The sequence below is a fragment of the Furipterus horrens genome, unplaced genomic scaffold (genome assembly GCF_987537825.1).
Source record: "Furipterus horrens unplaced genomic scaffold, mFurHor1.1.pri manual_scaffold_17, whole genome shotgun sequence".
In the NCBI taxonomy this organism is placed as follows: Eukaryota; Metazoa; Chordata; class Mammalia; order Chiroptera; family Furipteridae; genus Furipterus; species Furipterus horrens.
In genome coordinates this window covers 28134323-28205401 of record NW_028327187.1, presented here as the reverse complement: position 1 = coordinate 28205401, position 71079 = coordinate 28134323, and the positions used below count along the sequence as shown (strand labels likewise).

Sequence of the window (71079 nt, the reverse complement as noted above, 5' to 3'; positions counted from 1 at the left end):
TAATGACAAAAGCCCTGACATGGGAGTCTAGAGACCTAACCCTTGGTGTAGGTGAGTAGCAGAAAGTGGTGGTTAATAGAACAGGCACTGGAGTCAGGCTGCCTGGATTTACATCCTGGCTGCAGCCTCGGCAAATGGTTTAGCTTTTCTGAGCTGCAACTTTCTCACCTGTAAAATGTGATCATAAAACACCTGAGTCTGTCTGATACAGTATTGTGAGGGTTAAGTGAGGTTGTGTATGTAATGTGTTTAGCAGTGCCTATAGGGTCTCAGTTAAGTTTTGACTTTCACTTTAAATCTTAACTATATGACCTTAGGCAAGTCATTTCCCTTTTCTGGGCCTTCGGTTCCTCATGAACCTGAGGCTTCTTCCATCCATACCTTTGGCATGTGATCCTTACCTATACTACAAATTCATCATTGAACATGCATCTCTACACTCTAGAGACCCTAGCTGATAACTCTTCCCTCATGAGGACCATTGGGACTTCAAGAAAAATGAGAAAGCCCAAATACAACACTAGGATAAATGCATTTTACTTAATATACTTGTTAATATCCCAACTCACTCACACAACTCCCACCCTAAATTCTAACCCCTTAGGCCCCTCACAAGCTGTCCTACTTCCTTAACCACGTTCATCCCAGATCCTAAGAGGCAGTGATCCCAAGAGTGCTTCTCTCCTTTCAACAGTGTTCCCAGCCCACCCCACATTTGGAATTAGAACCCCAAATTCTTTAGGTTTCTCTTCCTCACCCCACTCCAACCCAGGGAACTGCAATGCATCAACCTCTGCTGCCCTCTGCTGTCTGGCTCCAGATATGCTGGCCCTAGTTGGGCAGATTAAGTCGGCTTCTAAACACCTTTCAGTTTTTCCAGGCCCCAGGTGCCAGACTGACCTCAAGAACACAATGTGTATGTCTTCTGCAACGTCCACGTTCAACCGTAATCAATACAAATGCACACATAGTCTTTCCTACTTAGACCCAACATACGTGAGCCATAACTGGTGTGGTCCATGAGTTTGGAGCTATTGTTTTCAACAAAGAAGGTGAACCGCTAGTCAGCCATGTTCTCATCTAAGGCTTCTTCTCAAAAATTCAATAATCTTTATTGAGCACTTCCTCTGTGCAGGACACTATGCTAAATATTGCACGTGCATTATCTTATTGAATCCTGGAAACAATCTTGGAAGTAGATAAGATTATTATTATCCCCATTTTACAGATGACGGAACTGAGATTCAGAGAAGTAAATGTCTCGCCTATGGTCACAGAGCTAGTGAATGGCAGCTATGTGACAATTGCCATAGACCCTCACTGGTTTTTTTGCCTCTACCCTATTTCCTCCAAACTAGTCTTCACACCATGGTCAGTGTTTGAGAACATAAACTTTGGAGTTAGAGCTGGATGGCTCTAGCAGCTCACATTCTTTACTGAAGAAAACAGCTTCAAATTCATAGTGTGCGGATTCATGTTGATTAAGGGAGAGCACAGTTGTTGCTGAAGACAATCACAATGATCTTTAGACGTATTTAAGAAGTGAATTTGGCAAAATATGGTTACTTAATGTGAAAGCAGTAGAGAAGAAAGGGTCTGAAATGATTCTTAGCATTTTGGATTGGGCAACTGAGTATAAAGTGATGCTAATCATTAAAATAAGAACATGGAGCATAATTGTATGAGGAACATGTTGGGATGTGGAGTAAATGAAGAAATTCATTTTGGACATAGTGTGATGTAGGCAGGTAGAGATGATCAGTGATCAATTGGTTTTATGAATCTAGAGCTCAGGAAACAGGTCTGGACAGGCATCAACTTATAGCTGGGTGAGATTTTCCCAGGGACAGTGAGATATAAGAGAAAAAACAAGGGCTGACACAGAATCATCAATACTTAAGGGAAAGGTAGAATCAAGGGAGTGTAGGTAGATGACTAAGATGGAGCAGACATGGATAGAGGAGGAAAAAAGAATTGTCAAGAAAGTCAAATAAAGGGAATAGTTCTACCAGATCAACTTCCACAGAAAGTTTAGTGCTCTTTAAAATGATCCTTTGGATTTTTGTCATTAGAAGTCTGTTCTGGTTATCTACTTCTATGTTTTTAATTAAAAAGTCACCCTAAAGCTAGTGGCTTAAAACAATAAAAATCATTGTATTGACTTTTGGCCAAGATGGAGGCGTAGACACACATGCTGCATCTCCCTCCACAACTAAGAAGGAATACAACTACCTCAAAACCAGAAACAGCCAGAAGTTCCAGAAAATCAAACTGCATGGAAGTCCAGCAAACAAAGATATAAAGAAGAAATACTCATCCAGACAGGTAGGAGGGGCGAAACCCAGGCAGAGAGGACATGGTGTGGTGGTGGCAACAGCAGTAGGCCAGCGGAAAGTGCATTCACATGTTTTAAAAAGTCAGGAGGGACACCTGGGGAGCGTTTTCACCTTCTCACCAGAGCAGCTCACTGTCCCAGCTCTGGGGAAAACCAAGCCTCATTGCTTTTGACTGTGAAAACCAGTGGGGGTTGAGACAGAGGCAGAAACTGCCGGTCTCTCAGCACAGTCCATTATTTAAAGGGCCCCCACAGACCTAGAACATCTTCACACCCACCTACTCTGGGAACGACGGCCAGGGCAGCACCTAGAGGGGCACCAGTCTGGTGCGGAAGTGGGAAAAGTGCCTGGAAAAGGGGCCAGTGCTGGGCAAGCGGCATTGTTCCTTCTCAAGCCCCTCCCCCACATACAGCGCCACAACATGGCTAAACAGGTCGCCTGTTACTGACAAATCCCTAAGGCTCTGCCCCTTACAATGTAACAGGAGTGACAGCTCTCCTTGGGACACGGAAGCAAAGAAACACAGGAGACTTCTGGCAAAGACAGAGGCCTAGGCTCACACTCTCCATCTCCCACCACAACTAAGAAGGAATACAACTACCGCAAAAGCAGAAATAACCAGAAGTTCCAGAAAGTAAATGGAAGTCCAACATATGAAGTTATAAAGAAGTGGTGCTCATCTGGACAGGTAGGAGGGGCAAAACTGGGGAGGAGAGGTCAACCTGTGCTGTACATGGCAGCAGCAGTGATGGCAGCAGGACAGCAGTAAGCACAGGCACCCGTACTTAAGGGCAGGCGAGAAGCGCCTGGGTAGCACCCCTGGCTGCAGACCAGACTCATCAGCTTGCGATTCCAAAGCTAGGGAAGGCAGACCTCCATTACCTTGGACTGTGAGGCCTGGTGGGGGTTAGGACAGAGGAGGAGGCTCCTGGTCTCTCAGCAGAGAGTGAATGGCAGGATCCAACTTGGACTCCTACTCCCACAAAAAAAAAAAAAAGCCACAGCGTGGTGAGACAGGTCACCCAGTTGTGATGAGTGCATGGGGCTCTGCCCTCTATAATGTAGGAGGTGTGACAGCCCTGCCCAGGAAACAAAGGTAAACACAAAGCTGTTCAAGATAGCAGAGATCATGATAGAGATCCCAGATGCAGCTGACCAGACAGCAAATTTCTAATCTAATGAAGCAGCAGATAGGAAATATTTCTGAGGCACAGTTCAGAGCTTTGGTTATAAAAGCGCTTACAGACCTAACAGCAGATCTTAAACAAGAAGGGGAAGGAATGAAGGCTAGTCCTGCTGAAATGAACAAAAACACATATGAAGCTAGTGGTGAGGGAAAGAAAACCAGGGATCAAATCAAAGAATCGGAACATAGGGAAGGAACAGTCAACTAGTACAGGAACAGAAAACGAGAAGTCAGGAAGATGAGGAGAGGCTCAGAAACTTATCGGGCAGCTATAAGCAGGCCAACGTCTGAATCATAGGGTTGCCAGAAGGTGAAGAAGAGGAACTATAAATGGAAAAATTATGTGAAAAAATAATGAAGCAGAATTTCCCTAACTTGGGGAAGGAAATAGACTCACAGATTCAGGAGCACAGAGTTCCAAAAAAGCTGGACCCAGGGAGAACCACACCAAGACACATTATAATCAAAATGTCAAAAATTAAGGATAAAGAGAGAATCTTAAAAGCAGCAAGAGAGAAGAAAAGAATTACATACAAAGGGGTCCCAATAAGGCTATCAGCTGATTTCTCAAAAGAAACTCTGCACGCAAGAAGGAACTGGCAAGAAATATTCAAGGTAATGAAAAACAAAAACCTACAACCACGATTACTCTATCCAGCAAAACTGTCATTCAGAATAAAAGGGCAGAGGAAGTGCTTCCAGGACAAAGTAAAACTGAAGGAGTTCATCAGATCAAAACCACTGTTATATGAAAGGTTAAAGGGACTTGTTTAGGAGAAAGAGGATCAAGACTATGAACATTAAAATGAAAACTATATCACAACAGCCAACAACAGAAGCTAGGGAACCAAAACAAAGACAAAGTAAGTAGGCAATGAGAGTGTGAACAGAATTATAGCCATGGGGAAAATTATGGGGGGAGGTCGACAGCGAGGAGGAAAGGGGGAAAGGGAGAGAGATGGTACAGGAATTAAGAAGCATAGTAGGAGGGAGTGGAGTAGACAGGAAGATGTAGAGAAGAACTATATGCACAACCAATGGGCATGGACTAATGGTGGGGGACAACTGGAGGGAGGGATGTCACTGGGTGGAGGGGAACAAAGGGAAAAGAAATTGGGACAACCGTAACAGCATAATCAATAAAGCATATTTTTAAAAAATCATATTACCTCTCATAATTCTGTGGGTTAGTAACTTAGGGGCTGAGTAGCCTCGCTCATGGTCTCTTATATAGTTGCATTCAGAGAGTGGCTGGAGCTGGAGCACTGTGAGTAGGGAGGTGGCTGGAGCATTTGGTCTTTGCCAGGCATCTCTCTTCATATGGCCTTGGAGCCTTGCCAAACCACCTCTCTGCATGAGCTACTTTGAGCTTCCTCAGAGTCTGGAGGTCTCAGGGTAGGTGAGTTGCTTACATGGCAGGTGAGAGTCTCATGTTTTTATACATAGCAACAAGCAATCCAAAAAAAAACTTAAGAAAACAATTTCATAAATAATAGCATACAAAAGAACAAAATAGCTATCAATAAAAATAATCAAGGAAGTCAAAAAACTTGTATATTGAAAAGCAAAAAACATTGCTTACACAAATTAAAGAAGGCCTAAATAAATGGAAAGATCTCATGTGTTCATGGATTAGGAGACTTAATATTGTTAAGTGGCAGTACTACCTAAAGTGATCAAAAAATTCAATGCAATACTTATCAAAATTCCAATGGCATTTTCTTTTTGAGAAGTTGAAAAGCTGAGCATCAAATTCATGTGTAATTACAAAGAGACCTGGATAGCCAAAAATATCTTGAAGAAAAAGAATAAAGTTGAAGGACTCACACTTCTGGTTTTAAAACTTACTAAAAAGCTACAGTAACCAAAACAGTGTGGTACTGGCATAAGAACAGATATATAAGCCAATGGAATAGAATGGAGAATACAGAAATAAACCCTTACATGTATGGCCAACTGATTTTTCACAAGGGTGGAAAGGTCATTGTACAAAAATTAACTCAAAATGAATCAATGACCTAAATATGAAAAGAAATTATAAAACACTTAGAAGAAAACATAGAGGGACATTTTTATGACCTTAGATTACACAGTAGATTTTTATTTTTTGGCAATGGATTCTTATATATGACACCAAAAACATAAGCAGCAAGAGGAAAATTAATAAATTGGATTTTATAAAAATTTAAACTTTTATTTATCAAAAGGCATTATCAAGAAAGTGATATAAATGACTCATGGACATGGACAACGGGGAGGGATATGATTGCGGGAGAGGGGGTGGGTTGGGTGGGGGAGAGAAATTGGGAGAAAAGGGGACAACTGTAATTGAAAAACCAAAAAAAAAAAAAAAGAAATAAAATTAAAAGGTAAACAAAAAAAAGTGAAAGACAACTACAAAATGAGAAAAAAATATTTTCAAACCATATATCTGATAAGGGCATATTGTTATATAGGCCATTTTGTTTGTTCATATACACATATATGAACAAACAAAACAATTTTAAAATGGGCAAGGGACTTGAATAGACATTTTTCCAAAGAAGATATACAAGTGACAAACAAGCACATTAAAAGGTGACTTCTGGCCAAGATGGAGGCATAGACAGACATGCTGCATCTCCCTCCACAACTAAGAAAGAATACAACTACCTCAAAACTAGAGACAACCAGAAGTTTTAGAAAATCAAGCTGCATGGAAGTGCAACCTACAAAGATATAATGAAGAAATACTCATCCAGACAGGTAGGAGGGGCAGAGCCGGGCAGAAAGGATGTGGTGTGGTGGTGGCAGCAGCAGTGGCAGTGGCAGGCCGGCTGAAAGCCCAGTTACACGGTTTAAAAAGTCAGGAAGGATACCTAGTGTTACCTTCCTGGCTCCTCACCAGACCACACAGCTCACTGTCCCAGCACTGGGGGAAATCAAGCCTGATTGCTTCTGACTGTGCAAACCAGTGGGAGTTGGGGCAGAGGCAGAAACTGCCAATCTCTCAGCAAAGTCTGCTTGTTTAAAGGGCCCCCATGGCCCTAGAACATCCACAGACCCACACACTCTGGGAACAACTGCCAGAGCAACAGCTGGAGTGGCACCAGTCCCATAAGGAAGTGGGAGAAGTGCCTGGAAAAGGGGTGAGTCCTGGACAAGTGGCATTGTTCTCTCTCAGACCCCTCCCCCACATACAGTGCCACAAAATGGTCAAACAGGTCACCCTGTACTGATGAGTCCCTAAGGCTCTGCCCCTTACAATGTATCAGGAACGACAGCTCTACGTAAGACACAAACACAAACAAACACAGGAGCCCGTCAAGATGAGGAGACAACTTCCGGCCAAGATGGAGGCCTAGGCTGACTCGCTCCATCTCCCTCCACAACTAAGAAGAAATACAACTACTGCAAAACCAGAAATAACCAGAAGTTCCAGAAAATAAAGCTACATGGAAATCCAACATATGAAGTTATAAAGAAGTGGTGTTCATCTGGACGGGTAGGAGGGGAGAAGCCAGGGCAGAGAGGTCAAGCTGTGCTGGCAGTGGCAGCAGCAGTGACGGCAGTGGGACAGCGGTAAGCACAAACACCCATATTTAAGGGGAGGCAAGAAGTGCCTGGGGAGCACTCCCAGCTACAGACCAAGCCCGTCAGCTCACGATTCCAACACTGGGGAAGGCAGACCCCTATAGCCTCGGACTGTAAGGGCCAGAGGGTGTGGGGACAGAGGAGGAGGCTCCTGGTCTCTCAGCAGAGAGCGAATGGCAGGAATCCAGTTTGGACCCCTGCCCCCACACAAAATGCCACAGTGTGGTGAGAAGGGTTGCCTGGTAGTCATGAGTGCACAGGGCTCTTCCCCCCATAGTGTAGGAGGTGTGACAGCCCCGCCCAGGAAACAAAAGTAAACACAAAACTGCCAGGATGGCACAGATCATGATAGAGATCTCAGTGACACAGCTGACCAGACAGCAAATTTCTAATCTAATGAAGCAGCAGATAGGAAATCTTTCTGAGGCACAGTTCAGAGCTTTGGTTATAAAAGCACTTACAGACCTATCAGTAGATCTTAAACAACACAGGGAAGGAATGAAGGCTAGCCCTGCTGAAATGAATGAAAACACATACGAAACAAGTGATGAGGAAAAGAAAAACAGGATCAAATCAACAAATCGGAACATAGGGAAGGAACAAACAGCCAACCAGTGCAGAAAGAGGAAATGAAAAGTGAGGAAAATTAGAAGGTGCTCAGAAACCTATCAGACAGCTATAAGCAGGCCAACATCTGAATCATAAGGTTTCCAGAACGTAAAGAAGAAGAACTAGAAATTTAAAAATTATGTGAAAAAAATAATGAAGCAGAGAACTTCCCTAACTTGGGGGAAGGAAATGGACTCACAGGTCCAGGAAGCACAGAGTTTCAAAAAAACTGGACCCAGGGAGAACCACACCAAGACACATTATAATCAAAATGTCAAAAATTAAGGATAAAGAGAGAATCTTAAAAGCAGCAAGAGAGAAGAAGAGAATTATGTACAAAGAGGTTCCAATAAGACTATCAGGTGATTTCTCAAAAGAAACTCTGCACGCAAGAAGGAACTGGCAATAAATATTCAAAGTAATGAAAAGCAAAAACCTACAAGCACAATTACTCTATCCAGCAAAGCTGTCATTCAGAATGGAAGGGCAGAGAAAATGCTCCCAGACAAAGTAAAACTGATGGAGTTCATCAAATCCAAATAACTTATATGAAATGTTAAAGGGACTTGTTTAGGAGAAAGAGGATCAAAACTATGAACATTAAAATGAAAACTGTATCACAACAACCAACAGAAGCTAGGGAACCAAAACAAAGGCAAACTAAGTAGGCAACGAGAGTGGGAAAATAATTATATGTATGGGGAACATTTTGCAGGAGGTCAGTGGTTAGTGGGAAGGGAGGAGGGAGATGGTACAGGAATTAAGAAGCATAGTTGGAGGGAGTGGAGTAGACAGGAAGATGTTGAGAAGAACTATATGCACAACCAATGGGCATGGACTAAGGGTGGGGGACAGCTGGAGGGAGGGATGTCACTATGTGGAAGGGAACAAAGGGAAAAGAAATTGGGACAACTGTAACAGCATAATCAATAAAGCATATTAAAATTAAAAATAAATAAAATAAAATTTTAAAAGGTGATTAGCAATAGTAGTCATTAGGAAAACACAAATCAAAACCATGAGATACCACTTCACCCGCATTATGACAGCAGAATTTTTTTTTAATCGAAAATAATTGGTGTTGAGGCTGTGAAGAAATTGAAACCCTCATACACTGCTAGTAGGAATGTAAAATGGTATGGAAAACAGTTTGCTGATTCCACAAAAAGTTAAACAGAAATACCATATGACCTAGCAATTCCACTCTTAGAAACAAGAAAGGACATTACATAATGATAAAGGACTCAATAAAACAAGAGTATATAACCCTTATAAACATTTATGCACCCAACATAGGAGCATCTAACTATATAAAGCAAGTATTGATCGGCAGCAAGGGAGATTTTTGAGAGTAATACTATCATAATAGAGGACTTGAACACCCCATTGACATCACTGGATAGATCCTCCAGACAGAAAAGGAACCAGGAAAAAGCTGTCTTAAATAACACACTAGATCAGATGAATTTAATTAATATTATTAGAGCATCTTGCCCCAAAGCATCCGTTTGAGATAAAACATACATTACTTTCAAGTCCACCTGAAACATTTTCCAGGCTAGACTACATATTAGGCTTCAAAACAAGTCTCGATAAACTGTTTAAGATTGAAATCATAACAAGCATCTTCTCCAGTCATAATGGTGTGAAACTAGAAATCAATTACAAGAAATAACTGAAAAACATACAAACACATGGAGGCTAAATAACAGGTTACTAAACAATAAATTGGTTAACAATGAGATCAAGGAAGAAATCAAAAGTTACCTTGAAACAAATGAAAATGAAAACACAGCAATTCAACATCTATGGAACACAGCAAAAGCAAAAGCAGTCCTAAGAGAGAACTTAATAACAATACAGGCATACCTCAAGAAACAAGAAAAATCTAAAATAAACAATTTAACCTTACACCTAAAGGAGCCAGAAACAGAACAACAAACAAAGCCCAAACTGAGTAGAAGAAAGGCAATAATAAAGAGCAGAAATAAACCAAATAGAGCCTAAACAATACAAAAGATCAATAAAACCAAGAGCTGGTTCTTTGAAATGATAAAAAAGATGGACAAACCTTAAAACAGACTCATTAAGAAAAGAAAAAAGAGAGAGAGAACCCAAATAAATAAAATCAGAAATAAAAGAGGCAGAGTGACAACTGACACCACAGAAATACAAAGGATTATAAGAAACTACTATGAACAAGAAATTGGACAATCTGGAAGAAAAGAATAAATTCTTAGAAACATAAAGTCTTCCAAAACTGAATCAAGAATAAACAAAAAATATGAACAGACCAATTACAACCAAAGAAATCAAAGTAGCTTCACAGGCTGATCTTATCATTCAAAGAATAATTAACAGCTATCCTTCTCAAAAATATTCCAAAAAATTCAAGAGGAGGAAAGACTTTCAAGTTCATTTTTTGAAGCCCGCATTATTCTTATTTGAAAACTAAACAAAGACATTACAAAGGAAGAAAATTATAGTCCAATATCTCTGATGAACATAAATGTAAAAATCCTCAACGGATTATTAGCAAACCAAATTCAGCAATAAATTTAAAAGATTATATACCATAATCAAGTGGGATTTATTCCTGGGATGCAAGATTGGTTCAATATTCACAAATCAAGTAACATGATACGCCACATAAACAAAATGAAGGATAAAACCACATGATCATACCAATTGATGTAGAAAAACATTTGACAAAATCCAGCACCCAGTTATGATAAAAACCTTCAGCAAAGTGGGAATAAAGGGAATATATATTAACATAATAAAGGTTATATATGACAAACCCACAGTTAACATCATACTCAATGTGGAAAAACTAACTTAAGATCGGGAACAAGACAGGAATGTCTGCTTTCTCCAACATAGTACTGGAAGTCATAGCCACAGCAATCAGACAAGATAAAGAAATAAAAGCATCCAACCTGAAAAGGAAAGAATAAAATTGTCATTATTTGCAGATGACATAACACTATATATAGAAAACCCTAAAGATTCTACCAAAAAACTATTAGAACTGATCAATGGATTCAGTAAAATAGCAGGATACAAAATAAATATCCAGAAATCAGCTGCATTTTTATACACCAATGATGAACTATCAGAAAGGGAAATGAGCCCCAGCTGCTATGGCTCAGTGGATTGAGTGCCAGCCTGCAAACCAAAGGGTCACCGGTTCAATTTCCAGTCAGGACACATGCCTGGGTTGTGGGCCAGGTCCCCAGTTGGGAGTGCACAAGAAGCAACCACACATTGATGTTTCTCTCCCTCTCTTTCTCTTTCCCTTCTCCTCTCTCTAAAAATAAATAAATAAAATCTTTTTAAAAAGAAAGGGAAACTAGAAAACAATCCCATTTACAATTGCATCAAAAAATGAAATGCCTAGAAATAAATTAACCAAGGAGGTAAAAGACCTGTACTTGGAAAATTATAAGATATTGAAGAAAGAAATTAAAAATACAAACAAGTGGAAGCATATGGTATGTTCATGGATAAGAAGAATTAACATTATTAAAATGTCCATACTACCCAAAACGATTTAGAGATTCAACACAATTCCTATCAACATACCAATGGCCTTTTCCACAGAACTTGAACACATAATTCAAAAATTTATATGAAACCACAAAAGATCCCAAATAAGTACAGCAATCTTGATAAAGAAGAAGAAAGTTGAAGGTATCATGCTAATGGATATCAACCTATACTACAAGGCAACAGTAATCAAAACAGCATGGTACAAGCACAAAATAACAGTGCCCAGAAATAAAGCACACCTATATGGTCAATTAATATATGAAAAAAGAGGCAAAAACATACAACACGCTAAAGACAGTCTAGTGAATAAATGGTGTTGGGAAATCTGAACAGGTACATGCAAAAAAATGAAACTAGACCACCTTCTTATACCACAAATATACAAGAATAAATTCAAAATGGATTAAAGACATAAATGTAAGATGCAAAACCATCAGACTCCTAGAAGAAAACATAGGCAGTAGATTCTCGTACATTTTTCTTAGCAATATTTTTTCTGATGTATTGCCTCAGGCAAGAAAACAAAGGGAAAAAAACAAATGGGACTACATCAAACTAAAAAGTTTTGCACAGCAAAGGAAACTATTAACAAAGCAAAAAGACAATATACTGAATGGAAGAACATATTAATCAATGATACATCTGATAAAGGATTAATATCCAAAATTTATAAAGAAGTCATACAATTGAACACCAAAACAACCCAAACAATCCAATCAAAATATTAGTAGAGAACATAAATAGACAGTTCTTGAAAGAGGACATACAGATAGTCAATAGACATATGAAAAGATGCTCAATGTCACTAATCATCAGAGAAATGCAAATTAAAGCCACAACGAGATATTCCCTTACACCTGTTAGGATGGCTATTATCAACAAATCAACAAACAACATGTGTTGATGAGGATGTGGAGAAAAGGGAACCTTTTGTACTATTTGTGGAAATGCAGATTGGTACAGCCACTATGGAAAGCAGTATAGAGTTACCACAAAAAATTAAAAAGTGAACAGCCTTATGACCCAGCAATTCCACTTCTGGGTATATATCCCAAGAAAATTAAAACACTAATTCGAAAAGATATATGCATCCCTATGTTCACTGCAGCATTATTAACAACAGCCAAGATATGGAAGCAACCCAAGTGTACATCAATATATCACTGGATTAAAAAGTGGTGGTACATATATACATTGGAATATTACTTGGTCATACAAAAAAAAAAGTGAAATCTTACAATTTGTGACAGCATGGATGGACCTAGAGGGTACTAGGCTAAGTGAACTTAGACAGAGAAAGACAAATACCATGTGATTTCACTTATATGCAGAATCTAAAGAACAAAGTATAGAAACAAACAAAACAGAAACAGTCTCAGATATAGTAAACAAATTGATGGTTACCAGTGGATAGGGAGATTGCAGGGGTGGATAAAAAAGGTGAAGAAATTAAGAAGTGCAAATTGGTAGTTATAAATTGTCATGGGGATGTAAAATACAGCATAGAGACTATAATCAGTCATACTAAGACCATGTGCCAGGTGGGTACTTGAAATATTCGGGGGATCACTTTATAAAGTATATGATTGTCTATCCACTCTACACCAGAAACTAAACAAAAAGTTCATTTGTTTTTTCCATAAGATGGCTCTAGTAGCACTTAGTTGTTTTTAATTTCATTCAAAACAGTTTTCTTAGATTGTATTGTGACAGCTATCATACCGGTGTGAGTTTAAAAACACTTATCAAACAGGAAACTAAAGAGCAACACAAACAAATGAACTAAATAGGCAAAGACTAGAATAGTAGTCAGTAGGGGGGAGGGGGCAGGGAGAGAAGGGGGATAAGTAAGGGAAGGGTCTAGTCAAGGAACGTGTATGAATGACTCATGGACATGGACAACGGGGAGGGATATAATTGTTGGAGAAGGGATGGGCTGGGAGGGGGGAGCAATGGGGGAAAAATGGGACAACTGTAATTGAATAACCAAAAAATAAAATTAAAAAAAATTAAATTAAATTAAATTAAAAAAATAAAAACACTTATCAAAATTGGTGAATTTGACTTCCGGCCAAGATGGACGCATAGACAGACATGCTGTGTCTCCCTCTACAACTAAGAAGGAATACAACTACCTCAAAAGTAGAAACAACCAGAAGTTCCAGAATATCAAACTGCATCCAGACAGGTAGGAGGGGCAGAGCCAGGGTGGAGAGGATGGGGTGTGGTGGCAGCAGCAGCAGCGGCAGTGGCAGGTTGGCAGAAAGCACAGTCACACATTTTAAAAAGTCAGGACGGACACCTAGGGCGCATTCCCAGCTCCTCATTGGACCTCGCAGCTCATGGTCAGAGCACCAGGGAAAATCAAGCCTCATTGCTTCTGACTGTGCAGACCAGTGGGGGTAGGGGTGGAGGCAGAAACTGCAGGTCTCAGCAAAGTCCACTTATTTAAAGGGTCCCCACGGTCCTAGAACATCCGCAGATGCACCCACTCTGGGGACGACGGCCAGGGCAGCAGCTAGAGGGGCGCCAATCCAGTTCGGAAGTGGGAGAAGTGATTGGGAAAGGGGCGAGCGCTGGGCAGGCGACATTGTTCCCTCTTGGATCCCTCCTTCACATACAGCGCCACAACGTGATGAAACAGGTCGCTCTGTACTGACGAATCCCTAAGGCTCCGCCCTTTACAACATAACAGGAGCGACAGCTCTACCTGGGATGCAGAGGCAAACAAACACGGAAGCCTGTCAGAATGAGGAGACAGAGAAGTATGGCCCAAAAGGGGGAACGAATCGAGGTTCCAGTGGGAGAACTAAGCAATGAGGAGATAGCCAGCTTAACAGATGCAGAATTCAAAACACTGGTGATAAAGTTGCTCACAGGCTTGACAGATATGCTTGAGTATGGCAAACGCATAAGAGAAGAAGTGAAGGCTATGCTAAGTGAAACAAAGGAAAACACACACAAAACCAATGGTGAATGGAAGGAAACTGGCATTTAAATAAATGATTTGGAACATAAGGAAGAAAAAAAACAGTCAACCAGTGCAGAATGAAGAAGCATTGAAAAAAATGAGGAAAACTTCCCAAATTTTGCGGAGGAGATGAACATAAAGGACTGCGAAGCACAGAGGATCCCGGGCGAGCTGGACCCAGAGGGGACCACACCAGGACGCATCATGATTGAGATGACAAAGGTGAAAGATAAAGACAGAGTCCTGGGGGCAGCAAGAGAGAGGTAGAGAGTTGCCTACAGGAGGATACCTATAGGACTATCAGCTGATTTCTCAGAGGACACTTTGCAGGCAAAAGGGACTGACAAGCAGTATTTGATGTGATGAAAAGCAACTTACAACCAAGATTACCCTATCCAGCAAAGCTATCATTTGGAATGGAAGGGCAGATGAAGTGCTTCCCTGACAAGGTGAAGCTAAAGGAGTTCATCATCACCAAGCCATTATTATATGACATGTCAAAGGGACTTACTTAAGAAAAAGAAGATGAAAACTATAAACACTAAAATGACAACAAACTCACAACTATCAACAACTGAATCTAAAAAATGAAAACAAAATCTAAGCAAACCATAATAGGAACAGAATCATAGGTATCAGGATAATTTTGAGGGTTCTCAGCTGGGAGAAGGGAGGGGAGAATGGGGAAATGGTGCAGGGCCTAAGAAGCATAATTATTTGGTACAAAATAGACAGGGGGATGTTAAGAAAAATATAGGAAAGGGTGAAGCCAAAGAACTTATATGCATGACCCATGGACATGAAGTAATGGGGGTGGGATTGCTGGAGGGAAGGGGTATACTGGGCAGAGGGGAGAAAAGGGGGAAAAATTGGAACTATTGTAACAACATAATCAATAAAATATACTTTAAAAATGGTGTAGTAAAAATAAATAAATAAATAATGGTGTATTTTTGCATAGCCATTTTAATATCGAAGATGGATGAAAATACACAACATTTTTGGCATATTATGCTTTATTATTTCAAGAAACACACACATACAAAAGTCTTGTACAGTGTATGGGGAAGGTCCTGCGACTACTCGAATGTGTCAAAAGTGGTTTGGAAAGTTCTGTGCTGGAAATTTCTCACTGGATGATGCTCCATGGTCTGGCAGACCAGTTGAAGTTGATAGCGATCAAATCAAGACATTAATCGAGAACAATCAATGTTATACCATGTGGGAGAGAGCTGAGATACTCAAAATATCCAAACCAATAGTTATTGGTGAAAATGAAAAATGTATCTTATTTTCCAGAAAAACCATACGGATTTTTTTTGCCAACCTAATATAAAATAATACTGAATGTTGATTGTAATTAAAAAATAAAATTTTAAAAAGAAAAATGTAAATAATGGTTAAAAAAAAGTATACACCATCTCTTTTTGTTCATTATATAATTGTACATCTAGAAAAACAAGAAATTGTAATAAAATAATTATGGAATAAATAAACAAGATGACATGTTGGTTTTTGTTTTTGTTTTGTTTTTGTCTACATTAGCGATGACTATCTAGAACCAGAAATGCAGAAAATATTGCATTCAGAGAAACAGGAAAAATGATGGATAGGAAAACAAGACCCATACTTATACTGCCTACAAGAGACCCACAGACTAAAAGTAAAGAGGTGGAAAAAGATATTTATGCAAATGGAAATGCAAAAGAGAATAAAGCTAAGGTAACAATACTTATGTCAGACAAAATAGAGCATGGAGTTGTCTGCCTGTGCTCTCTCAGGCTGTTGTTTGCATCCTGGCCCCCGATCTGCCCACTGACTGTTGGCCCTCCCCATGACCACTGCCTGAGGTGCCATTCCTGCATCTCTCCTCTCATCACTTCCCCCCTTGCTGCTCCACAGGACTGCCAGGATGTCCTCTGACACTCTGGGCTGCTGGCTCTCACTTCACTTCTCAGGCATCCCTTGGGTTCCAGTTGTCCAGAGGGTCCCACGGAAGAGCTACTTGGAAGCTGGTTGCTTTACATGCATTTTCTCAGTCACACAGGTGAAACTGCCTGTTATCATGATCTGAATTATGACTCAGGACACCTACTGTCGCTGAGTGGGAGAAAAATGCAAATCAAGTAGGTGCATTCTGAGGGAAGTTAGGCAGGCATTGGTGCTCAGAGAGGGCAAACCCAGATCAGAAGGCAGGGTTTGACAAACCTGGGGAGGAATCAGGGTGCCAAAAAAGAGGCATGAACAGGAAAGACCCTGAAGAACTTCTCCAGTTTCAGAATTTGGCTTTGAGGTGAACTTTGGACCAAATAGTAAGACAAGTAGAGATGGGCTGCCTGTGCAGGCCACAGCAAAACTCCAGTGACCTTTCAAACATCTTTGGTACAAGGACTCTTGGTCATTCACCCTCTCCATCCTGAATCATTGCTTTCCACTTTAGACCTGTTGCCAACTTGGGTTCAAGTCCCCCAAACTGATGAGTAAAGACATTGGTTTTGAGATAAGGAGGTAAGGGAGGAGCTGAGGGGAAAGGCAGGTGAGTCATCATTGCCACCAGTGGAAAGGCAGGGACCCTGAGGACAGAATCAGAGGGCTAACTACTGTGCAGAACCTTGGCAGCCTCTGAGACCAGTTCCCAGGGCAGAATCCAGAAGATAGGGAGGGACACCTATAATTTTGTTTGCTTCCAGAATTGGCACTTCAGCCCAGCTGACCTTTGGTATAATATTAACTACCACTTCAGCAGTATTAGATGTTAAGGATAGAAAGAACAAAGTACAGATGAGACAAGTATGAGTTCTAGTTATGTATTTGGCTCAGCAAACCCATATATGATTGACTCCTTAGGGCAAATACATTTTGAGAGTTTCACAGACATTAAGCCATTTAATGTTCATCACACCCCTAAGAACTTAGTGCTGTTATTACCCCATTTTACAGGTAAGGAAACTGTGGGCTAACAGAAGTGAAGTCACTGGCTACCATGCAGCTAATGGGTAATGGAGCTGGCATTGAAACCCTGGCAGTTTAGCTTCTAGGCTGACTGGTAAAGGCAAGGCTGTTTGTTCTAGACAGCTGTTTTCAGGATCATCTCTCCTGCTTCTCCACTTGCCCCTCCCACACACACACATGACCTTATCAAGTTGACCTGTTTGCCCTTTGGTATGGCTAATATTGTATTATGCAGGGGCAGAAAGGGCCTTTAAGGGGATATTTCCCTAGTCCTCTGGTCTCTGGGAATAATTTCATTGTCAGTCTTGGAATGGTTCGGGCCAGGGGAGTAGAGTAAAGATAGTGGGAGTGTCAGCAGGCCCAGAACCACACAGGGTTCTTGCAGTTCTTGTTCCCAGTCTATCCTCTAAGGCTTATGGTTCTGCCCTCAGCTTTTATTTCTGGAGGTAGAGTTCACTGAACCTTCTTACTCATTTAGACTCCCCTCCTTCAGGGAGTCTCAGGAAGGCCCCGTTTCCTTCTTTGAAATGGTATGTCTTATTGTATTTGGACTGTTTAAAGCTGCCCTAAACTTGTTGTGCATGTAGGTAGAGTGCAAATACATTAAAAGTAAAATAAAAAGGAATGAGTGATTTGCCTCTGGGGCTCTCCAGGCTAGGTGAGCACCTGCTCACTGGGTCCATTTGTCTCTCAGAAATATTCCTTTCTAGCTGAGGGCCCTAGGGGATATTAACTGGGAGCTGCTTTCGCACTGGTGCAGCAAGCTGTCCTCTGATGCAGTGGCTGTGGAGACAAAGCTGGCCTCAGTTTTTTTTGTAGGGAATCATGCTGGTTAGGAGTGACTGAAGAGGAACCAAAGCCATGTTCTAGAAGCTATGACAGAAAGGCTACGTCCAGTTAACCAAATTTGTCTTCTGGGAGTCCCCAAACTCACCTCTCTGGGTCTTCTTTCCTCTTCAGTGGTATCCCCTGAACCCTTCAAATAGGCCTTTGGGCCTTGTTTCCTCTCAGGTGCAAATGGCACTAACAATCCCAAGAGAAGGGCAGTCTTCCCCTCTGCCAGTAGAATGGGGTCTCCTGAAGGGACTCAATCCAGCTCAAGAAAGTAACTCTCCAGTTATAAACAACTTCCCTTAGGGGTGAAGTGGTGCTTCCCAGGCACTAGGAAGAGAAGACACTGACTTTTTCTGACACAGAACACCGCAGAGGAGGAAGGATAAAGATCCATCTTGAAGCAAAAGTGGGGCTGTAGCCAGAGCCTGGGGTGGGGCAGCTAATAGGAAACAGCTTGCCAGAGGGAGGAGGATGGAATTCAGGAACGTGTGAGGCTGGCTGCTGTGCCTAAAAGGGGCTGGGAGAAGCAACTTGATTGAGACCAGTTGCTGCTCCTCTGTCTCAGATTTTTGGACTCTGCCCTGGGCAGGCTCACACATTATTCCAGAAGACTGGGAGCCAACAGAGGCTTCTCTGCCAACCCCGAGTCTTGGATCCCTGATAAACAACACACTGGAGGGGGATTGCCATCAACGAGCCAGATACCTCCTCCACATTGCCAGCCTCTACCCTCTGGCTGCTCCTGCCTAGGAAAGGCCTGGAGGAAGAGGCGAGGGAAGGAAGAGGCCTGCCCACTCTCACCATCCCTCCATTGACTCAGCACCAATATCTGGAGACACCATGGCCTGGGATACCTGGAGCTGCTGCCCCTGGCTTATCCTCCTCTGTGGTATGTGCATCCCAGCTTTTCCCTCCCCTCCCATGCTGGGAGGACAGATTGAGCTGGAAGCAGCTCTGGCCTCCACTCCTGGGCTCAGAAATGGTTGGAGTGAGGGCTGGGGCCCAGGTTTTCTCTTTTTATCTTGGTCCCCCTCTCTGTCTTGAGGAAAAAGAACACCAGGGGTAGTCCTTAGGGCCAAGACTCAGGTTCAGTCTGGTGTGACACTATTTCATTCCCGCCTATTAATGGGAAAAAAAAAAAAGATTCTGGTACATGTTTTGAAAAGTAGGGAAGATTTTATTCAAGGCTATTGCAATAAGGGCACTGAAATGGGGCGGGGGGTTGGGCTCAACTATGAATACAGCAAAGATGGCCAATGAGCAGAGTAAGGGGATCAGTGAATAGGAAATTCCTAAGAGGACATATCAAGGGTATGGAGATTCTTTTTTCTTTCTTTCTTTCTTTTTTTTTTTTTTTTTTTTTTTTTAGTTTTATTTATTTACTTTTAGAGAGAGGGGAAGGGAAGGAGAAAGAGAGAGAGAAACATCAATGTGTGGTTGCCTCTCACATGCCCCCAACTGGGGACCTGGCCCACAACCCAGGCATGTGCCCTGACTGGGAATCGAACTGGTGACCCTTTGGTTCACAGGATGGCACTCAATCCACTGAGCCACACCAGCCAGAGGAGGAGATTCTTGCTAAACCAGCTTAATAGGATTCTTGTGGAAGGAAGGCCAGGGTGATCATATATCAAGGGTGGGAGGGAGGAATTTGATCAGCTATCAAGGGGTGATCAGATATTAAGGGTGGGAGATACTTTCTAAACTCACTTAGCAAGATTCTTGCTGAGACTGGGAGATTCAGGCCCAGCAAGGACAGTATTGACAGGCCAAAGTCAAGGCCTAATCAAGAAGAGGGCTCAGAGGAGCCTAGTTAAAGCTTGGTCTTTGTCACCCCTATGTTGCCCTGGTTTTCGTCTTTGGTTACAACTAACTGCCCAACTCAGCATCCTCCACACCCACTCCACTTCCAGCTTTAAGAAGGCCTTTCCTTTGTTCTCTGTCAGCAGGACTTTGCTCATTCATTCAGCACCCAATTTCTGAGCACCTCTCCAGTGCCAGGGCCTATGTCAGGGGGGGACCACAGATGATTTGGCTGCAGAGCCTGACCTTGGGAGCCACAGCTTGGATCTCGGAGAACACCAATTTTGGTGTCCAGAGCACAAAGGTTGCCTGAGTCTTACTTCTTAGGTTGGCATATTAGCACCACCATTTTTCCAGAGATCTGTTCCTGCAGAAATGAGGGTTCATTTTCTTAAATCAATACAATGGGTCTCACCTCCCTCTTGAGCTTATAAGACCAAGATAACCAGGCAGGGTATTCACAAAGCTAAACCCCGGTCACCCTCCTTTCATCTATACCTCAACTCAGAAGGTAAAAGTACAGTGAGAGTATCCATACTCAGGCCCTCATTACCCTCTGGGGAGATCCTTCTTAAAAAGTGGAATGCTAGAGGAAGAACTATCAGAGACCATTGAACTTTTAGAGCCCAAAGTCTGTAGAACTTAGCCCAGTGCCTGACATATAGTAGGAACTTAGGAAATGTTTACTCAATGAATATGGGTGACTCTCCTTAGGATCACACTAAATTTGGGGTACGGCCCAAGTTGGAAATTAAGCCTCCATGTGTTCTGTCCCTTCTGTTGCACTACTCTCCTATGGTCAGCTGTTTTTGTATTCAGATGGCCCGGGTTCACCATTGACTTACTGTGGCAAAACCCAGGCAGGTTACTAAACCTATCTGGACCTCACCTTCCTCCTCTACAGAAAGTTGACAATAACACCCACCTCACAGAATTGTTAACAGGTATCAAATGAGATGCTATAGATAAATTTCTGACTTCAGCGTCTAGCACATAGTAGGAGTTCTTTAATATTAGCCCACCTTTCCCCACCAAATGATGAGGTCAGACTGAGATTGCATATCTTACATACTTAAAACTAGCCTGGAATTATAGACAGAGATTTGGATTATAAGAAATGGTACAAGTGGGTCCTGAATTTAAGTAAATCCAATGGATATGAAATTAGATTTATAGAAGGGTAAAATGAAGGTAGGGTGATTATTTAGCGAGATCCTCTAGAGCATTTCAAAGACAATTTGATTTCAAAAATTTAATTTACACACAACTTTTCCAGTTTTGTAGACCCTGAAGAGACCAAATTAGATTAGAAGGAAAATATGTATTTAAAGTGGCAATCACTTGTCAATGAATCAGGTTTCTTTGATTGTGACCCAGAGTGCCAACCAATTCAGCCTGATTTCCTATGAAATGTGATTATTTTTATCCTCAAGGAGAGTTGGACAGCATTGTATGTTTCAAAGGATAGAGGGCCTACAGGGAAGGAAGGAGGATTGGGGGAGCAGGCCCCTGCACTTTCTAGGAACTATCTGATTGCCAAGTGACTCTGGATTTTTCTCCTATTTCTAGTTTGTGCCTGGGGCCATGCAAAGCCAGTGAACCAGAGAAGAGATGACATGAGAAACTGTTCAACCAGCCCTCATGTGAGGCCCTGGCTCAGCCCACCCTGGTTCCCACCCCAGCCCTGCCCCACAGATCCCATCATCCTCCCCATCCCTTATTGCCTCAGTTGCTAGCCTCTCCCCCTACCAGCCTGTTTCCTGATTTCTGGAGTTTGGGGCCACTGTTTCTGATTAACATCCCTCAGGAAGGGCAGCACATTCTCAGGTGTCTGATATCTGCCCTTCATCCCTCCCTTCCACCCATTCCCACAGCAAGTTATCTACTTCTGTCCTGTCTTGGACCTGAATAACCCCACCACAAGGAGGGAGGAGTGGGAAGAAAGAGGATAGAAGGCTCCTGGCTAACCTTTGGCTTAGTTTAGTCAGAGGCCAGGAGGAGAATGGGAGGAAAGAAAACAACAATTCTAGAGAAACATTGAAAAGGGAAGCACAGAAGGAAGAAGGGAGGAAGGCAGAAAGTTAGAAGAGCCAATGGAAGGGCAAGAGAAGGAGGCTTAGGGTGTGAAGACCTGGAGAAGGTCCAATAAATTGGAGCTGAAAAGTCATCAGCTTCTTGGCTGGACACCAAAGTGATTCTTTCCACAACCAGAATAGGGTAAAAGAGCTTCCCCAGGCAGGGGTAGGGCAAAAGGTGAGAGCTAGTGGGTCTGCCAGCATCCAAAAGCCTCAGGAGTACATTTGCTTGCATTGTCAACTTTATGAGACCACTGGGGCAGGCAAGTGGGCGGGCCAGCCACATTACTTTTACATTAAAACAAACATGGATATATTGTGGAGTAGAGGGCAAAACAAAACAAAATAAATAAAACCCTCATACTTTATTTTAAAGATAAAACAGCCTTTTCAAAAATGTCTGACTTAGAGGGAATCTTTCTAGACAATGTCCCAAACCCCTGCGGGTACTCATACACCCGCCTCCGCCATTTGAGACCAGTGACTGGAAACTTGAAAAAGTCCCGAGTGTAGGTTTGTCCAGTGAGATACAGGATGCCAAATTATATCTGAATATACTTATACTAAAACATTATTCATTGTTTATCCAAAGAGACTCCCCTGCAACTCTCACCTACACCCCCATTCTAGACCCAGGTCCCATTACTGTCACAAAGGGTCCCTCTCCAAGATGTTCAACACCTCCATCTCTGCTCAGCTCATGCACCCTAATCTAGACTAACCCATAGCATCAGCTACTGCCCATCCCTCTCCAGGCTGGCCTAGTCTACTGACCCTACCACCCCCAAACACCTGCTTAAGAAGAGGTTGATGGCTCCTCCGGATGCTGGGGGCCCAGATGTCATTTTCTCTAAGTAATATGTGTCTCTGTGTGTGTCCTGATGTCTTCCTGTCCTGTGTCAGTATCTTCCAGCTACTGTGGTCAATACCACAGAGCAGCTCAGAGCCCTTCGCCAGCAGATGCACACACAGAATCTCTCTGCCTACATCATCCCAAACACAGATGCCCACATGGTAAGGAATGGCTCCACCCTCACCCATGCCCTTTCTGCTACCCTGGTGCAGCCTATGAGAACAGGCCACAAACAGATTTTTTAAGTCTCAGAAGAGGAAGGCAGAGGAAGGATTTGATAGGCAAAGGGAAGGAAGTGAGGAGCTTGGACACAGGAGTTTAGGGCAGCTGAAAGAATGCAATCCATTTCATAGGAGAGAAGACATTGCCAAATCTTGACCTCAGGCAATGAACCTATGGACAACTTCAGAATGGATTTTGATCACTTCCTAGATGGCAGATTCAGAATGAATATTTAGGGCATTATGCCCTACCTAGGAGGTTAGAATGTGGGCTGGGAATTGGACTGGGAAAATGCTAAGCTCCCTTCCCATTCAGCCCTTTGCATAACCTAATGGATGAAGCATTAAAATTATCCAGAGCCCCAGACTACATGAGTTTGGGGTTTAGGCTGGGGGAGGAGGAGCAGACAGGAAACAAGATGGTCTGAAGAAGAACTGCGTTTCCCAGAGCAGCACCCTGCCCACCCATCCCACCCTTTCCTCTTACTGTTTTCCCCTCCACCCCACCCACCTTTCCAACACCAGCCCAGTTGGAAGAGGAGGAATTTTCAGTGTCAATAAGATTATTTGGATTAGTTTTTCCACCTTCTGGGAAAGACTAAGAACTTTGGGTAAGTTTCTGAACTTCTCTGAGCCTCAGTTTCCCCTTCTGCAAGATAGGAATAATGAAATCTGTGTTTTAGGAATATGAGGATCAAAATACAATAATGTGTAAAGCCCTCTGCAAAAATTATTTATTATGTATTCAGAGTACTGTGTTAGACTGGGCAGAGAAGGGGACAGCTGGACAGAAAGACCCAGAAGAACAAAAATATATGATCCCAGGCTGCACAAAATCTGCATTCTGGCCTTTGCAGAACAGTCAGTCCAGTGTAAGATGTGGGATTTAGACTGTAGAAGTTAAGGCTGTTCAAAGGAAAAGATTCTAAGAGCTGAGGAAAGTTCCAGAGGGCTTTCTGGAAGAGGTACCCAGCATGCCTGGGCTTGTAGGACTGGTTAAATCTGACCAGAAAGACCTGGGATGTGGTTGGGAGCCTTCCATGTGGGGTCTAACTTTATGAAGAAGGATAACAATGGTGTTGTTGATTTCCTAGAGCGAGTACATTGGCGAACATGACAAGCGGCTTGCGTGGATTACAGGCTTTACAGGGTCTTCAGGTGACAACAATTACCCTGCCCTCCTTGCTTCTGTTGGTCAACTCAGAGGTGGTCACACCATCTTTCCTGAGAGCACCCACATGCAGCATTGACTCTTTTGGACTGCCAAAAGCAGACCTACTCACTCCTATTAAAAGCCTTAATGGTTCCCTTAGGAGAGATCCTCAACACAAAGTAGGGCACCCTTTCTGCTGGCTTCCATCAAGGTTCTCTTTACATCTCCTGCCTCATTTCCTTCTAATGGAGGAGAGAAACTCTCTAAAGGTCCCTGTGGCATTTTCAGAGCCAGCACAGTGTTTCCCATGCACTAAAAAAACACATCCTTCACTTTCACCCTCACCTCTAAGTTTCTCTGTTCTGCCCCAGGAACTGCAGTGGTGACCCTGGGGAAAGCAGGTCTCTGGACTGACAGTCGCTACTGGATCCAAGCTGAGCAGCAGATGGATTGCAATTGGGAGCTCCATAAGGAAGGTAAAAGGGCCACATGGATTTATTCCCCAAGCCCTGGAACCCGGACTGAGTTCTGGGATGTACAGGTGAGGGGATACATTCAAGGGCATGCTGGACCCCTCTGGGAAGCTGGGGAAATTCAAGGCCATCCCTAAACTTTGAGGCTGCTGTTAAGGAGGACACACCTGGCAGGACTGTCACAGGCAGAAACCTGGCTGGAGGGCCTGGTGCTGGCCCTGGAGGCAACCTCTGTTCCTTCCTGTCTTTCTCTAAGTTGGCAGTGCTCCCATTGTCAACTGGCTCCTCACCGAGATTCCTGCTGGAGGGCGTGTGGGCTTCGACCCCCTCCTCTTCTCCATTGGTAAGTTCTTTCCCCAGTCCCTATATTTGTCTACACCAATGAAGGTGACTCGGCTTCCCTGAGATGTAAAGAAGCATACCTTGGTAGAAGGAAGGGTAGGGTGGCCCTAAAGGTAGAGTGTTTAAACTTGTGGTTGCAGAATACTTTGCAACAAAAATGTATTCATGGATTGTGTAATAAAAATATATTTAAAAGAATGAATACAGATTTTTAAAGTCATGAGTGTAGAGACCCAACCTAGAAGACTTAGGGAAGTATTAAGATCTAGCAGATAAATAGGCTAGGATGTCCTTGAACCCAGAACAATCCTCTGTGACCTGGACTCTACCAATTAGAGCTCTAGAATCACTTGGTAACCCCTCTTCTGGAAGGCATCTTAGAATGGTCAAAGGAGTTGGGAGGGTTTCTAAGTAAAGAAGCATAGTCCCCTCCCTCCAGGAATACAGCTCCCAGAGCTCTGGGGCCCCAGCTGACTGGCCAACCTGACCCCAAGGATGGAATCCTCATAAACATACAGTCAAGCTTTCACTTCAGAAATGGCTTCTTTGACAGCCTTTCCAATTGCCTGAACATCAACATTCCTTTGGGCTATGGCATTGAAGCTCAGTTAAAATGGATAGTCTCTCTCTGGCCGAGTGACTTGGTTGGTTGGTTGGAGCATCATCCTGTACACCAAAAGGATGCAGGTTCAATCCCCAGTTGGGGCATGTACGGGAGGCAACCAATCACTGTTTCTGTCTCACATTGATGTCTCTCTCTCTCTCTCCCTCTCTCTCTCTCTCTCTCTCTCTCTCTCTCTCTCTCTCTCTCTCTCTCTCACACACACACACACACACACACACACACACACACAAAGAGGAAGGTGAGAGTACATGACTGAGAGGGCCAGACTGCTTGGACAGGCTCTGGGCAGCTAGGGCTACAGGAGCAGAACAGAAAACAGAGTGGATTATGACTAATTGTACCTGAAAATTGTGTCACAATTTTTCCTGAGGTGTAAGTGGGCAGGGAACAAGTGACTTCTTCCTGTCGCTGCAGGAACCTGGAAGAGTTATGACATGGCATTCAAAGGCTCTGACAAAGAGCTGGTTTCCATCACAACCAACCTTGTGGACCTGGTTTGGGGATCAGAGAGACCTCCAGTCCCAAACCAGCCCATTTATTTCCTGCAGGAGGCATTCACAGGTAATTCTTCAAGCCAGCTCTCATTCCCAACATGTAGCAACACAGGTCCATGCTGCTGCTACTTTGGCTGAAATTTTTTTTTCCTAAGAAATACCAAAGCAATGGTTCTCAAACCTTCATGTACATTCAAATTGCCTGGGATTCTTGTTTAAAATGCAAATTTTGGGGCCTTTTCAAAAGTGAACTGAATCGAAAGGTAGTCAGACTATATTTAGAAAATGCTGGATAAAGAATGTTAAGATTGAAGCAAGAGGGAGCAGGGACAAAGAAAACAAGAGAGTCAGAGAAAGATGAAAAATAACACACCCTATTGAAGAAAGAAAAAACATGATGTGATTTGCTTATCTGGCATTGAAGAAGACCAGCTCGTATTGAGGCATTCAAACCTTGACTTCCAGCCCTCCTGTGATGAGGAATTTAGATTTATGATTGCTGAGGTTGGATGAGCTGAGGTGGACAAAGGGAGTAAATAAACTCAGGATCAGTCTGTGACACAGATTAAGGTTCTAGTTAAGGCTGAACCACAAAGGAAAGTTAAGTGTTCCCCAAAACTCTAACATCAATAATCTTAGCCCTGCTGATACCATCTAAGTACATCACAAAAACAAAAAACAAAAAACCAGTATGCTCTATGATTCTTGCTAAGTAATAACTAAAATCCTGGCAGGACCAGGCTACTGACAGTGAATCAATGTCTCAACCACCACCACCTCCTACCTTCCTGGGAATTCTGAATGAGCCGATGGACTTGGACTCCTAATAATATTGGGCAATCTGAGAGACTTCGTTTCACATGCAGGTCCATGTACATTTGTTGTTTGGAAAGGAGTCAAAGGAGCAGGAGGGAAATTTCAAAATAGCAGTCTGATGAAACAAGTTAAAACTGTGTCCAATTTTCTTTATCCATTTTGATGTAACTTGCAGAATCATTATTTCTGCATCTTGAAAGTTTTTAAAGAAACTTCCTATCCAAGGATGTTCAATCAAAAATAAAATTTAATTTGTTCAGATAAAGAAGGGCACAGTTATGTCAGAAAGGGGCGGGGGTAAAGAGAAAATGTTCCCAGGAACTGGGAGACAGTTTGCATGAGTGTTGTAACTTCCCACAAATGAGGAGAAACCGAGCCATTGCAGGCTATCAGTCCTCAAGGAAGAGCCATCAGGTACCTGGAAGCCCAAGAAAAAAGATTGAGTCTCTAAGGTGTTAGAGATGACAGACTGTTTCTATAGCAACTCATAGGTTTTGAAGGGCAGAAAGGGCAAGGGAAAGAACATGAAACGTTAGTTACTCAAAGATACTTGTATGTATTGGACACTTTAAATTTACTTTCATTATTTGCCTCAAGGATATTACATTCATAAACCTTGAAAAACAACCCTAGGTGAAAGAAGCCAGTCAGAGAAGGCACCATATTGTATGGTTCTATTTGTTATGAAAGACCTAGCAGAGGCAAATTCATTGAGACAGAAAGCAGATGAGTGCTTTCCAGGGGCTGGGAGAAGGCAGGAATGAGGTGTGACTGCTTAAGGGCTACAGGGTTTCCTTTGGGGATGAGGAAAATGTTCTGAAATTAGATAGTGGTCGTCGTCGTCGGCAGCCGTCCGTCTCGAGAGACGATGGTGTAGCTTCTTAAGAGTCTATCTGCACCGCCGAGAATGGCTGTGCAGTCCGACTCGGGAGTGACACGGTATCTGTCTCCTCCCGTGTTGAATCGACATCTTGTGATGACGCTGAAGCTACAGAGCCTGGGCAGGGTAATATGGAGGGTCTGCTGTTGCCCATGCAGCAGACCCCCCCTCTCTTCGCAGCTGAAGGGTCCAAGGGAAAGACGGAGTCGATACAGCTTGGGTTCAGGTGCGCCGCAGGAGTTGCCGGTGTTGACTACAACGTCAAACCGCCTTAGGGACTCCGGTTCCGGATTTTCTGTCGGGGTTTACTCCCTTAGCCTTTCCCCTGAAGAGGTATGCCGCAAGGCAGCGGTAGTGGTTGCACAATATTGTGAATGTTCTTAAAGCCACTGAATTGTGCATTTAAAACGGTTAAAATGATACATTTTACAGTATGTATATTTTAACATACTGAAATAAAATAAATCTTAAAAAGTATCATACCCAAAGCTTTGTTTCTTGTTGAATCATTTTACCTGTTTGCATAAAGTTTTTAATGGCATTAAGTTATTTACGCTAATCTTTGAGCCAACTAGAACCTCATTAAGGGTTTATGATCTGCCAGTAAATTCTTAGCCCTGAGAAGAGGTAGATTCTTTACATGCATTACAAGGAGCAGGAATAAAAGATGAAAACTAAAGTCCTAGGATCAGGATACAAGCATTCCAGAAAGAAAGTTCTGTGAGTTTAAGGGATTTAAGGGACAGGTTTGGGAACTGACAATGTTAACAAGATAGTCCAATATCTGTGCAGGTAGAGTGTGAGCCACACAGTGAAATGAATTGGGTTCAAATCTCAGCTCCACCCCTTGCTAGCTATAAGACCCTGGGTAAGTCATTTTGCCTCCCCTAAGAGTCTATAAAATGGGCCAAGTAAGAATTAAAACAATGTATACGAAGTGCTTAGCTCAGATCTGTGGCTTATTAAGCAGCAGGGTTACTGCAGGAATGAGGCTTAAACATAACTCAGCCCTATTCCTTTGCCCTTCAATTAGGGTTGCTCTCCTGATCTCTCTTCTGCATACATACTTATTGATCATAAAGTTATACCAGACTTACTGTACCTAAAGACACCATTCTATGTGCATTATAAATATCAATTCGGGGTAAAGGGGGGATAAATGGTGATGAAAGACTTGACTTTCGGTGGTGAACACACAATACAATATACAGATGATGTATTATAGAATTGTACACTTGAAACATACTTAATTGTATTAACCAATGTCATCTCAATAAATTCAATAAAACTTTTTTGAAATATGAATTAATTTTATCACTGTAACAACCCTAATGATACTATCATTATGATCCATTCTCATTATACACATGTACAAAATAAGATGCCAAAGCACTAATTTTCCCAAAGTCACCTAGCTAGTAATAGCAGAGCTAGGATTTGAACCCAGATAGTCTGGGTCCAGAGCCCATATCCCTAATGACTACACAAGTAGAAGCTTGTTTGAAGAAAGGGTTTTACTGCTTTTAAAGAAATGTAAAAGTATTGCCCTAAGGGAGCCCCCTCAGAAACAGTGTCAAAGAGAAGGTATGTTACTCATGCTAGGCTCTTTTGCTTCTAGGGGGCACCTGGCAGGAGAAAGTATCTAGCATCCGCAGCCAGATGCAGAATCATCCCAAGTCCCCAACTGCTGTGCTTCTGTCGATGCTTGATGAGACAGCCTGTGAGTACAGATTTGCAGACACATGTGGGCACCTGGGTTACCCCAAGTCTACTGGACCCTGCAAGCACAGAACTCTTCCCCTAACCATCAGGTACCCACCAGTTCTGAGAGCTCTGTGGCCATGGCCTATGAGAACTAAGGGGAGGGGAAGGAGGTCATGTCTGCTGAATAAGGTAACACGAAAGCCTAGGACAAGCTAGGACCAGCATCCAGACCACTGGAGCAAAGATTTCTGTCTAGTGAATGGGAAGAGTCCCAGAAAACACCCCATCAGCAGCTTGGCTACCATCCCATGGCATTCATACACCCAGCTTTAGCACCCAGTGCAGCTCTGTTCTGTCCCTATGCAACTCAGGGCTTCCTATCTGACCCCAGCTCTAGGCTTCAGATAATCTGGGAACCCACTGAAAACTGTGTGCTGACTGCTGGCTGGGTATCTGCATTATTCTGGGATGAAGGGTCCATAGCTCTCATCCCTAACTCAAAGACACCCCACCCACAAATACTAAGAAACATACAAAGGTAGATGAAGTAGGTAGGCTGTTGGCAATCTTTGGGGTGCCAAAGCAAACAGCGTTGTATAGGTGTCAAATGTGCTATTCAACCTCATAAATGGTCCCCATCATCCTCTTCCCCAGGGCTCTTCAATCTGCGCAGTAGTGACATCCCTTACAACCCCTTCTTCTATTCGTACACACTGCTCACAGACTCCTCCATCAGGTATGCCTTTTCCTTTGCTTGCTGTGGTGGGCTTCCTCCAATTTCCACCCCCTCACTGTTCTAGCACTTACCCTACCCCAATATGCAGGCTTTCTGTGAACTTGGAGCTTTTCCTGACCCTTTGACCCCTGTTCCCACTTACTCCAAATCTGGTCTGCTCTGCTCCCTAACCTCCATAAACAAAGGTCCTCTGGTCCTTTATGTTGTTCTCAGAGCCTCTCAGGACCCTCCTGGTGTTGCCTCCCCATTCAGGTTGTTTGTAGACAAGAGTCGCTTTGACTCCAAGACCCTGCAGTATCTGAATGCCAACTGCACAGGCCCCATGTGTGTGCAACTCGAAAATTACAGCCACATCTATGACAGCGTGAAAGCCTACACCTCAGGAGCTGTGAAGATATGGATTGGTACCAGCAACACTATGTATGCGTTCTACAATGTGATACCTGAGGTGGGTTTGCCAGGCACCAGCCCAAGCCAGGCATTGCCCCACTCCAGCCCTGATAAGTCTCATCTAAAGTGAGGCCACAGCTCCTTGGTCATTCAGGTAGTTGGTCAGTCAACAATGGTGCAATGAGTTCCCTTCTAGGCCTCCCTGGAAAGAGAAAGAAGAACAACTGGATGTCTGTCCACAGAAAACTCAGAGATTGTCAAGGAAGCAAAAGGGAGTATAGCCCGGTAGAGCACAGGCTTTGAAGTTGCCAAACCTGAGACTGAATCCTGGCTTTACTCTGAAGTGGTTGTGCAATGACCTTGGACAACTGTTTAGCCAACCTGGGCCTCTGTTATCCCACTTGTAAAATAGTGATAAGAATCCCAACCTCAGAGGAGTTGGTCTGAGAAGCTTTCGAGGAAATAGTGCATGTAAAACCCAATGCCTGGCGCACAGTAGGCATTCAATAAGTGACAGATGTTAGAGTATGATATGTACAGGAAACTCATGTTGCCAAAATAGCCAACTGACAGGCAGTGGCCAGGCTCTGATCCATCCCAGAGTGCTGGTGGGATCCAGAAGCAGGGAATGATCCAGGGGCAGGGAGGGAGGGAAGGTTAAGCTGGCCATGGAAGACTAGGAAAGACCTGCAGAGTCAGAAAGCACATAAGTAATGACAACAAACTTACAACTATCAACAACAGAATCTAAAAAAATAAAATAAAAACAATCCAACTAAGCAAACCAGAATAGGAACAGAATCATAGGTATGGGGATCATTTGGAGGGCTATCAGTTGGGAGGGGGAAGGGGGAGAAATGGGGAAATGGTGCAGGGATTAAGAAGCATAATTGGTTTGTACAAATAGACAAGGGGAAGTTAAGAAAAATATAGGAAAGGGTGAAGCCCAAGAACTTATATGCATGACCCATGGACATGAACTAAGGGGGGTGGACTTGCTGGAGGGAAGGGAGGTACTGGGCAGAGGAGAGCAAAGGGAAAAGAGATTAGGACAACTGTAACAACATAATAAATAAAATATATTTTTTAAAAAAGAAAACACATAAGGAAAAGTCATTGCTACCATAATGATGAGCAAGTCTCCCCTTAGCCGGGCTTTCCTGCTAATCTTTTTCAAGCACCACTGTGTCCCGGAGAAGATTCCCAGACCTCTTCTTCTTTGCCCATGACAGGATAAAGTTGTAGCAGAAACCTACTCCCCAGTGATGATAACCAAGGCAGTGAAAAACAGCAAGGAGCAGGCCCTCCTCAGGGCCAGCCACGTAAGTCCATGGGCGGGCAGAACTGCCTTTTCGGAGCCCCCCGTCTGAGGGGTTAGAAAGATGACCTTGCAGAGGGACTTCAGAAGCCCCTTCACTGAAACAGAGAAGTGGACACAAAATTCATGGGTACCCATCAGTTCTTAACTCCCTTACTTCCAGCATAATACAGTAGTTCAGAACACAGGCCCTGAAGCTAGGGTATCAGAGTTCGAACCCCAGCTCCTCCACTTACCTCCTAGCTGAGTGACCTTGGACAAGTTGCTTTACTTCTCTGAGCCTCAGTTACCTAATTTGTAAAATAAGGACTATAATAGTAACTTACAGCAGTGTGGGTTTTTTTTTTCTGGCAAAGTGTATGTTTATTAAAATTAAATACAAGAAAAAGAAGTTAAGCTAGCTATCTAATGTTTATACAGACTACAGTAAAATCATGAGAATTTTTTACATGTTGCAAGTCTATCAGTCTTGGTATTCATATTTTAAGTAAAAAATGTGATACAAAAACATAAAGAAACAGAGAAAGAGATAAAAAGGAAGAGAATAAGGATGAGGAAGTGTGTCATCTGTCACACACTTAAGACTAAAATTCGTGGAGCCCCAGCCCCTCCTACCCCTGTTTTGCTATATCCAGTAAATCACCAGCAACTATATTCCAAATAATTTCCTCCTATTTGCCATAGTCTTACACAGACTCTCAGCATTTTTTACTTGGATTATCACAACAACCTCCCAGTTTGTCATTTACTTTTTCCCCCAACACTAATCAGAATAATCTTTCTAAAATCCATACCTGCTTAAGATGGCTAATTTACAGCAGAGTTGTTTTGAAAATTAAACATATGTAAGTAAATATACAATGTATATAGTATACTATATATAATATGTGCATATAAAACTATATATTAGCCCTGGCTGGTATGGCTCAGTGGATTGAGTGCTGTCCTATGAACTGAATGGTTGCCAGTTCAATTCCCAGTCATGACATATGCCTGGGTTGCAGGCCAGGTCCCCAGGTGGGGGCACACAAGCAGCAACCACACATTGCTGTTTCTCTCCCTCTTTTTCTCTCTCCCTTCCCCTCTCTCTAAAAATAAATAAATAAAATCTTTTAACAAAGAAAATAAAACACATATATTATAATATAAATAATACAGTCATCCCTCGATATCCACAAAGGATTCGTTCCACAACCTGCTCAGATGCTAAAGTCCCTTATGTAAACTGGTGTAGTATTTGCATATAACCAACACACATCCTCTTATATACTTTAAATCATCTGTAGATTACTTAGAATACCTAATGCAATGCAAACATGGTGTAAATACAGGATGGAGCAAAAGTAAGCTTACAATTGTGAGTATGCAAACACAGAGTTTATTGTTGTACTATTATTTATTAATTATTGTATTATTTTCATACAAACAACTGTGAATCTACTTTTGCCGCATCCTGTAGTTGTTATGATATATTGTTTAGGGGTCAACTTTGTGAAATTTTTTCTGATACTTTTAATCCATAGTTGGTTGGATCTGTGGACATGGAACATGTGGCTATGGAGGACTGACTGTATATAATAAATATCAATAAATGATTAATATATTTAAATATTTAAATATATTCAAATAAAATATAGTCATATGTTAAATAAATGTGTATGTACGTATATTTAAGTACATATAATGTATACATACTATAAATACATAATTGTATAAATGTGTAATAATCATGAGATAAATTATATCAATATGTAAGTATATATAAATATAATTATGTACATATAATTATTATATTAAATTAAATACTCATATTATTGCTTTGAGCACTGTGTGGTGCATTCTAAGTGTTAAAATAAGTGTTCATTGTAATGATTTTATCATCCTGGCAAGAAAATGGCTCACTCTTTTGAATATACCTGTTAAAATAAGAATAAAGCACCTCATTTTAGAAATTTTTTTCTTATGGAAAATCTTAAACATATGTGAAGATGGAGACAATAGCATAATAATCCCCAGGCACCATCATCAGGCTTTAGCTGTCATCAAGTCATGGCCAATCCCATTTTACCTGCAAGCCTGAATTCCCTTTCTCCACTCCCAGCCCTGTGTTGCTGGGTGACCTTAAGGCAAATCCCAGGTATTATATCCTTCCTCTGTCAATATATCAGTAAGTATCTCTAAAATATAAGAACTCTTTAAAACATCACCACCTTGTGATCATATAAATAAACATTAATAAGAATCCTTTAATATTATCAAATAGCTGATGAATACTTCATGTTCTTAAAATTCAGCTCCCAGAGCAGCCACCTAATCTCTTCTATTCTAAGCCTTGACTGAGACTGTTCCTCAGCCTACTTCTCTGCTTGCCCTGCTCCAGGTGCGGGATGCCGTGCCTGTGATCCGCTATTTGGTCTGGCTTGAGAAGAACGTGCCCAAAGGCACTGTGGATGAGTTCTCAGGGGCAGAGCTGCTGGACAGCTTCCGAAGGTGACTGACCACAGCTATTCTTTATGGCTGGCTGTCTTTTAACATGGGGATGAGGGAAAGGAAGGGGACTTGGTTTCCATATTTAGGGGGAAGGAAGACTCTCCTTGTATTTGGGGGCCTCTTTGGAACAAGGAGTGACAGGTTCTCTTGGATGGTCCTTGAATTGGGCAAGGAGGGGTGTCGGATGACATTTTCCAGTCCCCGCTGCCAATCAGACGACTTCAAGGGCTACAACTCAACCGCGCCCCCTAGTGTCTGCTTCAGGCACAGGCTGTTTTCCCTAGGGGAAGCTTGTTCAGGTTTATGGGTCTATGGACTGCTTGAGAATATCAACTTGAGGAGAGAGGTTTCCTGAGGGCATGTTTGGCCCACACCATTGGCAGACTGTAGGTTTGAAGTGCAGGATGCTGCTCCTAGGCTGGAGAAGTTTTTAAATATAAGGAGTTAGTTTTCTTCATTCTTCCTTTAGCATGAACACACTGTGAGCCATACAGGCCTTGGTTTCCCCATCTGTAAAATGGAGGTGGAGGAGGAATAACTGGTATCTATAGTTTCTCTATATCTAACCTTGAGTGCTCTATAAGTGGCAAGTTAGGGCCTGGGAAGATGAAACCAAGAAGTGCAGCTGGGAGAACCTGACAGATAGAGGCACGTGTGACCTTCATTTGCCCTTGTCAGATATGCTGGGCCCATTCATTGACCACTCTTGCCTTGTACTTTTCAGGCACGAAAATTTTTCTTCTGGACCCAGTTTTGAAACCATCTCTGCTAGTGGTATGAATGCTGCCATGGCCCACTACAGGTACTTCAGGAGAAATAATTTTCTAAGGCTCTGTGGGGGGATCCCAGTGTATGTACAAGGGGTGTGGGGGTGGAGGAGGGAATGATCTGGGACCTGGGTCCACATTTAAGCCTTGAGGCTTTTAGCACCATGGGGGCTAGGGACAGGGAGTAGAGTCCAGTGGGTGAGTTGGGAGTCCTTGGAATTAAAAGGCCTGAGCAATTTTCCCTCAAAAGGCTGGGACTTTGTGAGTGCTCACAGCTAAGGGATCAGGAAGAGATACAGGGCTGCTGCTGGATGCTTTTCCTTGGTGTCCTGTGAGTTGTTAATGTTCACTAATTCTTCAAGTTCACAAACACATGGGGAGAAAGGCCTGGTCATTCAGTCTGAACCAACTACAGTGGACCCAAGATGTAGGCTGGCCCAAGATGTGTTTGGCTCCATAGGGGAAAAACACTTGCAGACTTGCTTGATGAAATTTGGGGGATCAAGCTGTCCAAATGCCTCAACCTGGCATGGACACAGCAAGGATGGGTGTGAGACACCCTTCAAGGAATGCCTGGCCTATCCCAGAATTTCCTCCCCTGGCATCTCACAAACCCTCATTTCCCAGGCAGGAAATCCTCAGTCATACCAAACCTTGCTCTCCAGCCCCAGCCTTGGGTACCCTCCTTTACTGCACCCTGGCTTTTCAGGTCTCTCTGTTCTAGGACACAGCAGGAATTTAGAGAAAGAGTCCAGACCCAGCTCCCTCCCAGCTTTACTCTGTGGTCTTGTGCAACCCCCTTGGCCTCTGCAGACTGGTTTCTCCTTATGTAAAAAGAGATGACAGCAACGGGTGCTCTCTAAGGCTCTCCTAGCTCCCACATTGTGGGACTTCCTTCTCTCCTCCCTGGAGACCGGGGCCTTGTTTGTAAAGTGCAAGATAAACAGATACGTGCTGAGGACATTCATGGCAGAAGCTATGGACTTTTCTAGAGGTCCTTTGGGAGATAATGGCATCCTTAAAGAACTCAACCTGGAAGTCTAACCCCCAGGAGTCAGGGGGAATTCCTCTGCTCTTATTCAGGACCCCTGCCCCACCCAGTGTAGGGATAGGCTGCTCCTTTTCTCACCATCTCTCTCCTTCTTAGCCCAAGCAAGGAAGTACACCGCAAGCTGTCATCAGATGAGATGTACCTGCTGGATTCTGGAGGACAATACTGGTACGTAGCCTCCACCATGCCCTGGCCCAGCTATCTCAGTGCAGACACCCTGGGCTGGCCAAAAATGGGCCAAAACTGTCCCTTCCTGGGCACAGATTCTTCATCTGAGAAAGGAGAGGCCTGCATTGAATGAGTCTTCCAATTTTTACACTTTAGGGAAGGCTGTGTACAATAGGAAACACACAGAGGCCAAAACAGGGGGGCTGTGCATGTAGCACCTCAGTGAGAAACAGAAAAAGACTACCCTTGCTCAAATGAAATGTTTTTAACCCCACATATTATTACAGTCTGAACAGCCATGATTAGCAGCCTTGCCTGGCTGCACAAACAGTTCATCCATACTTTCACCCGCTCATGCACACCCTGGACATATTCCATACACCGCCAGTGCCATGTATCCTCCTCAGCCCCCTTCCTTCCCAGCTGCATGGGTGAGGTGACCATGTCAATGAGTGGGGGCAGAATTGAGCCTCCAAAAGCAACAGGCAGGCAAGTAAAACAACCTCAGGGATGCCCAAAGCACAGTTGAGACAGGGCACTCCTATCAATATGGGTATGTATCTGTGTGTAGAAATGTGTGTGTGATCTGAGTACATGCAAAACCACATGTAGGGCATGCACAACCTCCTATGTAAAAGAGTGCTGTCCCTCTGCACCAGGACTCCACAATCTGTGTGTCCACCTGTGTGCTATCATTTAAATTAGTAAAGAACCATGACGTGAATGACATCCCTTTAGATGTGTTACCCTTACATAGTGCACAACCTGAACACCCAGTTATGATAACCATGCAGAATAGGCTAACCCCATTCTGCCCAAATACATGACCAATCATTCACACAGGAGCTGAGCTGAGAAGAGCTGGAAGAATTTCCCTTCTGATCTAGGAAGCAAGTATACTGTGGGAAGCTTAGACTGGGGAAAAGAAGGGATAGCGGAACTGATGAAGGAGTTTGCCATCCTCTATCCTGTAGAAATGGTGAATGTGTTAATGACAAAGACAACTTCACATGTTCTGAGCACAGCTCTGGGAGCCAGCACAGCAGGCACTCAGCCTAGCAGCCTTTTCTAGTTGTGTACTGGACACAGCCAATGTGCGAACGGGAGGTGAGTTTGTGGGGCAATGCTGGACTGGGGTGCACTCAGAGCAGAGTAAGGCCAGGGAAATGGTCACCTCACTCCTCTCCCTCTGAGGAAGTCTGCCACACGCTGTGACCTGCTCCCAAAGAGGAGTCCCCAGGGCTCTGGGACCATTTCTTTCTTCCCCCTCCCCCAGGGGTCGCCACATGGGCCATCCTGGGGGAACAGCTACAGCTGGGGTTGGGAGTCAGACTTTGGCTTCTGGCTTTAGTTCACTAGGACTATGAGCAAATTCCTAGGTCAGATCCATGTTTACAATGGAGCAAACGTGTGGAGAGTGAGTGCTTGCTACAGGTCTGGCTTTACCAAGACTCAAAGAGGGACATAGCCTCCCGGCCTCAACTGCCTCACCTGTGAAATGGAGATAATCAGGCCTGCTCTAGCTCCCTTCCCAGGGAGCTGCCGAAGGTGTTCTATAGATGGTAACTAACTATCTGAATGTGTGGATGTTATACTCTCTCTGCTCCTCAGTTTCCCCATCTGTAAAAATGGGACAATCTCCTCCCAATTCTCACAAAACCTGGAAAAAGCCTTGCTTTCAGAGTCAACCTAACCCAAGCAAACCAGTTTACAAACAGCCAAAATGACGGACATGGAAGTAGAGTATGTTTGTGGGAAATCAGGATTGCCCGACAATATAGTGATTTGTACTTGATAGCTTTGCAGAGCCCCTTCATGCATAAACGCTAAAGATGGGCATTTGATGATGGCAGCCATCTTCTTCTTTTCACCTCCTACCTCACCCCTATTCCAGCACATAAGAAGCACACAGCCACAGTCCCTACCCTGAGGTGTTCAACAGAGTTGGACATGTTCATTTTCCTTCTACACAGGGATGGAACCACAGACATCACCAGGACAGTCCATTGGGGGACCCCCTCTGCTTTCCAAAAGGTAAGCATTGGTCCTAGATTTCCTCTGCCCACCCTCATTCAAGGGATATGCAAGAAATCACTCTAAGAGCCCTTTCATTTTACAGAATCTAAAACTGAGGCCCAGAGAGGTTAATAGTTCGCTCACCTTTACACAAGTTAATACCACAAAACCCAGTGCTCCCAGGCACTTCCCCAGAGATGTTTTAGGCCACCAACAGAACTTCACAACCTGTGCACTGTCATTGAAATTAGTACACAACTATGGGGTAAATAGCATTCATTTAGATGTCTCCAAGCTTACCATCACCCCACTTTAGTATATCAGTGAACAAATATTTACTTGGTGCTGTCTGTGTGCCTAGCCCCTGTGCTCAGCAGAAAAGAGGAAGAAAGGCATTCCAGGAAGAGAAATGACACAAGCAAAGTCTCAGAGGTGGAAAGGAGCTGGAGCTTTTCAGGAAGCAATGGGGGCTGGCCTACCTGGTGCAGAGGCTGAGACCTCATCTGGGTGCACTAGGGGCCTCTGGGGAAGGTGGGGTGCAGGGCGCCATATTCATGCATTCAGCAAGCAGACTGTAGCTCAGGTATAGTGCTGGAAACAAAGAAAAAGCCAACACTGGTTAGACCTGAAGGAGCTCATAGTTTGCTGGGTTAAGTTCTCTGCCCTAGGCTGCCTGAGATGAAAAACCCATGGGCGTGTGTGTGTGTATGTGTGATAAAGAGGACTCACCATGTTGCCACAGGGAGTGACCAGGAGAAGAGATTGCTGTCAGCCCACTTTCTTTTCTTTTTTCATAAGGTAACAGCCCTAAGTGAACAAGGCTGACCTACCAGATTATCAGACCCTAACCCAAACTTAAAACCTTAAGAAAACTAAATGATGATCATGATAATGGTAATAAAGATGCTGACCTCAATTTGAGTATTTACTCTGTTTGGAGCACCTTACATGCTTGAGTCTCCCTACTCCTCCCAGCAACAGTATGAGCTGGCACTATGATTGTCCCATTATAGATGATGATAGTAAGGCACAGAGAGGTTAAAATTGCTTGCTTAAGGTCTCAGAGTTTGTGAGTGGCCAAATCAGGATTCCAGCCCAGGGAGTTTGCCTTCCAAGCCCCTGCTGTCACTGCCTCAGTTCACCATTATCTATAAGTATCCAGTGGACCAGCCAAAGAGCACTGCATGGACCAAGCCCTAGCTTTGGGAAAATCCCCCTTAGCCTCCTCTGGCCATCTTTTAGGACCTGGGTGACCACACATGAGCATGCACCTCCCTCCCAACATTCCCCCTCCACAGGCCTGGGCCCATATACCTGCATATATACATAGGCCAAGCACCTGGAAACTCAGGCTCTCCCTCTTGTGTGCCATATTACTTCTCCTTCTCCCCCTATCAGGAGGCATATACCCGCGTGTTGATAGGAAATATCGATCTGTCCAGACTCATCTTTCCTGCTCATACATCAGGTAGGTTTCTGAAACCGCAATGGACCCAAAGTCTTAGGCACTGATTTTATTAGATCCAATCCACCACCCTGGGGAGGCTGGGGAGGCAGGGATTATTATATCATCACATACATTGAATATATAAGAAAATAAAGCTGAGAGAGAGAAAGTGATTTGCCCAAGGTTGCACAGAAGGTCAGTAGGAGAACCAGGGCTTCAACTCAAGCCTCCTGCCTCTTAATATAAGGGTAGCTCAAGCTGGAGAGGATTCCTGGAGGAAGTAGGTGTCTTGACAAATGGGGAGAAATTGTAGTAGAGTTATAATCCCAGGTAATGGGTACAACATAAGGTGTGCTGGAAATAGTACATGCTTACCTGTCTCTCAGCAGCCTCTCTTCACAGATACCCTGGTATCTGGCTTTGAAACAAAAGAGCAAGAAGGAGCAAGGTGAATAGTCTGGGGTCTAGCCAACTGACTGGGGGTTATCTCTCTTCTAGGACTAAATTTGGAAGCTTTTGCACGCAAAGCCTTGTGGGATGTTGGACTCAATTATGGTCATGGGACAGGCCATGGCATTGGCAACTTCCTGGGTGTGCACGAGTGTAAGTATCTACTCAACACTCCCTTGAGATACTCCTGCTTCTGAAGGTAGTAGAGGTATTCACAGTTATGGAAATAACCAAGACCCTCAGAGAAGCAGTGATCTACCCAAATTTACACAGCTGGTGGGAGGTGATGCTCCATGGGGTGAGAAATGTTGGCAGCTGGCCACTCCTGCTGCCTGTCTGGCATCTGGGAGGTCCCCAGAAAGAGGAGTAGCAAGTCTATACCTAGTGGATGATTGGTATGGAGCCTACAGAAATAAAAGCTAATGCCAATCTGGTCTGTACCAGTCCCAGATAGACAATGATATGGTGGATAAGTGCTGCTAGAGGAGCCCAGGGCTCCCCAGTTACCTGCTGCTCCCTGGAGCCTGCTAGTTTCCAAGCTGGTGAGTACTGGAGAGCTGACACCTTACCTATATCTCCCTTTCCAGGGCCAGTAGGATTCCAGTCCAACAGCATTACTATGAGCAAGGGCATGTTCACTTCTATTGGTATGACTCTCGGACTCCTCTGCCCATCCCCACCCCAAGACTAGCCCAGGACTGCAGTCTAGGGAGCATGACAGGCACAGGCACACCTGTGTTCCACTGCTGCCCTCCCTCTACTCCCCACTTCCAGTCCCAAATGGATTGTCCCACCCTAACCCCAGACGCCTTCAGCCTGTGCCATCATTTTGCTCTTGGGAGTCAGTTCCCAGCTGTAAATCCAAACTATAGAGTCTCCATCCAAATGCTAGGGTAACAGAACAGAGACACAAAATGAGATAGGGGTACCTTCAGGACCTAAGTGAGCCCTGAAGTCTTACTCACTGGGCTACAAAGGAAGGTGAGAGAGCTGAACCCAGCAGGTTGCCTCTGGGTAGCCAATGAACATCTGACAAGTGGTGGGTCTGCCCCAGCCACCTGCCGAAGGCAGACATGCAGCCATCCTCCGTAGCCACTCCTCAATTGGTACAGGAAGCCTGGGTTCAGGTACTCCCTCTGCTTAATGGCACCAGTGTCTCTGTGTCTCCCAGAACCTGGTTACTATCAGGATGGTGAATTTGGGATCCGCCTTGAAGATGTGGCCCTTGTGGTAGAAGCAAAGACCAAGGTAAACTGTCATCAAAATGGACTGGAAGTTTAGACTTTGGGCTTCGTGTATGTGTTGTGGGGGAAGATGTACAGAAGGTCAGAGGAGAAGGGCATTTGAATGTGTGGACACAAATTTACTTGGAGTCTTCTTTAGCTCCAGAAAAATTTCATAAATCAGAGTTTCTCAAACCTGTTTGCATATTAGAATATTAGAACCATCTAGAGAGATTTATTTTTTAATGCAAATGCCCAGGTCCCACACCAGACCAAATGAATCAGTATTCCTGCCCTAAATCATTGGTTCTCAATGCACATAATATTCACCAGGGGAGCTTGTTAGGAGTAACAATTCCATATAATAGCAACCAACAAGATGAAATACCTAGGTACAATCTTAAAAAACTTACATGGAGGAAATATTCATTCAGGAACATAAAAAAAGGTTTAAGTAAATGATGCTTTCTGGAAAGAATATTATGATGATGTCATTGCTCCCTAAATTTATCTGTAAATTCAAGCCAACCTCAATTTCAGCAGTACTAGCTGGGTGCCCTTGTAACTTTACAAAACAATAGTAAAGTTTATTTCTAAAAATGAACAATTAAAAGAGCTACATAACCTGACCAGTGTTGCTCAGTTGGTTGGGCATTGTCCTACAAAGTGAAAGGTCACTGGTTTGATTCCCAGTCAAGGCACATGCCTAGGTTGTGGGTTCAGTTGATCCCTGGTCAGTGTGCATACAAGAGGCAAGCGATCAATGTTTTTCTCTAGAATCAATGTTTCTCTCCCTCTTTTTCCCCTCCTTACCCTCTCTCTAAAAAATAAATTAAAAATTTAAAAATAAATAGCTATGTACCTAGAAAAAAATCTAAAAAGAAATAAAAGAGCAATAAGGGAAATGATCCTGTTCAGATATTAGCACATGCTATGAAGCTACCATAACTAAAATAGTGTGACACTGGAGATAGGAGAGGCAGGTGTAACAATGCAACAGAAGAGGTAACTCATAAATGGACCCTCTAATATCCATAAATGAAATGGGAATTTAGTTTACAATAAAGCTGGCATTTCAAAACAGTAAATAAGAGAGAGATTGTTTAATAAATGGAAGGGAGAACAAATAGCTAATCATTTGAGGATGGGGATTAAATCGAATAAATTCACTAGTACACCAAAATAAAATTTCAAATGAATCAAAGTTTAAGTGTAGAACCATAAAAGATATAGAAGAAAACCTATATGAATTCATTTTTAATCCTAGGGTGGAAAAGGGTCTTTCTATGTAAGACCAGAAGCCATGAAGAAAAAGATTGATGATTCTAACTAAATTAAATTTAAAAAATCCATATGAAAACAATACATAATCGAAAGATGTATCACAAACACAGCATATGTGTCCGAAAAAGGGTGAATGTCCTTTTACCACAATCTTTTACAAATCAATAAGACAAAAATAAGGAAAATGGAAAAAATGGGCAAAGGACATGAAGATGCAACTCACTAAGATCAACACAGATTATCCATAAATGTAAAAAGATGCTCAATTTAATTCTCAAAGAAATACAAATTAAAATAATAGAATATCATGTTTCACCTATCTGATTGACAAAAAAACGAGACTTTGATGATACCCAGTGCTGGTGGGTTTGTGGGAAACAGGCACTCCCATACACTGCTAGGGGAAGTACAAATTGCTACAAGCTTTCTGGAGGGAAGTTGGACAATATCTATAAAAATTCCTATTAAAAATGCCTATACTTTTTTTCTAAGTATCCCCTCTGCCGGATATTTACCTTCTGGATGTAGTCAAAAAATGTAACCAAGCTGTCTCTATACAATGATGTTGACTGTAGCATGTAGCATCAATGGTAATAGATTTCTATTTCTAAAGAATAGAAACAGGCTAAATATCTATCACTGATTAAATAAATCATGACCCACATACTATAGTTCCTGATGTAGCCTTTAAAAAGAACAAGTTGCATCTCCCTGTGCTAACATGGAGTGGTCTCCTAGGTTTACTATTGAGGTGGGGTGGAGAAGAGAATGTCCAGAGTAGTATATGATAGGGTGCATTTTGCATGAATTTTTAAAATATGTACATATGCATACTGCATATGTCTAAAATGTTTTCAGGAAGGAAAGCAGGCAGGGATGAGACTTTCAAATTTTATTGGATAAATTTTTGTACTGTAAATTTTCTAAGCACGTACAAGTAAGAGCGCTCTGAAAGATGAAAATTCTAGGCCATTTTTCTTCTTTATACTTATCTCTATAGATAGATCCATCAATAGATAGGTAGACAGAAATATGGATACATAGATATATATATATAGATACAGATAGAGATTAGATATATTGGTATAAAAATCTAATACTTATCTTTAAATTATTTAATTGTAGGTTCCTAGCCTTATCCTAGAGATTCTCACTCCATGGTGTTGGGGGTTAGGTCTCATCATCTACATATTTAACAAGTTCCTTAGGTGCTTTGTGGACACACACACTTTTGAGAAATAAAGGCCTAAGTCTAAATTTAGGAATCAGAAGGGAAGCATCAAAGGTGAGGTGCTAAGTTGTAGAGAGGGGGGTAGCTAAGGGCAATGTGGGAGGCTAAGGCCTCCCCTGAGTCTTGGGTTTGACAAGGGTCAGTTCCCTGTGCCCATGGATTTTAGGTGGAGTATTCTGGTCCTTCCTTCAGCCTAGCTCCTCACTTATTTTCTGCTTTCCCATCTTCCCTGTTGCCTCCCAGTACCCAGGGATCTACCTGACCTTTGAAGTGGTGTCCTTGGTTCCCTATGACCGGAACCTCATTGATGTCAGCCTGCTGTCCCCAGAGCAGGTGAGTGTCCCTCAGCACTGGCTACCCTTCAGCCCCTGAACCACTGCCTGTCTTCTTTACCCTCGGTTTCTCTCGCCTTTGCTCCCCCTACCCCAAGACCTTCTGCCCCTTCCTTGCTGGGAGGGTCCACACTAATGGCACCTATAGGCACACACTGGGGTATTCCTTCCTTCCTCACTTACCAGAGACCCCAGAGGTTCTAGAACTCTCTAGTCAGATCAGCCTTCCCAACCCCAGGTAGTAAACTCCTCAGGAATCTGAGACTGGGTCTCTGAACTCTGCCATCTCAAGTCCTAGAACTAAAATCAATCCCTTCTTCTCTCTGAACCATAGGCCACTTTTCTGTAAAATGGGATAATAATGCCTGTCCTACTTACTATCATTCCCAGGCCTAAAATTCACCCACACACATACCCCATGAAAGTCACTATGACATTAAACAGCCACTGTGTCAAACTGCCTCTAAAAAGCCCCAGAAAATGCCTGTTGTCTGATGGTGGCTGGGGAATCAAGAGGGAAGCACCAAAAGTGTAGTGCTAAGTGCATAGATCCCCTACAGGGATCTATGAGCACCTATGGTTACCTGGGTCAAGATGGGCAGCTGGACTACTACAGCAGGGGACTGGATGGCACCAAGACCTCACCTCTTGTCAACTCACCCTCAGGAAAATCTCATCCCTCCTACCTTTTGCAGCTCCAGTACCTGAACCACTATTACCAGACCATCCGTGAGAAGGTGGGTCCTGAGCTGCAGCAGCGCAAGCTGCTGGAAGAATTTGAGTGGCTGCAGAAGCACACAGAGCCCCTCTCTGCAAGGGCACCATGCACCACCTTCTTGGCATCTCTGTTGGCAGTCTCTACTCTTGCCATCCTGGACTGGGGTGTCTAGAGGCCTAGGACTCCCCTGCTAACCCTCTTGCTCAGCTCCCTTTACCCTGCACACCCATACCCCAAGAGCTCCTGCTGGCCCACTGCTTGGAAACCTTTGCCCTCAGCCTCCTTCTCCAGGAGTCAGGGCTTCTTTACCCCAGCCAAGCCTTCTCTAGGCTTGTACACCCCACGCTTGGGTCCCCACTCTGGGATAGAGAGCCAGCTAGTTCCTTTCCTCCAGCGAGCCCAGTGGGTCTAATCTATAACCTGGCAGAGCCTGTTGCTGCTGCCTCCCAAAGATGATATAGGGCAGTACCTCACCCCCAGGGACTCCATGGCCCTGGGACAGCCCCACTCTAAAACCACAGAGCTGTTCTCTCACACTGACTCCTAACTCCTTGGTCTCCTCATGCCCTTGAGGCTGCCTCTGGCCATGTCCTCTTGTCCTTGGCCCTACTATGATCTTCTGGTTGCTGCCTATAAGTTGAAGGAACATGGGCTGCTTCCAGGCTTCCTACTGGGCCTATAAAGAGAGAGGAAGGGAGGGTGGTTGAATCCTCTGGTGGCATACTGCCACCCAAAAGTCAGGGTGACCAACCAGGGAAGAGGCATGTACACCAGCCCTCCACCCAACATGTGAGCCCATGGGTTCCATTCCAAGTGACAGGATAGCGAGTTAAGCCATAGGAATTTGGCCATGAGGTAAGAGTGAATGCAGTAAGTCCTCTGGAATATGGCCCTACCCAAAGTTGGAAACAGCTTGAATAGTGATGCTGAATCAATATCTCAGATTTCCCAACATGTGGGAGCCCTTTTAACTGTCCAAAGTGCAGCCACAGTGACAATACTGTTAAATCCTTCAGCACCCTGATGACCATTAACCTATGTGGCCAGTGTCTGGTTTCCCCATTTTACAGATAGGAAAACTGAACTCCAGACAGGTTGGGACATGGTAGGACCAGAATGGGCCAGCAGTCCAGCTCTTTTGGCCTTTGGAACCATGGAGAATCCCTTAGCCTACCTCCCAGCCCCCTCCTGGCTCTCTGAGCCCATTTTTGGTGTAGGAGAGAGCTTTTTCTGGCCAGCCCATTCCAGCCATTAGCCACCTGGGCTCACATCCTGCTAGATACTTAAAACAACCTGGCAACGAAGCCTGACTTTGGGTTTTGCATTGCGTCTGCTGTGTTGCTGAAGACTGCTGTTACCTGTGGCTTTTGTGGTAGGGGAGGAAGGGGAGGGGGTGTGATGGGGCTGGGGACATGAGGCTCCCAGAAGCTCAGTTGAGGAGCACATGTGCTTGAGAACGTGCCTGTAAGCATGCATACAGTGTTCCTGTGTTTGCATGCATGCCACGCCCAGTCAACCACCTACTGTGCTAAAGGTTTTGGAGCCTTATGGAGGGGACAGAGGGGAACCTCACACTGGGGTACTTGTCAAATGTGGTCCAGGAAAGTTGGGGTCAACACCTTTGTTTAGAAGTGCATAGTCAGGAGGAGAGAATGAGGTCTCTGAGGCAGAGTGCTAGGCAAAGACACCAGGCAGAGGGATCCTCCAGCTTGGGACCACCTGACCTAGTTTGCCTGTGACAGTTATCACCAGTGATGCTTGCATCCAAAGGCCCCAGCTCTGAGCCATCCTCCCTGAGAGCCCCTAGTACCCAACAGTGGGCCTCTGTTGGCTGAGTCATTTTCTCCCTTACATGCTCACCCCACAAAGACAGCTACTAATAATAAAATTAAAGGTACCACCACCACCACCATCATCATCATCAGTGCTACCACCTACTTAATATTTAGTATGTACCAGGAACTCTGCTTTACATGTATTCTTTAAATTTTTGTATTTTATTGTGGTAAGAAAACTAAATGTGAGATCTATATTCTTAATAAGTATTTAAGTGTACACTATTGCATTTTCTCACTTAATTCCCATGCCTATGAGAAGGTTCTTTTATTGTTCTCATTTTACAAGAGAGGCTCATGGAGATTAACCAACTCGCTCAAGGTCACTCATCAAGGAAATGAAAAAAGCAGGATTAAAATCAGTCAGATGACTCTAGAACTCACTCTAGAAAGAGGCAAGGAGTATGCTCACATCTTGCTATGGATGAGAAAACTGAGGCTTAACCAGGATCACACAGCTGGTGAGCTGGTACTCAGACCCAACTGGTTTCTCCACATTATGCTGCTTCCCCAGGGCCTGTCCACCCAGACCTTTTACCTTTGGGCCCTGAAACTTGTTCCTGTGATTCTGGCAGGCTATAAGCAACAGGAGGGCCCTGGGTGTCAACCAAGACCACCTTGCAGGCCTTTCAGCCCAAGGGGACTCACACATCCCATTTCCCCCCATTCCAAGCAAGACCCAGAGTTCTGCCTTGTCTTCACCATGTAACTTAACTGCCCCTTCCAATCCACCATCTTGAAATTAAGAACCCCCACCCCAGAAGCATGGCTGCAAAGGAGGCTGCTGCCACCCTAGATCCTCCCTTCCAGTGTCCCTTCGAAGCACACTGACCATCCTGCTTTAGGAGTTGCACTCTGGATCAGGCAGGGAAATATCCAGGATACACACAGCAGGGCTAACATATGCGGGAACACTTGAGACATCCATCCCTATGAACTAAAGAGAAATAAATGCCTTGTTGGGCTTTGGTCCTTTGTCTTTATACTGGAGGATGGGGCTTACCAAACCCCTCCTTGCTCCCTGGTTGCTCTTTGGTGGAGCAGGCCATGTAGAAAAGTCCCTTTCCCTAGGAGTTAGGATTCTAAGGTTCTAGTCCCAGCTTTGCCAGCTATGTGACTTTAGGCAAGTTTCTTCACCTCTCTGATCTTTAGTTATCCTTCCTGTAAATGACCTGTATCACCTGCCTGATGAGGTTACAGTGAGGAATCCATAAACAAGAAATGATAATGCTGTTATTTGTTCTGCATGACTTCAACTCTTGTCTCACCTTTGGAGGTAGGTGAGGAAAAGGTTTGGGACCCAATTTTTGTATGTAAATCATCAAATCTAGACAGGATTTTGGGAAAGTATCTAGTTTGTGTTTTACCAGCTCTGCTCCCTAGAGCTCAGGCTTCTTCAGAAATGTCACAATGGCTGCCATAGAAAGGGCTCCAGCCAAAAGCAGCCCGTATGGGCTTCCCATCAAATTGAATTGCAGGTAGTTGCTGGGCCAGCTTCATGGGTCATCGCCTGTGCAGTAGGGCAGTAAGCACAAGGCCCTGCACTTGATTTGATGCTCTGCTTAGAAGGATCTGCACTTGGTTTAATGTTCTGGGGTCACCACCTTGAAATTTTTAATAATTCTTGAACAAGACGCCCCACATTTTCATTTTGCACCAGGCCCTGCGAACTCCATAGCCAGTCCTGACTAACAGCTCCATGACCAAACAAAAAAAAGTGGGTTCAATTCCTTCGTTGTACAGATGGGGAAATGTCAACAGCAGCCCAGAAATAGGAAGGGACTTGCCCAAGGTCATAGTGCCCATTGGGGCCAAACCTAAGACTAAATCCCCAGTTCTCCTGACTCAGCTCTGTGCTGGCTCCTCCCTCACTTTCAGTGGGTGTTTTTGTCACTCCTTTACTGCTTCTGTTGAGCAAATTAGGGCCCAAGGAGAGCTGTGTGAAGTCACACAGCTGTGACAACAGTGGTTATGATGATTTTGAGATATATTTCTTAATGCTTTAAATTCTTTTTGGAAGAGGAAAGAGCATAGGCAAAATGATAGATAGATGCATACATACACAGAGTCTGAACCGTTCATTTAAAAATAACTAAGTCAGTCCTCACTCATTTGCCAGCCAGCTGGCTCCAGGCCTTCATGGACTGGGGCTGTGGAAGGGGCAGGGCTGGCTACTCTTCACCCAGCTAAATCACATCAGTAGTGAATTTTACCAACTCACTGGTCACTTCCTCAAATCAGTGGTTGGGCACTTTTATTGCCAAAAAAAAGAAATATGAAAGATTCAATAGCAACTGTTTCCTCCCTGTCTATCCATCCCTGCCCTCCAAGGCTGTCTCAGCTGCGAGTGGGAGGCACTCCCCAACCCTGCCCAGCCAGCCAACCCTTGCCCTGAGGCCGCCCATCTTCTCACTTCCTTGTTTCTTTGTGAAACAGGAACTAAGCAAATAGAGTAAAATGGGTAGTTGAGAAAGCCCCAGTGGTCCATGGCAAGACCATGAAGCTGAAAGGCGAATTTCCCTCCCAGCTGTCCCACAGAAGCAGTTCTAGGCCCTCTTGCTTGTCACACCTCCTGTGTTCTAGAATAGCTCAGGCTGGGGGACTCTGCCCTTGACAAGGCGGAGACACAGTGATTGAGCCATAGGATCATGGAGCAGTGATTCAGGTGGGGCCCAGATGAGATATAGAAGCAAGTACCAAGGCAAGAGAAGAAACAATGGGTGGAGCCTGGAGTAAATAAAAGTAGAGTCACCTACTGGGTACCAAGCACTTTCCATGAGCACTGGGCTGAGAGTGCTCTTTCTATTATTTCTATATAGGTCATCTGGGTAACTCTGGTTACTTAGACACACACACACACATGCACACACACACACACACACACACGTGCGCGTGCGTGCACCCTTCCCATTCCCCATGCAAGCCTCACATTATCACTGTTACTGTCTTCACTAGACCTCATTGCCCAAAGTCATATAGCAAGTAGGTGATGTACAATGATTTGAATCCAGTTCTACCTGACTCCATTTCTGCAAGGCCTTTTCTTGCTCCTTCTCTTTCCTATAGCCCTAGACAATTGTTCCCTAGACTACTCAGTGACCTTTGTCCTTGTAACCTTGGGACAGAGGCCTAGACAGAGCAGCCCAGTCCCTCACAGTCTCCCATAGAAAGGGCCTCCAGTGAGTTTTTATCTGAGCACCAAAACCCAGCCTCCTCTTCTGGTGGTAACTGCCACAGCTGCCTGCAGGTGTTTTCTTGTTTTTAAACCATGAAGTTATCAAGAGTTCAGAGATTCAGAGATGACTGTCTCCCTCCCATCAGCCCCTGCTACCAGGGATTCCCCAGTGTCCCCAGAGCTGCAAGCTCTGTGTGCACTGTTTGTGTGAATGAGGAATGGACACTTCTCACCCAGGTCCCTTGCTTACTTCTGCCCTCCTTCTCTCACCTGCACATTTGCTCTTCTTGCCCTCCTTGCTTAAGATTACCACCATTAAATCTGATAACAGGTCAGGCTAACAAGTGGACTTCACCTCAGAAATGTCCAGGTATTTTCAAGGGACTATGTGGTCTCTGCTTGAGCATTTCTAGAGATGGGAAGATCACCACTTACCAGGGCTCAGGTGGCTCCATTTGAATATTGAAAACATCTTCTTTGGAAAGAACACAGGACTTCCATTGATCTGTTCCCCATCATTCCTGGCCACCCAGAACACATCCCCTACATGACAGCTGTCTGAAGTCAACTTGCTTTCCCACAGAATCCTCTAGGCCAAGTACTACAGGTGGTAAGTACTCCCCAGGTTGACAAAGGCTCCCCTATAGGTCACCCCACTTAATCAGCCCTAGCTATCCGGCTATCGTGCATATGATGTGACTTCCAAATGCCCACCCAATCCTCTTTACTCCTCTCTAGGCCTGCTTCAAGGTGGCCCTGTGGCACCTAGTCTGGCACCCAACCAATGTAGGGTGTCAGTTCTCTTACCTCCTCTTTCTGGTACTCTGCATCAGAGGCCCCTGAGCCTAGCAGTTGATAGCATGGGCTGTGGACCAAGAGCAGACCTGTGTTTAAAACTAAGCTTGCCCCACTTTGTAGCTGTGTCTTACACAGTTTGCTGAACCCCTATGAGCCTCAGACTCCTGCCTGCCTGGAAAATGGGGATAACAATGGTGGCTGCCTCATAAGGTTGTAGTAAAGCCCACCATGTGTGTGTCAGGGAGAGGTGAAAACAAGAAACATTAGGAAAGTTTTTCAGCACTGTGTCCATTTTTCAGCACTGTGTCCATTTGGAGAGTAAGAAATGCTTTCACACACGTCAGGGTCTCACCTGGCCCAAATATCTTACCCTTGATCTTCAACTAAATTAGGATCTATTGGGGGTGGGTGGGTGGAGGCCTATTCTATGTGAATGTAGCCTATGAAGACCTTTGTGTCTCTGGCAACTCTGTGTCTACCCTTAGAGGGTTCAGATAGATCTCACTATCAGTAGACCACTTTCCAACACACGCCGCAAAAAATCAAGGCTCTCCTGTACCACATTTATAAGGGGCACATCTTTGCAATAATAATCCCAATTTAAACTATAGTCATCCCTCTGTTTGCCCTGGCTGGTTTAGCTCAGTGGATTGAGCGTCGGCCTGCGAGCTAAGTGTCGCTGGTTCGATCTTCCAGTCAGGGTACATCAGAGAAGGAAAACTCTGACTCCAAAAAACCTCCGCTGCCTTGCGGCATACCTCTTCAGGGGAAAGGCTAAGGGAGTAAACCCCGACAGAAAATCCGGAGCCGGAGTCCCTAAGGCGGTTTGACGTTGTAGTCAACACCGGCAACTCCTGCGGCGCACCTGAACCCAAGCTGTATCGACTCCGTCTTTCCCTTGGACCCTTCAGCTGCGAAGAGAGGGGGGGTCTGCTGCATGGGCAACAGCAGACCCTCCATATTACCCTGCCCAGGCTCTGTAGCTTCAGCGTCATCACAAGATGTCGATTCAACACGGGAGGAGACAGATACCGTGTCACTCCCGAGTCGGACTGCACAGCCATTCTCGGCGGTGCAGATAGACTCTTAAGAAGCTACACCATCGTCTCTCGAGACGGACGGCTGCCGCCGCTGCCATCCCTCTGTATCCATGGATGCTGAACCCATGGATACAGAGGTCTGACTAAGGGACTTGAACATCCTTGGATTTTGGTATCTGTGAGGGATCCTGGGACCAGTCCCCTCTTGGATAATGAGAGATGGCTGCTTAGCTCAGGGAGTTGTGTTGAGATTAATGTGGTGTTTGGCAAAAACAAGTGCTGGATAAATGTAAGCTTGCTGCTCCACCTAGGATGCAAGCTCCCAGGTACAAGGAACCATGACAGCTATTTATACCAAGGTGCCTAGCATAGGATCTATCTAGTTCTAGATCCTAGGTCCTATCTGTGAGCCCCTTGTCAAGTTTGAGGTGGCCTTATTCAATGAACCATTGACCTGCATCACTTTTTCAGCTGAGGGCTCTGTGTAGCTAGAACATAACCTATAAAATGCAAATGTTCTGCCCAGAAGGGAAACCTATTTAAAAAGTGTTTAGGACCCATTAGCCAGCTGGGGCTCCACCAGGCCAGTGTAGTCTACTAGGAGAGAAAAGTTGGGGGAAGGCAAGTCCAGATAGCAGAGCCCTGCATTCCCAGAACGGGATCTGCTGACCAGAGGAGACTCCCAGACAGGATCTGCTGACCAGAGGAGACAGATCAGAGAAGGCGACAGAGGGCGGGGCTGAAAACCCTCACTCACTTTGTTCCTGACAGCTGTACTACTACTCTGTGCTTCTCAGCAAGGTCCCCTTAACACCACCCCCACCCCCCACCTCCCACCCCCGCTGCCTTTTCCCAGGCGGCCTGGTTAGGTGGCTGACTTTGAAGACTCTGCGGTTAGAGTGTGAGCTCAGCTCGCTGCCTGGACTGAGCAAACAGGAAGCAGGGCACATCCTGCGCGCAGGCCAGTGACAGGGAAGGTTCTGTGAGCGGCTCCCTCCCAGGCCGCTACAGGCCGCCAAGCCCCAGGTGTCCCCGAGGCCCTGCAGCGCCTGCGGCCGTGTTTCTCACCCAACACCTCAGGAGGCTGCGCTACTGGCGCTCATCGCGACAGCGGACACCAAAGGCCCGCTGGGTTCCCCACACCGTTGCTGGGCTCCTTCTTATGCAGCGCAACCTCAGCACTTTATACAAGCTAGGGCTTTCAGGCTGGAAAGTGCAGGCCTGCAGGGAAGCAAGCTGGGGTGCCTATCTTTTACACGTATCTACCCGGCAGGCTGAACCAATGAAGTGTGGTTTCAGCTTGGGGTAGAAGGATTTTGTCTTTCTTGAGTTCATCCTAACCCATGGATGGTCGGAGGGCATGGGGCAGGCTAGAGGGTAGGAAGGAAGAAATCACGAGAACATCTTGGGAACAGGGAAGGGCCAGCTCGGGATTTCACAAGTGCCACAGTAGAGAGCTTTAAAAAGATCTGTACCTTTTACTCCAGGATCCCCCTTCTGGAAATCCATCCTGAGGGGAAAATCGTGAATGTGAATATTTACCTTAAGGATGTGCAATGAAGAGTAAAAAATATATATACATATTAAGCCAACTTAAGTTTATCAGTAGGGGCCTGGTGAAATAATTATGGTACAGCCATACAATGAGCTGCTCTTCAGCCATTAAAATCACATGAGAAAATCTGAATGATACTATGTTCAGTGTGACAAACAGATACCAAAACAGTTTGTAAAGTGGACCTTAATTTTTTTAAATTATTAACATTAACCCATATCAATATTGGTTAATATTGGGGTGACATTAACAAATGTCATCCCAATAAATAATTTAAAAAACAAATTTAAAATACATTAAAACACTTATTTACATATAATTGGTCTACAATAAACGGCACATTATTTTAAAGTGTATGATTTGAGTTTAGACATGTATATACTCATGAAACCATCACCACAACCAAGATAGTGAACATAGTCATTACCCCCAAAAGGATCCTTGTACTCCTCCTGATCTCTCCATCCCTTCCCTATTCCCCAACCATTGATCTGCTTTCTGGGCAGTATGATTTTTGAAAACACACACACATGTAGTTAAATACACAAAAACAGAAGAAGATGTCCATTCAAACAGTATGGAAGATAACTACAGAGAATTTTTTAATTTTCTTTTTTGTATGTATCCATGTTTGCTAAATTATATACGATGAATATGGATTACTTTTTAATAAGAATAAGTCATTGGAGTTATTAAAATATCTGCCACAGATAATATACAAAGTGAACATTCTGAACTGAGCACAGCAGCATTTGAGAAATATCTGTTGAACAGGATATTTGCTGGTGGTGTGGAGTTGCCTGCAAATGCTTTTTTTTTTTTTTGGTGATGGCTGTGGTGGTGATAAATAAATGGGTGATGGCCATGAGGTTTTGACTCTAAGGTGTGACAGCTCTGGTGAAGATGACTGTAGGTGTGCTGGTGGCAATGGGGATGATAGCTGTAGGGTGATGACTGAGAAGTGAAGGCTGTAGGGTTGATTACTGTAGGAATGATTGATGGTTTTAAGGGTCAGAGCATCAGTTGTGGGTGACTGGTTGTAGTAATAATGTCTGTAATGGTAATGGCTGTGAGCATAATGGCTGTGCAGGTCATAATGGCAGTGGTAAGGCTCATAGAGGAAGGTGGCTGAAGGGTGGCTAAGGGTAGTTGTTCTAACAATGATGGCTATAGCAGTGGTGATAACTATTGTAGGGATGACAGCAAGGATGACTGATGTAAGGGTAATGGCTATAGGCATGAGGGTTGTAGGTAGTACTGCTGTAATGTCTATAAGGGTGACAGCTGTGAGGATAATGGTTGTAGGGGTGAAAGTGGCAATGATAATGACTGTAGGGGTGATGGCTGAGGATGCTGACTGCAGGAGTAGTTGTTGTAGTAATGATGGCTATAGGTGTGCTGATGGCAGTAGAGATGACTAGATGGTTGATGAATGTAGAAATGATGGCTGTAAATAAGGAGTGATGGTTGTAGGGGTGATGACAGTGGTAGTGATAGCAGTGATGACCTTGGTGATGCAAGGGCCAAGAGCATTGGTCCCATGGGCAAAGAGATGATCCAAATTCTGGTTTCTGGATTCTCATCAAAGAGATAAGAGGCCCGAGTAAGTCATATAATGTAAAATTCATTGGCCACCTCTGGAGAGATGAAGCAGAAGGACTGGTGATGATTGACATGAAGCAGCAAGGTAGGGACTTTTCTCTGCTTGTTCAACCCAAGAGCCGTCTGCATCAGAATCTCTAGAGACTGAAGCTAAGACTTCCTTCCTCCCTAGGGGCCGGCAGGGGCTGCGATTGCTGTAAGAGCAGGTCACGTGGCAGGGCTTCCTGTATGCTGCTGCCACCCGTGTCCATGGCCCTCACCCCCAAGCTGCTACTGCAGCAGTCAGAGTGGCAGCCAGAGTTTTAGTCCATGCTGTGCCCCCTGGATGGTGTTGGTGAGGCTGAGCAAGAGGCCTCCACATCTTGACACCTAGAAGAGTAGGGAAGGAGTGTCACCAGGGCAGAGGACCATGTTGCGCCGCAAGCCCTCCAACGCCAGTGAGAAGGAGCCCACTCAGAAGAAAAAGGTAAGGAGCACCTCTGGGAACTCATTTTTCCCTTCCCTTTGCTTGCATAATCCAGCCCCTCAACTCATAGAACTAGAATAGCCAAAGGCCATACATTGGGTCTGTAAGCAAGGGCTCCTGAGGGCAATGGGACAGGGACCCAAAGGTTGCTAGAATAACAAAAGTACAAAAGAGACTTCTAAAATTCTAGAAAATGGAGTTACAGAATAGACTCTTAGAAGTCTAGAGTTATAGAATTCAACTCTACAGTGATGGAAAAGAGACCTAAAATTAAGAGCTAAAATCCTAGACTAGAATTTGAGAACCACAAAATGCAATTCTCAAGCTGAATGCTTACACCATACTTAATTGTCTCTCCCTTACACCAGTCCTGCTGCCGTTTCTGCCTGAGCATGGCCTCTCAAGAGCCATCTCACTCAGAGAGTCCTTCTGGGACACCCCACTTAGAGCCATGTCCTCCCAGGACCCTACCCTTTGTCTGTAGCCAGGATTCTGCTCATTTGATTCAGTTCTGTTGTAGCTCTCCTGGTCCATTGACAATGGGGCCAACCTGAAAATAAGGCGGAGTGCCTCCAAACTTATAGTGGGATGCAGGGGACATACAGGTTCTTCCAATGTAGGGAGAAAATATTTGTGAAGAATGAAAAATGAAGCTGGTGAGATGGGGAGTAGAAGGCCTGAGGAGGAAGAATATGGTGGGAAGCTTTTAAAAGCCAGGAAGAAAAGAAGCTGTCATGGATAGCTGAGGTATTCATATTCCTGGACCAAAGGCCGATTTGGAATATCCCTTGAAGACTCTGCCAGATCTAAGTTCTTCTAGTTAGATTTGAGGATTTCTAGACTTCATTCTTTGATTTGGTTGTAGGATTCTCCCAGGCAATTGGCAAATATATCTTGCACATTCAGTAGAATCCTAGGACAATCCCAAAGCAGGCCTGAACCAGGTCCAAGAGGCCCAGGCCGAGCACCAAAACAAGGTCTGGAGCCTCCAGACCCTTGCTATGTCCCATCAGTTTCCCCTGAAGCTCAGCCCAAGTGTCCTATGAGAAGCCACCTTGTCAGGGGAGCAGCTCCTAGACCTAGACTGAGCCATCTGAGAGGCTAAGCTTCAGGTTACTGGTGTGAACATCCTGCTCCATCTCACGTTCTGGGGTGGCTGCCACTTCTGGCTATACTCTCCTCAACCCAGGTGCTTCTCTAAGTTTGCAGTGGAGGCGGTTGGGGCAAAGAAGAGACTTGTTATTTTTCTACAGGCTCTGTTACTTGTCTGTCTAAACCCTGCACAGCAGCAGACTTGCCATTGGCTGTCTCTCCTTGGCAAGCAGCCTGCTTCCCCTTGCTCTCTGCCTAAGCGGATGGGAAGCCAAAACTGCTCTAAACACTGCTGGGCCCCAAACCACAAAGGAGCTGAGCTGGAGGAAAGAGTCTGAGAAAGAGCTGACACTTTGACACCAGAACCCTGTGCCACCTCAGGCAGAGGTGTCCGGAACACAAAGAAGCCAGTAGTCTCCCTCTTCTTTCCTCACTTCCATTATTCCAATTCTGTGCTTGGCCACTAGGCCTCTGGAATTTTCCCCAAACCTCTCCCAGGAGAAGCAAGTCCCATGTGGTCCTTTAGGGGAAGGTGGTCCAGGCAAAATCAACTCCTCCCTGCCATAGCCTGGACCAGTCTCCAGAGCTACTCTCCAAGCCCCAAACCTTCAGAGTGCCCTTATAAAAGTCAAGGTATGCTTCCAGAAGGTAGAAATAGTATCTTACCTGGGCCTGGAGGTAGCATCCAGGTCCAGCACTGTGACCTTGAGCAAGTCTTTTCCCCTCAGATGGTAAAGTGACACAGTGAAGGGAAAAGCACAAAGTCAAACAAGGCCTCTCTCCTACTCCTGCCCCTCCTTCCAGGCTTGCCAAATAGAGAAAGTGCTGTGCAGGGGACAGGAAAGCAGAGTTGGAATCCTACCAAGTTCTAGCTGTAGGACCTTGGACAGTTTGTTGACTTTCTTTGGGCCTCAGTTTCCTCATCTCGAAAAGGAAGGTAGCTCCTGATCTGTCCACCTCGGGAAGTTACATGGATCACCTGGGACAATAAATGTGAGAATGCTCCGTTGAGTATGTGTATATGCTTACAAGGGGGTGCATACTGTAGACATTGGTGGGGGTGGGGAGCGCACAGAAAGTGCCTGGGTCCCCGCCCTGAAGTGGGTAAAACAAGACTTAATAGCATTAAGAACCATCACTGAGTGAGAGCTCATCAGGTACCAGACACTGTACTGTGTGCTTCACACATCTCTTAGCTCCTTGGCTCCTCATGACAACCTTGCGAGTTAGGGGCAGATATTGTCTTTATCCCCATTTTATGCTTGAGACTTGGAGACTTATCCAAGGTCACACAACTAGTAAACTGTTGAGCAGAAACGCAAGCCAAGATCTGTCAGTCTCCAGAATGTTAATCCCTTCTCCCTCTGCTTCTTGTACCCTACTGATCTCAAAAGCACTAGAAGAATCTAATAAGAATGAAAGAGTCAACCCACCATTAAGAGAGCTCTGCAGGGCAGACCCAGATGGCTGTTGATTGAAAGACCTTCCAGGCAGCAGAGCAGAGGCAGAAGCAGGTCCTCTAGGATGGTGGGGTCAAGATATGGTACCTGTTGGTCATCATGAAGGACTGGGGTGGCCCCTGAGTGGGGGATGGGGACATACCCTTTGGCAGATTTTTGCCTCTATCAAGGTCTCTCTCTGCACTCCTTTTGATCTGTTAGGGTGTAGGAGGTAGACAGAGGTTTGTCCTGGGATCTTACCCCTACTTTCCACCACACCTCAAATCTCCTACCAAGGAAAATGGAGAGGAATCTGGGCTCCCATTCTAGTGTTCAAGTGTTCCCTCCTTTTAGTCTCTCCCTGCCCTTCTCTCTCCCAATCCTAGCACACTACATCTTCCTGGCTCACTTCCTACAGAACATCTCTAGCATGACACCCTTACCAGCATGCATTTTGTATTTCCAGTGGCTCCTCATTGCCCTCAAGCTAATGCCCAAGTTTTTTGGCATGGCTGGCAAGGGCTTTCCATAGAGTTTTTGCTCTCCCACAACATGCCCTGGCATACTCACCATTCCACTGCCACACTAGAACATCCCTAACTCTCACTGTCATTTAAACTATTCCCACCCAAAAATAATAAATAATAAATAAATAAACTATTCCCAGCAATTCCTGGAGAAATCCTGGTTACCTTGCCTGGCCCAGCTCAAATGCACCTCCTCCATGAAAGCCCATGAAGCCCTCCTGAGCCCTTCCTCCTCCATACTTCCACCTGCTCTCCCTGTAGCTTCCTACAAACACAACCTGAAGTTTCATTGCACTCAATTAGTTTTTATAATGAGGGAGGCGGTGACTTTGTGAGCTCTGAGAACAGCAACCTGTACAGGCTTCCAGTCACAGACATGAGTTTGAACCCCTGCTCTTTCTTCTGTCAGCTGTGTATCTCTGCCTAGGGCACTTCATTTCCCTGAGCCTCCATCTCCTGATCTGGAAGTGGTATGTAAGATGAGGCTGTGGTGAGCTTGGAGTGCGCTGGCACACACGAAGCATTTGACAGGGTGCCAGGAACAGGGGAGGTATTTAATCTGGAGACCAGAGGGTATTAAGTATATGATTGGTATAGGAATGAGCTGAGAACGTAGTTGTAGAGACACCCGGGGAAAGCCAAATTGCTTAGGAAGCAAGGGAAGAAGATGCCAATGGGGGCACTGTGAGGTTTTGAGAGAATAATCAGGGGAGGCTTCCTATAGGGAACAGTGCCTTTAAAACTGGATTTGTAAAACCTATTTATTGAAATATAATATTTTTACAAAGAAGTACATTAATCATAAGCGTACCACGCAATGAAGTTTAATAATGAACAACACCATGAAATCTGCACCCAGATCAAGAAAAAGAGCACTTCCAACACTCTAGAAGCTTCCTTCATGCCCTAGCCAGTCATTACACACCCTCTTTCCCCAAGTCAGTGTCCTGACTTCCAATAGTATAGATTAGTTTTGCCAGGTTTTGAACTTTTTATATGAGGAAGCGTACAATATTCTCTGGTGGATGGCCCCTTCTGCTCAAAAATGTAACTGTGAGATTCATCCATATTGTTGGGGAGAGCTGTACTAAGCTCATCACTGTGTCCCAGCCCCTTGCATAATTGTGCCACTATTCATGTGGCCATTCTATATAGTTGATGAGCATGAGGGTTGTTTCCAGTTAAATTAGATTTTGAAGGAGGGGAGAAACTATGGTTGACGGAGTTAAGGGTAGAGTGTTCCAGGTGGGGAATGACCTGACTAAGAGCCTGAAGATGGGTCATAGAAGAAGCTAAACCTTACAGAAACATTTGGATATTTGCTGTGTGGTGGCTGTGTCCAGCACTCACTCCTTTCATCCACACGGCAACCCGGTAAGGTAGATGCTGTCGTCTTCATTTTACCCATGAGAAATGGAAGCCCAGAGAAGTTGAGGAACCCACCCAACTTTACACAGCTTGTCAATGACAGAACCAAGTTGTGAACTTTTGCAGGCTGACGCCAAGTGAAGAAACTGAGTTTCAGGGAGGTTAAATACGTCACTAAAGATCACACATCTCAAAGTTGAACTCAGCAACACCTGACACTAGAAAGGTAGTTCTTTCCAATAGGCCCACATATTCCTCTTAAATGTGAAAAATAATTTTCAGTACTACTGCCCTCCTGAGAAGGATCCCCAGGAAGGCCTCATCTCAAACAAAGGCCAGGCAGAAAATTTAGAGGCTCAGGATTTCAACTCATACCTGGGTGGGGTGTCACTTAAGTGATACTAAAATGCATCAGGATATTTGGGACTGCTCCTGAGGTTGGCAATAGACTGGAAAAAATGCCACTCTGGTCAGCCTCCACCCTTAGTCGCCTGAAGAACTGTGTAGCCCTTTCCATGTCCCTGGGCTGAGGATTCGCTAGCTGGGCCCAAGTCCCAGCACTACCCCCCTGGTCCTTTTCAATAGTTTCCTCCACTTTGAGCTAAATCTGGGGCAGGGGAGCCCAGAAACAAGGTCTCAGGAGCCAGAGGCCCCCCTCCCAGTCCCCAGACTTCAGGTTAATGACAGGAAAAGGAAAGAACTGCAGTTAGAGGGAGGCCTGCCAGTGAGTTTACTCTGCCCCAACAAAACTCACTTCCAGTCCCACATGGGACCTCCTGCTTGCTTTCCAGGCATGCCAGTCCCTGGGGCTTCTGGGGCGACTCTCAGCCTCCTGGTCTGAAAACCAGGCAGAGAGGTGATGGAGAGAAGGTCATGATAGACCCCACTGGCCTATAAATAGTAGTACAGCTTGTTGCCCACTCTCTCTCTGTTCCTTCTTTTCCAGGCAGTAAGAGAAGGAAGTTATCAGGGCAGCTGCATCCTAGCCATACAAGAGGAGGAAATCAATGGAAAGCAGAGGAGAGAAAGGGAAAGAAAGGGAGAAAAAGAAGAAAGAATAGTGGTGGGAAAAACCAACGAAGGAGGGTGGAAGGAGTACATGGGAATCAGAGCAGCCACCCCAGTCATGTTCCCTTACCCAGTTAAGGGCCCCTTTTCTGGCTCCCCTAAATAGCATGGAAGAGGCTTCCTGATAGAGGCTGCAGATGCCCCACCCTACAGGAGGCCCTGGTGGTTGTAGTGGCTACTTAGCTTGACTGCTGACCTAGTTTCTGGTCAGCCAGCTTGGTGCAATCTCTAGAAAGGTGTGGCCCTTACCCCTGATTACTGACTTGCCTTTGGTCAAGACTTACCAAGAGAATGGAGGTGTTCCACTGCAGTCACCAGGAGTTGGGGCCAGTTGTATGTGTGTTGGGGGGCAGGTGATATTGCCCCTGCACTGAGAGGTTGTCACTGGACACCCCTACACACTCCTTCGTAGGAAAGAGGATGTGAAACTTTCAGCTCTGTGTGGGTTTGGAGCTTTGGTTCCTCAAGCCCTTATCTCTGGTGTCTGCAGTCTATCCCACTCTATCTGTCTGGCCATCTGTGAACCCTGGTTCCTGTGTGTATCTCTGGTCTTGACTGTTGATCTTGATTCAGGCTCAGCCTCCACTTCTTGTGTTTAAAGCCTGCCCTCATTACCTGCCTGGCCCTGGTTTCTGCAGCTGTCTTGGCATGCACACACATATAGTTAAGAAAGTTTATTTCCTGAAAACAGTCTCATCAGCACAAATGATAGGTCAAGCCAAAAAGTCCGAAGACTGGCACCTGTCAATAGGAGCCATCTCATCACGTTAGTGGCTAAGGTTAAAAACTGAGGTAAAGAAAGAAAATGGCAGCTTTCTTTTGCAAAATTACTGCTATTCATTTGTGTCTCAAATCTGTGGGTACCTTTTCTGACTGCCTCTACTGTGGTTTTCCAGAAAGCCTAATGCCAGGTCTTACTGACTCCTGGGGGGAGTGTTTTGCTCTTCTCAGGACACAGATTCACCAGGCTGGGGGCCCTAATGTGTTTACTGCTATCACTGTGACAGGAGACCATGCTTGGAGCTGGCCCAGAGCATAGAGGCCTGGCTGTGGGGTTTGGGAGGGTTTGCTTTGTTACAGAAAGGCCATGCTATTGTTCATACAGAGGTATGTCTCTAGTGGGAAATATGTCTTTATTCCAACTCATTCAGTCTTTCACTTCAGGGTTCTTGGAACCAAACTTCAAGTACTGGTGGAAATGTGGGCTTAGTCTGAGGCTTAACTGAGCTCAGAGGCCTTTGAGGTCAGGAGCTTGTTCTGGGGTCAGCATTAAGGGCCATTCTCTGTTAAAAAATGGGATAAAGCCAGGTATCTCCAAGGACATCTTGGTGTTTTACCTCATTAGTCGTGGCACCTCAGTGCACATGTGGCTCTGTCCAGCCCTGGGGTATGTGCATGTGTGTTGGGAATGGAAACAGCCCCTTAATCAACCAGCCATTTTAGCACCACTGATTGCGACACCTCTGCTTCTTCCAGCTCTCACTTCAGCGCTCCAGCAGTTTCAAAGACTTTGCCAAATCCAAACCCAACTCTCCAGTGGTGAGCGAGAAGGAATTTAATCTGGATGATAATGTGAGTTTCAGAGCCTCTTTGAGGATGTATGGGGGACAGTCTGGCTGCAGGTCCTTGGCTAGGGATTAGCTGGGAGGGAAGGAGGAGGGGAAAGAGGAAATTTTAGGATTGTTGAGGCTAAGTCTCTATAAATACAGAAGGTCCACCTCTCCCACCCACCAAAATCTTGGGCCCCCAGGAACTCACCTGCACATTGTTTTCAGTTACAAATTAATTATCTACTTAATTACAAATTAATAGGGCTGAAGACAGGACTGCAGCTAAGAGGGAAGGGGATGGGATCTTCCCATCCCACCCCTCCATCCTCTGCTGGAGCCCAAAGGCATCCTTCTATTCCCAAATCTTGAACTCAAGCAGAGTCAGCAGGGTCCTTGGACCTCTTCGTTTGTTGTCACAGATTCCAGAAGATGATTCGAGTATCGCTACCACAGAGGATGCTGGGAAAAGTGGCAAAAAGCTGGGAAAGAAGTGGAGGGCCGTGATTTCCCGAACCATGAACAGGAAGATGGGCAAGATGATGGTGAAGGCCCTGTCAGAGGAGATGGTGAGGCCTGCGATCCAGGGGAGGGGTGGGGAAAGACAGGCCACCACTCTGACAAGGTGTGAGCATGGCTACCTTGACAGCCATTGCTCAGATACCATGCCTGAAGGCTCAATTAGATAGGAGAAGGAAAGTCACATGGGAGGGGAGCTCACTCAGCCATGGACATGGCAGCAAGACACCATGGTCCAGAGGGACCAGAGGTGGGGTCTAAAGAGGGATGAAAGTTGGAGTAACAGAAGCTTTCTGAGGAGGAAAGCCTGAGGAAAGTAGGCAGTTGCAAAGGAGACAAGATCACCTGAGGCAAATTCATCCACTTCAAAGTTTTGTTGGTAACTAGCTCCTGGAATTGGAAAGGTTAATTCAAAGAGGAGCCACTCTGAGAAAAAATTAGAGAAGGCTGGCTTTGGCCCAAGGAGAGAATGCATGACAGACAGATGTAGGGCAGGCTTAGCCAAACAGCTGGAGTCACACATTGAGTCTTATGTGCTCTGGTTCTTACAGGAAGCTCCAAGGCAGTGGTGTGCTGGAGTAGACTAGTGCTGGCTCATACCAGCTCAGGAAAGCAGTTAGCCAAGTTTCCAGAAATTTTGTGAGTTGGGTATGACACATAACAGTATTGAAAATTAAATTGTATCAACTTAGAATTAAATAAATTATATTTAAAATAAAGGGAATATAGTCAATCCTCAAAATTCATCACTTCCTAGTTCTTGGACTGATTTTCATTATTCTCTATGCCCCTGAGGTATTTGCATCTATAGTCCCTGTGTGGAAGAAATAGCCTATCATGATGTACTGTTCGGTCAGCAACGTCACAGTGGTAGCATGATATTGGCCATGATGGGGAGTATTTACAGCACAAGAATTGGTGACCTCTACTCATGAGGGCTTTTACTCCCAGAAAGTCAGTTGTGGAAGAGTTACCTCCACACTGAGGTTTAGTGAGGCAGGATACTCTGGAGTCTGACGAATTTGAATGGGGCCTCATGCATGGCCTTGGGAATGTTTCTCCATTACTTCTCATCTAAAAACTTGAGGCAATCAAGCACTTATCCTCAAGTGGGGACTGAATAAAATGGGCCCCAGGAACTGACAGTTGTGCTTGGCACATGGGAACATGGTCAAAAGTAGTAACTCTTCAGCATCATTATCTGCTTGACTGTGTCCCAGCAACAGCTCAGATCCAAGCTCTGGTACCAACCTTCTCTGCATGTGCATTGGCACTTTAAGCTGACAAAGCACATTCACATGGCACCACAGTTACACCTCATTCTGTGAGGTGGGCAGGGCAAGGACTTGTCAGTTCCACCTTACAAAAGAGGAAACTAAGACTCCGAGAGTGCCATGCCACCTGTAAGTGGCAGAGCTGGGGTTCCAGCCAAGGGCCAGTTCTCTGTCAAGCCCAGGCCTATTTCCTCTGCACCTGAACTGCCACATGTGCATCCCAACAAAGGCTGCTTAGTGCTTCCTGTTTCCCCAACCCTGCAGGGAGACACTCTGGAGGAGGGCTCAGCCTCCCCGACATCTCCAGACTGCAGCCTAGACAGCCCTGGCCCTGAAAAGATGGCATTGCACTTTTCTGACCAAGAGGAGCGTGAGCTCCCAGCACTCAGCCGTCAAGCATCCACTGGTGAGTAGGGTAAATAGGGGGATACTTACTGAGTCTGGAGGAAAGGACTGGGTTAGGGACATGAAGGTGATTGTCTGGGAGGTGGCTAAGAAAAATGGACGTTTATGATTTGCTGCTGGGAACTTTCCCAACCCTCTTCATGTTAAATCTTCACAACAACTTCATGGGGCCAATACTATTATTATCCCCACTTTACTGATATGAAAACTGAGGCTCAGGGAGGTTAAGTGACTTGGCCAAGGTGACCCAATCTTGAACTCAGTTATGCCATAAAGGAGCTACAACTAGCTGTCCCCAGGCCCTGGAGGGCCCTCTTGTACTAGCCAACCCCACCCTTCCAAGGACAGCTAGAGGCTACAGATGCTTAGACCTCTGACATCCAGGCTAGGGTGGGAGTATAGAGTCTCCAGATGTAAAGACTCAGCTTCTTGGACCCCAGACCTTGGATTGCTTGTCTTAGGGTACTGCTTGGCATCTTTTGGATATTCATGGGGCTAGGCGGAAGGTTCTGGCAGTCTTGCTTAAATGAGGGGCTGCAGCATCTAGGCTGCACACCTTCAGAGGCACTGCCTTTCCTCACCCCTCAGACTAGTTCCAAGTACCCTGATCTGTCTCTGGTTCCCCTGAACTCCCTGACACCCCCCTCTCCCCACTGAAAACCATTTAAAATAAACTTCATCCTACCCTTCCTTGAGAAAAAGAGCCCATCTAAATTTCTAGGTAACTAGACATTGAGTCTTATTAAGTAAAAAAAAAGAGAAGTAAAATGTTAATATAGGGTATGACTTCTTGGATAGAAGGAGCTGAAGTGGAAGTCAGGAGAGCTAGAATGTGACAGACTCAATGCTGCCAATTATAAGATGAGAGGCCTTGGGCAGGTCACTTGGCTTGTCTGGCCTTAGTATTCCTTGTCTGTTCATGGGCTGTTGGCCCAGTTGGTCTCTAGAGGCCCTCCCAATTTGCCTGTTCTTTAGGCTGAGCCATTTCTCCTGTGGTTAACTCTTCTCATTTCTAAGGCCTCAGAAGTGAAGTTGTGCTCCTACAGGGTGGCTGAGGGGATGGGTCAGAATCCCTCCTGCAGTGTGAGACTGGCCAGCACCCAGCTTTCTTCCCTAGCATGTAGCCCTGATACTTCTAGACAGGTTCCCTGCAAGACACCTGCTGGGCACAGCCCCAGCTGTCCTGAGACAAAGATGACTCTCCTCCCTGCCCTATATCCTGCAGGCAGTGAGCTCTGCAGCCCCAGCCCAGGCTCTGGCAGCTTCGGGGAGGAACCACCTGCTCCCAAGTACACAGGACCCTTCTGTGGCCGAGCCCGAGTCCACACCGACTTCACTCCCAGCCCTTATGACCATGACTCACTGAAACTACAGGTAAGATTAGCGTCCAAGCTCCACTTGAGCCTAGCAGGCTGCACGCATAAAGGGAGCTGGACTGGGCCAGAGTAGGACAGTGTCAGCAGAGGACAAGGGTCCACCCTTCGACTCTCTCCTAATCCACTCTGCTCTCCTCTCCTCCCACAGAAAGGTGATGTGATCCAGATCATTGAAAAGCCACCTGTGGGCACATGGCTGGGACTGCTCAATGGCAGGCTGGGCTCTTTCAAGTTCATCTATGTGGATGTGCTGCCCGAGGAGGCTGTGGGGCCTGCCCGCCCCAGCCGCCGACAGAGCAAGGGCAAGAGGCCCAAGCCCAAGACTCTCCATGAGCTGCTGGAGCGCATTGGCCTGGAGGTTTGAGCTTAGGCCTGCATTAGCATCTAGGATCAAGGTGGGGGGCGCCCTTGCCCCAGGGATTGTGGCCAGGTCCCATCAGTTTAGTTGGGAGGCCAGGATTGGGGGCTGGGAGGCATGGCTTGTAAACAGCCTAACTAACTGGAGGCCTGCTTCTGCCCACAGGAGCACACGTCCACTCTGTTGCTCAATGGCTACCAGACACTGGAAGACTTCAAGGAACTGCGGGAAACACACCTCAATGAGCTGAACATCACAGACCCACAGCACCGGGCCAAGCTGCTCACTGCTGCAGAGCTGCTGCTGGATTATGATAGTGAGTGGGTTTAAGAGCTGGGTGGGTGTGCCTGCTGATGGTCCACAGAGGGGAGACCTTTGCCCTAGGGCCCTGTGCAGTGAGAAGGCACTTTCCACACCTTAACTCCAGTCTCAGGCAAAGTTTGTGGGGAGAAGGGGTTTAAGGGATTATTGGACCCCATTCCCTTTGGGACCCAGGGGTAGATTTAAGGCCAGAGAAGGTAAAGCAAGTGCTCGAGGCCTAAAAGCTAGGCAATGACAGGACCAGGATTCAGGCACAGGTTTCCTGGCTCTTGGCTTAGTATTGAAGAAGTTTGCGATCCTAGGCCTGGAAAAACCACAAGAAGGGTAGACATGGTGGCAGGTGCCCAGAAGGAGAGACTCCCTATCCCCAGGGTTTCTATTCCCATGCAAGGCTCCCTGGGGCTTCTAAACCCTTCCCTCCTAAGGCCCAAAACCCCATATCCCTTCTCCCACTCTTGCCCTTGGCAGCTGGCAGCGAGGAGGCAGAAGAAGGCACGGATAGCAGCCAGGAACCAGTGGTGCACACCGTGTCAGACCCCAAGGGGGACATCCCACGCGACTCGGGCTGCTTCGAGGGTTCAGAGAGCGGGCGTGATGAGGCTGAGCTGGCGGGTACCGAGGAGCAGCTGCAGAGCCTCTCCCTGGCCGGGGCACCTTGAGCAGAGGTGGTAGTGGGCCAAGGCTTGGCCCAAACAGCACAGGCAGCAGGGAGGGGCCCCGGCTTCCCAAGGTGGCCTGGACTGGAGGACTGGCAGAGGACTGGTGTCTAGCCTGGCTCTGCTCCCCTCCCCTCCCCCCATGGCACCTAGGGCCACAGCAGCTCGCCAGAGCCCAGAAGGTTTGGCTGAAGTGGAAAATGAGCTGCTGAAGGCACATCACGCCTGCCCAGCCCCCTCTCTCCACCAGCTATTGTCAGTACTGACCACTCTGGCCACAGCAAGTGGGGCACTGAGGGGTCACCCCACTCATTTCCCTCACCATTAAGGCCTCCAAATCCTCCTCACCCCCAGAGCACCTTTCCCTGTAGCACTACTCCTGAAAAGGGGGTGAAGTGTTTCAGGTCAGTCTCAGGATCCTAGGGAAGCTGGCCATTTAAAAAGATTCTAATCAATAATGGGTTAATCCTGATTGTTCTCAATAGGTTTGAAGAAAGCCACATGTATCCTTCCTACTTTTCTTCTCCTTAACTTTCTGGGAGATTTAGCCACTAAATCACTAGGGGACTTGAATCAAGTGCCTCCCCCAATTTGGGTCTAGAAATGGCCGAGATTAGAATGGATAGACCCTGAGGGCCTTGCCAACTCTAACATTCTCTGACATTAAATGTCTGCTCTCCTCTTATCTGTGGCCCAGGATACCAGTGGAATTTACTGAAGGGGCTGGAGGGGCCTTGGGCTTCTAAATGAAATGTCTCCTCCTGCTCATCAGTTCTTTAACTCTGCACATAACTCAGGCCAAGCTGCAACTTCCTCCAGCTTAAGATAATGCCCATACCTCATACAATGTGCGTCCTTCCTTTCTACTCTTGGCCCCCTCAAATGACACTTCCCTCGAAGCTGATGGTAGATGGTCAGACCTGGCTTCCAAGAACAGAATGACCCCTTGAAAGCCAGATGCAGATCTGGTCCAGGCTTGGCCTCTTGTGTGGGTCCTTACAAGCAAGGAAAGCACAAACTTGACATTAAGCAATCCATTACCCCAACCTTGCTTTGCTAAAGGTTTTGATGTACCCTGAGCTCTAGAAGGGGAGGGATAGCATCTATTGGTGGGGGCCTCCCTTGACTCTAGTACCGAATCTGTGCCCTCAATTCCAGAGTAACACTTCCCTGGGGCCCAACTGGATCAGGGACAAACAGTACCTACTATATCTAGGACTGCCGGCTTAATGGACACACTTCTGGACCTACTGCCAGGAACTTTGGTAAAGCTAGCTGGGGGGAAGTGTTTAGTATAAATATAAAGTTGGTGGAGGGAGAGAGGTTTGTAGCAATAAACGTAAGTAGGATGAAATTACCATCTCCAAATATCTTTCTTATGAAAAGTGGGTTGGGGGGGACCGACCAGTCTCCTTCAAAGCTGGACTCAGCAAAATGTCCTCCATTGTCCTTTCAGGACCATCTGTCCTTTCCCTAAAGATGCTCTTTGACCCTGATGACCTAAAGCTCCAGTTTGAAGCCCTCGCTGGCTCTGTCCTTCCCACTAACCAGCCACCACCAGAGCTCAGGCTCCTGGGTCCACAGGCCTTGCTGGGGTGTAAGAGTTGGGAGTAGTTATTTCTCTCTTCCAAGAACTATTCACTTAAAAGAGCCTTGAAAACCTCTATCCCAGTGAGGAAGGGCCTGAACTGAGGGTTGTCCAGTGTCCAAGAAGAGAACTTTGGATTCAGCTGGATCTTTCCTCTGAGGCCACCTCTTCTTGGGCCCAACCTGTGCTCACTGAAGCTATACCATCTCTCAGAAGATAGGATAGAGACTAAAAACCCTGGCTTCTTTTATTTCTGCCAGCACTAACTGCATGAGGGAGGGCAAACTGGAGTGAGAGCAGCCAGCAGGGTGAAGACAAGGCCACTCTGCTTTCAGGCTTTGTTCTCAGTTACACTTGTTCTGCTGCCATTAGTGGCTGTGAGTCTCAGGAACTATAAGCATTATCCTCACCAAAGAAACAAGGAGGAGCCCAAAAGACCTCAAAGCCCCAATGGTACTGAATAATGGCTGTGATTGAGTGAGTACTGACACATTTGCCAGACACCAAGCACTTTGCATTTCTTCTCTCATATAATCATGGTATCCCCAAGGTAGGTACAATACCATCACCTTCCCAGTTTACAGAGGAGTAAACTGAGCACAAAGAAGTTTGAAGAAGTTGAGTAGGAAGTTGAGTAGGAGTCTCCCCAGCCCTCTAAAGGGCAATCTGACCCTCTGTAATATACCTTTGACACCCATGGACCCAGGCATTCCCATCCAAGGATTCGATCCACAGAAAGAGCCACACAAGTACACATAGATATATGAACAAAGATATTTGTGACAACTTTGTCTGTAAGACACTGCAAACAACATGAATGGGGAATTAGTTAGATGTATTATGGTCTGTTCACACAATGCCATGGAGTCATTAAACATGATGTTGTAGAAAAAATATTTAATGACACAGGAAAAATCTTTTTCTTTTTTTATTGTTTAATTTAAAATTTTAAAATTATACATATAATGTACAAACATTCATGTTGTAAAATAGGTCCATGCTATATCATGGGGAAGAAATGAGTGCTAAAATATTATTTATAGAGTGATTCCATTTTTATCTAAGAAAAGGAAAACATACACAAGAATAAAGACCAGAAAGATCTACACCAAATGTTAACCAGCGATGATCTTGTAAGGAGAAGTAGGGTGGGATTGAATGAGTGATAGATAAGTGTTCACTTCCTACATTCTTGTTTTATTTCAATTTCAAAAGTATCTATTATTTTTATATCTATTTTTAAAAGAAAAATATTTTAATTTTTGGAAAAAAACAAAAACAAATAAATCAGTAGGCCCAAGCCTCTGGCCTCCAATTTGGGGTAGAAGAAAAGTCATTACCCTGCTGCTTTTGGCACAGGCTTCTGTAAAGATGGGGAGTGGGGAGTGAATAATGCCCAAAGTGTTTTAAGTCCCCCCCAACACACACCAAGGAGACCTCATCAGAGGAGGTTCCTAAACTTTTTAAAACCCTGAGTCGTCGTCGTCGGCAGCCGTCCGTCTCGAGAGACGATGGTGTAGCTTCTTAAGAGTCTATCTGCACCACCGAGAATGGCTGTGCAGTCCGACTCGGGAGTGACATGGTAGTATCTGTCTCCTCCCGTGTTGAATCGACATCTTGCGATGACGCTGAAGCTACAGAGCCTGGGCAGGGTAATATGGAGGGTCTGCTGTTGCCCATGCAGCAGACCCCCCCTCTCTTCGCAGCTGAAGGATCCAAGGGAAAGACGGAGTCAATACAGCTTGGCTTCAGGTGCGCCGCAGGAGTTGCCGGTGTTGACTACAACGTCAAATCGCCTTAGGGACTCCGGCTCCGGATTTTCTGTCGGGGTTTACTCCCTTAGCCTTTCCCCTGAAGAGGTATGCCGCAAGGCAGCGGAGGTTTTTTTTTTGGAGTCAGAGTTTTCCTTCTCTGATGTACCCTGACTGGAAGATCGAACCAGCGACACTTAGCTCGCAGGCCAACGCTCAATCCACTGAGCTAAACCAGCCAGGGCT

At 45.1% G+C, this 71079-nt stretch overlaps 2 protein-coding genes across 3 annotated transcripts; both read left to right on the top strand.

Moving 5' to 3' along the window:
- Window positions 1–18535: 18535 nt before the first annotated feature.
- XPNPEP2 (X-prolyl aminopeptidase 2) lies at window positions 18536–45937 on the top strand. Of its 2 annotated transcripts, XM_090264722.1 has the most exons (21): window positions 18550–18902; window positions 21386–21459; window positions 22795–22905; window positions 24060–24123; window positions 24490–24594; window positions 24848–24934; window positions 25973–26119; window positions 29367–29468; window positions 30107–30188; window positions 30441–30636; window positions 31811–31900; window positions 34277–34386; window positions 35111–35188; window positions 36301–36372; window positions 38346–38406; window positions 39787–39856; window positions 40334–40438; window positions 40873–40932; window positions 41457–41533; window positions 44267–44356; window positions 45051–45937. In XM_090264722.1, the coding sequence occupies exons 1-21, from the start codon at window positions 18854–18856 to the stop codon at window positions 45243–45245; spliced, it is 2025 nt and encodes a 674-aa protein (XP_090120848.1). In that variant the 5' UTR covers window positions 18550–18853; the 3' UTR covers window positions 45246–45937. The 2 variants fall into 2 exon arrangements, with proteins under 2 accessions (XP_090120849.1, XP_090120848.1); XM_090264723.1 differs by lacking the exons at window positions 39787–39856; window positions 40334–40438; window positions 40873–40932; ... (1 more) ...; window positions 44267–44356; window positions 45051–45937 and adding an exon at window positions 38750–39293 and having other exon boundaries at window positions 18536–18902.
- Window positions 45938–55309: 9372 nt separating this feature from the next.
- Window positions 55310–68848, top strand: SASH3 (SAM and SH3 domain containing 3). Its single transcript, XM_090264826.1, has 8 exons — window positions 55310–55544; window positions 62515–62610; window positions 63008–63154; window positions 64643–64784; window positions 66009–66157; window positions 66308–66517; window positions 66683–66833; window positions 67307–68848. Exons 1-8 carry the CDS (start codon window positions 55488–55490, stop codon window positions 67495–67497), a joined length of 1143 nt encoding a protein of 380 aa, XP_090120952.1. The 5' UTR covers window positions 55310–55487; the 3' UTR covers window positions 67498–68848.
- The last annotated feature ends 2231 nt before the right edge of the window (window positions 68849–71079 follow it).

Excerpts from the sequence above, each read along its gene's own strand:
- XPNPEP2 (XM_090264722.1), top strand. The coding sequence starts at position 18,854 with ATGGCCTGGGATACCTGGAGCTGCTGCCCCTGGCTTATCCTCCTCTGT. Across the intron at positions 22,906-24,059 it reads CAAACACAGATGCCCACATG|AGCGAGTACATTGGCGAACA; the intron begins GTAAGGAATGGC and ends TTGATTTCCTAG. Across the intron at positions 26,120-29,366 it reads CCTGCAGGAGGCATTCACAG|GGGGCACCTGGCAGGAGAAA; the intron begins GTAATTCTTCAA and ends TTTTGCTTCTAG.
- SASH3 (XM_090264826.1), top strand. The coding sequence starts at position 55,488 with ATGTTGCGCCGCAAGCCCTCCAACGCCAGTGAGAAGGAGCCCACTCAG. Across the intron at positions 55,545-62,514 it reads AGCCCACTCAGAAGAAAAAG|CTCTCACTTCAGCGCTCCAG; the intron begins GTAAGGAGCACC and ends TGCTTCTTCCAG. Across the intron at positions 66,518-66,682 it reads TGGAGCGCATTGGCCTGGAG|GAGCACACGTCCACTCTGTT; the intron begins GTTTGAGCTTAG and ends TTCTGCCCACAG.